The 68,177-nt window shown below is 40.3% G+C and overlaps 9 protein-coding genes across 12 annotated transcripts in view; 6 read left to right on the forward strand and 3 right to left on the reverse strand.

Moving 5' to 3' along the window:
* The first annotated feature begins 3,839 nt into the window (after positions 1–3,839).
* LOC116264410 (alanine aminotransferase 2-like) lies at positions 3,840–13,406 on the forward strand. Its single transcript, XM_031644607.2, has 15 exons — positions 3,840–4,241; positions 5,431–5,481; positions 6,073–6,123; positions 6,673–6,738; positions 6,839–6,900; positions 7,753–7,831; positions 7,940–8,044; positions 8,159–8,269; positions 9,258–9,395; positions 11,217–11,291; positions 11,382–11,502; positions 11,884–12,038; positions 12,110–12,184; positions 12,781–12,984; positions 13,119–13,406. The coding sequence occupies exons 1-15, from the start codon at positions 4,092–4,094 to the stop codon at positions 13,233–13,235; spliced, it is 1,560 nt and encodes a 519-aa protein (XP_031500467.1). The 5' UTR covers positions 3,840–4,091; the 3' UTR covers positions 13,236–13,406.
* A 920-nt stretch (positions 13,407–14,326) lies between these two features.
* LOC116264032 (proteasome subunit alpha type-5) lies at positions 14,327–19,298 on the reverse strand. The gene is made up of 10 exons (XM_031643935.2): positions 19,149–19,298; positions 18,975–19,046; positions 18,763–18,844; positions 18,277–18,357; positions 16,231–16,344; positions 16,039–16,140; positions 15,843–15,901; positions 15,361–15,463; positions 14,893–14,958; positions 14,327–14,753 (listed from the first exon to the last, which is right to left on the reverse strand). The coding sequence occupies exons 1-10, from the start codon at positions 19,262–19,264 to the stop codon at positions 14,661–14,663; spliced, it is 888 nt and encodes a 295-aa protein (XP_031499795.1). The 5' UTR covers positions 19,265–19,298; the 3' UTR covers positions 14,327–14,660.
* A 54-nt stretch (positions 19,299–19,352) lies between these two features.
* On the forward strand, positions 19,353–26,689 carry LOC116263562 (DNA repair protein RAD51 homolog). The gene is made up of 8 exons (XM_050080359.1): positions 19,353–19,617; positions 22,454–22,598; positions 22,750–22,976; positions 23,251–23,331; positions 23,796–23,890; positions 23,962–24,075; positions 24,696–24,825; positions 26,202–26,689. The coding sequence occupies exons 1-8, from the start codon at positions 19,522–19,524 to the stop codon at positions 26,241–26,243; spliced, it is 930 nt and encodes a 309-aa protein (XP_049936316.1). The 5' UTR covers positions 19,353–19,521; the 3' UTR covers positions 26,244–26,689.
* A 3,761-nt stretch (positions 26,690–30,450) lies between these two features.
* On the reverse strand, positions 30,451–34,834 carry LOC116263862 (uncharacterized). 2 transcript variants are annotated; one of them, XM_031643664.2, is made up of 6 exons: positions 34,604–34,834; positions 34,409–34,532; positions 33,755–34,295; positions 33,117–33,624; positions 32,629–32,710; positions 30,451–30,922 (listed from the first exon to the last, which is right to left on the reverse strand). In XM_031643664.2, exons 2-6 carry the CDS (start codon positions 34,463–34,465, stop codon positions 30,719–30,721), a joined length of 1,392 nt encoding a protein of 463 aa, XP_031499524.1. In that variant the 5' UTR covers positions 34,466–34,532; positions 34,604–34,834; the 3' UTR covers positions 30,451–30,718. The 2 variants fall into 2 exon arrangements, with proteins under 2 accessions (XP_031499524.1, XP_031499523.1); XM_031643663.2 differs by having other exon boundaries at positions 34,409–34,834.
* Positions 34,835–40,799: 5,965 nt separating this feature from the next.
* LOC116263563 (protein LURP-one-related 3-like) lies at positions 40,800–42,299 on the forward strand. The gene is made up of 3 exons (XM_031643300.1): positions 40,800–41,114; positions 41,340–41,552; positions 42,165–42,299. Exons 1-3 carry the CDS (start codon positions 40,800–40,802, stop codon positions 42,297–42,299), a joined length of 663 nt encoding a protein of 220 aa, XP_031499160.1.
* Positions 42,300–42,647: 348 nt separating this feature from the next.
* LOC116265047 (uncharacterized) lies at positions 42,648–46,511 on the forward strand. The gene is made up of 5 exons (XM_031645574.2): positions 42,648–43,220; positions 44,448–44,600; positions 44,977–45,118; positions 45,219–45,460; positions 46,129–46,511. Exons 1-5 carry the CDS (start codon positions 42,804–42,806, stop codon positions 46,333–46,335), a joined length of 1,161 nt encoding a protein of 386 aa, XP_031501434.1. The 5' UTR covers positions 42,648–42,803; the 3' UTR covers positions 46,336–46,511.
* Positions 46,512–47,484: 973 nt separating this feature from the next.
* On the reverse strand, positions 47,485–49,279 carry LOC116264911 (protein SENESCENCE-ASSOCIATED GENE 21, mitochondrial-like). Its single transcript, XM_031645367.1, has 2 exons — positions 49,192–49,279; positions 47,485–47,725 (listed from the first exon to the last, which is right to left on the reverse strand). Exons 1-2 carry the CDS (start codon positions 49,227–49,229, stop codon positions 47,488–47,490), a joined length of 276 nt encoding a protein of 91 aa, XP_031501227.1. The 5' UTR covers positions 49,230–49,279; the 3' UTR covers positions 47,485–47,487.
* A 7,280-nt stretch (positions 49,280–56,559) lies between these two features.
* LOC116264508 (FCS-Like Zinc finger 17-like) lies at positions 56,560–57,874 on the forward strand. Of its 2 annotated transcripts, none has more exons than XM_031644779.2 (2): positions 56,560–56,956; positions 57,122–57,319. In XM_031644779.2, the coding sequence occupies exons 1-2, from the start codon at positions 56,649–56,651 to the stop codon at positions 57,306–57,308; spliced, it is 495 nt and encodes a 164-aa protein (XP_031500639.1). In that variant the 5' UTR covers positions 56,560–56,648; the 3' UTR covers positions 57,309–57,319. The 2 variants fall into 2 exon arrangements, with proteins under 2 accessions (XP_031500639.1, XP_031500640.1); XM_031644780.2 differs by lacking the exon at positions 57,122–57,319 and adding an exon at positions 57,326–57,874 and having other exon boundaries at positions 56,567–56,956.
* A 4,723-nt stretch (positions 57,875–62,597) lies between these two features.
* Positions 62,598–68,177, forward strand: part of LOC116264061 (AT-rich interactive domain-containing protein 4) — a 10,963-nt gene continuing 5,383 nt past the window's right edge. Inside the window, exons 1-8 of one of the 2 annotated variants that reach the window (XM_031643995.2) lie at positions 62,598–63,231; positions 63,331–64,326; positions 64,887–65,078; positions 65,770–65,823; positions 66,026–66,114; positions 66,230–66,488; positions 66,908–66,964; positions 67,687–67,718. In XM_031643995.2, the coding sequence (XP_031499855.1) occupies positions 64,171–64,326; positions 64,887–65,078; positions 65,770–65,823; positions 66,026–66,114; positions 66,230–66,488; positions 66,908–66,964; positions 67,687–67,718 (839 nt within the window). In that variant the 5' untranslated portion in view covers positions 62,598–63,231; positions 63,331–64,170. Of the gene's footprint in view, positions 64,327–64,886; positions 65,079–65,769; positions 65,824–66,025; positions 66,115–66,229; positions 66,489–66,907; positions 66,965–67,686; positions 67,719–68,177 lie in introns of both variants that reach the window. The other variant, XM_031643994.2, reaches the window with a different exon arrangement.

Genomic DNA, 68,177 nt, shown 5'->3' on the forward strand with positions numbered 1-68,177 from the left:
CGCTGCACTGAACGAGGAGATCGCGTACGCTGATATTTAGTCGATACCAACTACAGGGGAACCTATTCCAAGTTGATTAAACATAAGGTTTTTTTAGCAGCACGCTTCTGAACCTGGTAGGTTTAAAGTTGGGCCGCCAGCTTCTTGCCCAACAACTTACTTAGCTTCCTGTAGTGTCGGCAATCGATTTGATTGATAGTCTGGCATCATAAACAGCAAATACTCCCTACCACTAATGCCCTAATTAATTGCTCGACCCGGCCAGCGGTGAGTGTACTCCTCCTCTTTTCTCCTGCCAGCTAGATCACTGGAGCCTGTAAAATCATCATCAACGGAGGCCTTGGCATTGAGCTTTCCAGACCCGCCACTTTTTTTTCCATGTAAAAGTCGCCATATGCACTCGTCAGTACATTCATCCAAGTGGCTTCCAAACTCAATTCAACCAGCTGATAAGTCCGCGTCCAGTCCATTTACATCTTCGAGATGATGTATAAATAAGCAGTGCAGGCAATTAAATGACCAGTCGAACATGGGTGGCTCCGTATACAGATCGTTTAGTTCAGATGTTGACTGGAAACTACATCCGTCTGCTCACACATCCAGGTGCCACTAAGCATCATTCTCCCCACTTTCCTTGCTTTTTCTACATGAATGTCCTCAGGATATATATGAAACCTTTTCCTGTGTCCCTAAAATGGATGTGTGAAACGGACAGATAACTCCTCCATTTTTTGGGGATTTTGGTTACACCCACTACTAGTTATCCAGGAAGGTGGGACAATGGGGGATGTGCTGTCACGAGAGGCAAGTAGGTGCACTAAATGCCAACTTGGTTACCAAAGCTCTGAATTTCATGTAGCTCAATGTGGAGCAATTTGTCATTAAATATTGTATCGAGCATAACCTACCTTTAAAGCATGATTCTGTTCTATTTCTACGGTAATTGTGGCATCCCCCGCCCATCCGGGAAGATGCAAGATCCATTAATACGCAAATGTCTGAACATGGCTGATAATGTCATCAAATATCAAAGTACAACGATGTCCACCTCACTAAGGACAAATGTGGCCACATCAACCTGCACTGGGATGAATCGAATTGATCGAGATGAAGTGTTGGAGTTTGGAGGAACTTATTTCTTCCTTTGTCCTATTCCACAATTATTCAAGTGGTTGGGGAGTGGTTTCATCAGCCGCAGCCTTATTTAACCCGACTTGTAGGTGCTGTTCTATCTATCCAAGATTCCGGTAACAAGTGCCTGTCGAGTCCCTGCAGCCTTACAAAAGTCGCGTCACCGACTGCAGCTTGTGCATATTTAATATGGCCATTGTGTCGCTCAGCATAAGAAATTGCAGTCACAAAAAAAATCTGCCGATGATGATTGCTTCCTGCAGTTTGGAATCATGGAATCGATCTGATGTAATGTAAGGGTGCTTAACTTGCCGAAAGGCTGACGAGCATGTCCAAAATTCTTGATTAATGAATAAACGCGTGATGGAGATGCGTTACGTCATGCGCACGTTATGCCCAGTCACCATTCAGGGATGTCCGTTGGCTTTGGCTTGAATCAAAATCTCAAGTTCGGCTTTTTAGAATAGGAGTTGAAACTGCCGCCCGCAACTTTACCATTTTTAATTTCTTTTATTCCTTGTGGAAGGGGTTCTCTCTCTCTCACACACACGCACCGAAACGATGTGATGTGCATCTTCCACCATCCAAACAAGTTGTTTTTATCAGTGGAGCCTGTGATTGCAGCCACCGCGATAGCGCTTTAGCGTTTCTGGACATTGAATCTCATTGTTCTAATAGCTTCGATAGATATACCAGCTTGGCGCATTGACCCTCCCTGTCATGGAAGCGCGACTGGAGACTTCAATTTGGGCATTCAACTTTTGTCAACATTGCATTCCTAACCTTGGCTTTGCCACAAATGAGATTTGGAATCCTTGATATCGATCGAGTTGTGGTGCACGTCACCACAATGACTGTATGCTGAACGCCCTGAGAATGCGAGAGCTGCTTGAGATGTCGAACTTGATCATGCACAATGACTGTATGCTGAACGCCCTGAGAATGCGAGAGCTGCTTGAGATGTCGAACTTGATCATGCACAATGACTGTATGCTGAACGCCCTGAGAATGCGAGAGCTGCTTGAGAAGTCGAACTTGATCATGCAGGTCATGCTACATGAGGAGTTGATCATATCCGTCTTCTTCTCCAGCTTGGTCATCACATATCAATGTGAATACAATCAACTTCACCAAACAGCGGCCAGCGTAGAAACAGTATGTAACGGTCAAGTAACGCCACCATGGATTCTCATTCGATAAATATCGACGACTATACTATCGGTGGTCGTGCCATCATCATCTCATGCATCACCCCCAAGCCTAGTAAAAAAGCCTGCCGGTTGTTGAAAAATTTCCAACCGGGAGCATGAATTGTTGACCTTGTATTCAAAACTTGGCTTTCTTCTGCATGCCGAGGGATCTCTGGCTTGAGCTGCCATTCTCTACTTTTGCTCAGTCAAGTTCTTCACGATTAAAGCGCTTTGAATTTGAGATATTTCTGATAATATTACAGTTTGAACGCGCGCGTACCCCGCTTGCAATATTCTGTTCCCAACTCCAAGTAATCAATATCGAGTTAGTGAAATAATTGAACCTTCATCCGTCTACGTCGACCCCTCCCCACTACCAGATGTAGGTAGAAACTGACTCTCTTACGTCTTCATTCCACGGTTCAACGCAAAAAGCTGAGAAGATGTGAGATTGATAAGACGCATTCGCCAAGGAAGGAACTACAAGCCTGACTCTGTCAATATATTCCTCATCCTTCCAAACTCTGCCTATGTTTGGTTGGGGGCGATGATCAAATAGTAATCTTTTCGCGCTTCAACCACGACCGATGCATTATCTGTTCATCCTTACCAACAGAAAGACAGAGCGCACATTGGATGAGATAGGCAGTCTCAGATGCAAGCTAGAACCTGACCTGAGGACAAAAATACAAGAGAAGTTGCTAACCGCATTACTTAGCATTTAGCAATCTTATTTTCCGGGCTTAATTTTTATTGTGAATAAAACAAATTGAAATCGCAGGGGAGCTGATTCAATTGGAAAAATGACGGAATTGATCTTATTAACTAAGTTCTTTGCATGTAAAAAGTAGAAATCGAAGCAAGAACTTGTTTTGCAAACATCTGCTTATACTAAAAAGGTTGCTAACATGGATACATAGTTGTTTGCCCATCGATGTCGTGGACTCTATGTTGTATGAAAATTTTAGAAAGCCACCCTGCTTCGGCTCAGCCGGGCTTGACGTGTGGGTTAGCCCATTTGTGATTGTGAGAAAAAAAAGCTCGGTGAGCAAAGCTCGCTCACTTGTGTATGTAAATGACGCGAGCATTGACGATCGGTGCGAAGCTAATTGGTTCCACTCTAGCCTCCTTAATACGTAACCTGCACGCATATATTATATCGTATGATTTACCTAACATATGTGTGTGTGTGTGTGTTCAAGGTGGTTAATTCATTGTGAAAACATTTTAATTTCATGATACAGTTTGCGGTATCACATTTTAACCAACCCGATGGTACCGATACGCGATCCATGCATTCCCGACTCAATAAGCCGAGACTGGGGGAGGACCCCTTTTTTTCCTCTCTCTCTCTCTCTCTCTCTCTCTCTCTCTCTCTCTATATATATATATATATATATATATATATATATATATATATATATATATATATATATATATATATATATATATATATATATATATATATATATTTTTTTTTTTTTTTTTTTCTTTTTCAGAAGACATGGTGGGTGGGAATCGATGCCGGTGAGCGTTTTGACGGACTACGGATGGTGTGGATCGATGGAGGTGATGGCATCCGACGACGTGCACGCCCCGTCCTCATGTTAGTTTACGAACTACGACGCCTTGCCTCCGAGCCGCCCGTTGAAACAATCTAAAGGCAATCCAGTGGGCTGCCTGCCTCCCGCTCTAAGCCTCTTTCTTCTTCGTCGGTTGCATCAGCAGGGTGAGAAGACTGTATATATAGAGTTAAGGGGGTAGCCAAAGATGCGGAGATTCGCAAGCGGCGGAGCCAAGAGGGTGGTGGGTCTGCTGCAGAAGTCTCTGTCGTCTTCGTCTTTTCTCGCGTCTTCCTCTTCATTTTCTTCTTCGGTCATGGAGAGGACACCCATAACAGTCGATACGATCAATCCCAAGGTAGAGCTGCCTTCCGCTTTCGTGGTGGCTTTCTTTTGATTCTCCTCGGAAGCGGTGATGAATCTGGTAGTCGGGTGCTTTGACGAGAAAGGGTGGTGGTCTCTTTGGTTTTGGTTTTGGATCGACTCATGGACTGAGTGGATCTCTTTGGTGTTTCCCGGCGACTCCTTTCACGATTGGGGACATTTTGCTGATTTAGTCCCAACTGGCTGTTGGACCTTCTCGTTTTCTTCCTTTTCATTAGTGGGGTTTCTTCGCCCATTCAAATTAAACCGTTTGTTTTAACTTCTCGTTTTTGTTTTGTTCATCTCTCTGTCTCTTTCTCACTCTCTCGTTCTCCATGCCGGAAAGCTAATATACCTTCGAGAAAATTTGACATATATTTTTTTCAGAATTTTTTCCTTTCTTCCTTTTCCGTCATCTGGTGCATTTGAGTTATTAGGATTGAACCGTTGGCGTATGATTTAGCCCGCTTGGTTTTCATTTACTTCATTTCCTCTTTTCTGGGTGGTTTGCTGGTTCCTGCTTTCCTCTCTTTCCTCCTCCTGTAATTCAAGTTGGCACCTTCATGTCGTTTTTCTTTTCAATGACGTGACTGTGATCCGTGGATTTTTTGGCAACGAAAATCTGGTCACGTACTTCCGTATTTGTCTCCAATTAGACTTCTTCATAAAAAAAATACCTCTTTTCGTGATGCTCCCATTTATTCTTCTAAACATAAGTATCTTCTGCTTTATCGTGTCCAAGATTTCTTTCATGTCTGTTGTCAAACTTTAAGATGAGGACCCAATACTCGAAAGCTCAATTGATTTTGTCTTTCTTGGCCTCATTTCCGTTCATCTCGTCCTGATTTATATGAAAACCAAGAGTTGAGGTCATATCACTTCTTTCTTGAACTATGCGGGAATGACTAGGTTCAAATAAACCCAAGTTCCATGTTACTGACCAAAAAAAAAAGGGAATGCCTAACAGTCTAAATGAAGCAGGAAATTTGATGAGTCATTAGATTAGGATGGACTTTATGTGTTCCGCAGCGGAACATTTACATTGCTATTGCTTGCATATGTAACTTTTTCTGTACATTAGAATTATCGATTCATAATATGTATTTATAGTTAAATTTGTTTCAGGCGTGCCTTAACATCAATAAGGAGCTTTTTGATAAAAATAACGGTTTCTGTTTCATCAGGTTATCAAATGTGAGTATGCTGTGCGTGGAGAGATTGTAACCCATGCCCAGGTAAAAACAACATATTAGCTGCATTTCTCTGCTTTTTAGAATCTTTGTTGCTGATATATAATTTTTTTAAAGTATGCTTTCTTGACCCAGTTGTGGAGTTGTGAAAAGTGAGTTTTAACTAGATGTCAGTGGCTTGGATTTAGACAATACTTGAGAATCTAAATCCAATCAATCAGATTCTATAAAAGGAAAGGAATACATTGCTAATTGATTCAGATGTTCATTAGCTTTTCCAACTAAACCTGATTGGTATTCAGGTAGAGTGCATATCTCTATTTGGTCATACATAAATATTTTGGTTCAACCTTTCACTTTCGGTGTTCAAATATGATCAAACAGTTGCCTCATTAGTTGGATGTGGTAGTGTCTACAGATTACTAAAATATAAAGAATCTGAGCCCCCAATTAACAGCTTGCTGCTCGAGACATCTTTATCTGCTTTTTTGTTTCCGAAAGATCTTATTTTTGTGCAGCCAGCAAAATGAAATGTTGTTACCTAGTTGTTATCTGGATCAACATACACAGTTTTCATAATTTTCCACAGCATAACTTTGCTTCACGTGATACTGATTTTTATCTTCTTGTTGGCAGCGATTGCAACAAGAGCTAAAAACTAACCCTAAATCTCTTCCATTTGATGAGGTATGTGCTCCTTCTGACCATCGAACTTGTGGCATTATGGTTAAAACGTGAGCATCTGAGCTGCTTGTTGGCATTCTTATTAGTTTGTATAATGTATCTCTTTGTAAGACATTAGCACAAGTTCTATCACTATGTTTCCACTTTGCAGTTTATTGATTGGTTATTGCTTCTAACCATGAACTTATGAGTTAGGATATCAGTGCCTGGTAGGACTTCACCACTAGGTTTGCATCTCGTGCTTGTGCATTTTTTGCATTCAGACACTGATCATGCCTCATTCTTTTGTAGGCTTTTATGGAGTTCATTATTGTTTCTGGACTTAATTGTATAGTTCTTTATATGTTTCATCCTTTATGTTGTTCATGTTACTCAACTCTTATACGATGCGGATGAGTGCAATATTTGAAATGTCGAATAGTCTTTCACTCCTCATTTTAAAATTCGTCAACAAATTTTAGATTCAAGCCTTTTGCTGTATTCTACATGTATTTTATCAGTGCTACTTGTCTCAGTAGATGAAGAGAAATTTGAAATGCTTTTTCTTTGCAGATACTTTACTGCAACATAGGAAATCCTCAATCTCTTGGACAGCAGCCGATCACCTTTTTCAGAGAGGTCAACATGCTGTATTCTTGACTTTAGAAAAATATATATATCATCGAGCTGTATTTTCAAATATACATGCTGTTTAACATGCTTCCTTCTTTTTTTTTAGGTGCTTGCTTTATGTGATCATCCATGCCTTCTTGAAAAAGATGAAACTCATGGCTTATTCAGGTACTTGGATAAAATCCGGCTGAGCCTTCAGTTTTTTGATAGGATGTCAATAAATTGCTTCGACCACCAGGATAATATGCTATAATAAGAAAATGCCGTAATTAATGAAATTGAATTGCGGCCAACTAACCTTGCTCCTGGAAGCCCACAAGTTGAAATGTGCAATGTCATGCCTTTTATTTCTCAGATGTTTTTTCCCAAATGTTTCATTATCATGACATGCCCATCAACAGAGTTCCTGAAAATGATTGGTCTTCATAATGCATGTAGCAACTTCAAATTGTTTGCAGCAAGTGCTTCTTTTTGCTGTTGTATTGCTAATATCAGTTAGTGCAGTTTGTTATTTGAATCTTATGGTACTTACGTTGAATCTAAATTGTATTCTCATTGGAAGAATAGACCATGCTAACTAATATATCTTTCTCCTGGGTCAGCCCAAAAATTGGTTCTGATTTTGCTGGCATCAGCACAACCTTGTCTTTTCACTATGAGCAACCAATTCATACACTAGAGGTTGTGTGAGTTCACAACCAAGTTAATGTACTCAGTCTAGTCGCTAATGTGACTAAGGAGGTAGCTAAAAGGAAAGCCACCATTTACTAGCAATGGTCCTTAACCACTCTATTTCACAACTAAGTTAATGTACTCAGTTTAGTCGCTAATGTGACTAAGGAGGTAGCTATATGGAAAGCCACCATTTACTAGCAATGGTCCTTAACCACTCTATTTCAAAGAAATGTTGATAGATGTGACTGTTCTATTTTGTTTGTCACTAGTTTATTTCTATGTTGTGGTTCATTTATATGAATTCAGTAAATTTCGCTGCTTCAACATTAGTTGGATATTTTCCAGTTCTGATGCCATCGCTAGAGCTTGGCAAATTCTTGATCAGATTCCTGGGAGAGCAACAGGTGCATACAGTCATAGCCAGGTACTTAGCATACTTGAGAATGAGAGCCTGAATTCAAAAAATTTCTCCTTTGATGAGTGAATGGGTCCTTGTTGGACAAGCTTACTATCTTCCTGGAATTGGTTACAGGGAATCAAGGGATTGAGAGATGCCATAGCAGAAGGAATTGCTGCACGTGATGGTTTTCCTTGCAATTCAGATGACATCTTCCTGACAGATGGAGCTAGCCCTGCTGTAAGCACGTTATGCATGCATTCATCTCTATCAGAGTGAATTTTGCTTGTGTTCTACTCCAAAATTTTGAAAAACAATAGCAACTTATAAGTGCTTTCTGCATGTATGTTGCAGGTTCATATGATGATGCAGTTGCTTATAAGATCTCAAAAGGATGGGATTTTGTGTCCCATACCTCAGTACCCTTTGTATTCTGCATCTATTGCTCTCCATGGTGGCACTCTTGTATGTTGCTCTCTCTCTCTCTTTCTCTCTCTCGCTCACACACACACATACATATAGGCGAACAGTGTTTAAAAAGAAATTGAGACGTCCTTTTGACCTGAACAAGGTTAATATTGGCCATGTATCACTGTAGAATGAACCTTAGAATTGTTCATGCTGTTATGAATATTCTGCTCAAAGCAGCAATAGATCTTGAAAGTGGACAATGATACTTTTCAAATAAAGAGAACTGACTTTTCCAGTCTCCATGTGGAATGTCTCTTGATGTGCTTTGAGTCATTTTCTTGATGGCATCATGTCTTTTCACATTCCACGGTGTGGTTATGGAAGTTTTTTCTATTCTGATGTTTTAACTTATTTCTGCAGTATGACCTGTGGTTTCTAGCCTTTGCATATATATATATATATATATATATATATATATATATATATATATATTACATGTTTTACACTTGTCTAGAGACTGGCTTAGCAACTGCCTTATGGCTGACTGAATTTTTCTGCTGGCATCCATACGTACTTTTACTTAAAAGTGTATATATATATATATATATTACATGTTTTACACTTGTCTAGAGACTGGCTTAGCAACTGCCTTATGGCTGACTGAATTTTTCTGCTGGCATCCATACGTACTTTTACTTAAAAGTGTATCTATATATATATATATATATATATATATATATATTACATGTTTTACACTTGTCTAGAGACTGGCTTAGCAACTGCCTTATGGCTGACTGAATTTTTCTGCTGGCATCCATACGTACTTTTACTTAAAAGTTTTTGTACAGATCTGTATCTCCAATTTTATAAATTGTATCTTTCATTTCTACGCAGTTGAGTTTTTTATGATTGGCAATATGTAATGGTCTTCCCTGAAAAGGCATTCTTACACTTCAAATATACTTTTCGCTAATTCTGGTCTTATGGTTGAAGAGAAGCAGCAATTATGTACACCTGATTTGCAAATGTGCTGCTTTTCCAGGTTCCTTACTACTTAGATGAAGCATCAGGTTGGGGGCTAGAGGTTTCTGAGCTTAAGCAACAAATAGAAAATGCTCGCTCCAAGGGTATAACTGTTAGGGCCTTGGTTGTCATAAATCCAGGAAATCCTACTGGTCAGGTGAGTAATATCCATTTTATTTAAGTAAAATACCTTTTTTTGTTTTTGTAAGCATCTAAGATGCTGTTTCTCAACTACTTGTGCTTCCTTCCCCCAATGTCAGTGTGCTTGTATATGTTTATATCTTTGAATTCTGATGTATAATTGAAACATGAAAGCTTATACGGTTGAATGCCACAGCTTGTTCTTCTGTAGAATTATGAATTTACCTTGATTGTGGATTTTGCAACTTTCTTTTTTCAAAGGTAATAATTGTTGATGAATGTTCTGGTTATAATATGCAGCATATAACTAGTTTGCCACAAACAGAGAATGTATTTTAGGGGCCCGAAGTTTTGAGAATTTTGTAGGCAAATACACTTTCTTTTAGATGTATTCTGATGCAGTGTTTGGAGTTTCTGTTTCTCACTCTAATCCCCGTGGTGTTTGGAGTTCCTCGCTCTAATCCCCACAGTAATACAAACGAAAGAGAACTAGAGAAACAGTTGAACAAGAAAGAAAGAAAAACAAAAAATTACCTAAGAAAATCAGAGCTGAACTTCTTTTATCACTTCAATAATCTGTCCAAGGAGTGTGCACACCTTTAAACATTGCTGCGTAAAGAAATTGGATCTTGGATCCAAAAAGAGGTCCAACAAGGTCCAGTAATAATAAAAAAGATATAAAGGGTTCCAAAATTAATGAAGTGGGCCGAAAATTAACAAAGTGGGTACTATCGTATAGTACGGGCCTACGGTGCGATGCACCCCTTAACTTGGTAAACACACAAAAATGGGGTCTGAACCTCCTTTTTTTGAATTGAACTTGAAAACTCTTCTCTCCTTATTAACATTTTTAAGAGTTGAAAGATAGGCAGTTTTTGCCCATTTCAAGGACAAACCATTGATTCGAGGGAGACATTGCTGACTTGAGAAATTGACCATTTGAAAAAGTTTGAATATGTTGGCAATGATATTCAATTTGAAGAAGATAATGCAAGTAACAATGAGAACATGAAGATGTTAAATGATCATGATGACATTTTTCATTTGTTTTTTGCATTAAACAATTTCATCTTGCATCTTTGCATGGCATTTCACGACTCCTAAACCTCCTTTAGAACCCCTAGCAATCTCGAAAACCACATAAGTCGATTAAAAGATCTATAAAACCCTGTGATGGTTAAAATTTCTACCAAACTTTCAAGGCAACGTATAGGTTGTGCGTCATGCTCAAATATAACATATGAGTTTTTCAATATATCTCCTAAAAAATGGTAGTAAGCAAATCAATCATATCTTATTCGGACTATCTTCATTTTTTTTTATACTTCCTACTCTGGGGATCTCTTTCAACTCCATGGCCTTCTGATGTTCCGGAGTCCATTTTCTTATTCTGTTAGTCTGTTGTACTTATTTGTAGTTTTCTTGACAGTGTGTTAAAATTATCTTAAGCCTATACTATTAGCTGGACCAGAGACTTATGATCATTTGCTCCTGCCATTTTACCAGGCAAAACTGGTAGTAATAGGGAGAAAGCCCCTAATCAGTCTCCACTTTCCTCTTATTGACCTCTCTGGTTTTGAAATGAATAATGGAGTATATTTTCCAACTAAAAGACATACTGATTGAAATAATGCAGAAGTATCTTCCATTAGTACCAGCTATCATCTTTTTCTGCAACGGGCATCATGCATTTGTTCACAGTGTTTCTTGTTTTGCTTGAGCAAGAAACTGATTTCACTGTTTGCATCTCTAATATGAATTTTTATTTTCACAGTGGTGAAATTTTGTAGTACAATCTGCTGATTTATCTATTCGGTTAATCTTGATGTGCATCTAGGTCCTTGCGGAGCAGAATCAACGTGAGGTTGTTGATTTCTGTAAGAACGAAGGGCTGGTTCTTCTAGCAGATGAGGTGCGTGATTGTTTCGGGATTAGTGCAGTGTAATTTTTACCAGTCCAATTACCATTTAGATGGTCTGATATGCAAAATTGGCAAGTGCAGGTGTATCAGGAAAACATTTATGTCGATGACAAGAAGTTCAATTCTTTCAAGAAAGTTTCCAGGTCTATGGGTTATGGGGAAGAGGATATTGCTCTAGTATCATTCCAGTCAGTTTCCAAAGGTGTGTAGACCTGATCATGTTTGTGCTAGACCTCCAAATGATGTTTGATATGTCCATGACCACCGACACACAAGTTGCTAGACTTTCTCTGCAACTTTCTTTGATAAATATTAGTCTTATTAGCAACCTATCAATCTAGTTATCAGCATTTTTTTAGCGTGGGCTTTTGCTAATCACCCAAATTTGACGGTTCTGAAACTTGGAAAATTTGGAAAATATAAAAAACCTAACAAGTAATACGTGTTCTATTGCAAACAAACCAATTAGACATAAAAGAAACAAAATATAACTTATGCATGTAAATATAAATGGAAGATCCGAGAGCTTGCAAGCAAAGTATTCTTACGAGCTTTACTAGAGAACTTGCTTTGGATTTGACAGGGTATTATGGAGAATGTGGAAAAAGAGGAGGCTACATGGAAGTTACTGGTTTTAGTGCTAGTGTCAGAGAGCAAATTTACAAGGTTGCTTCTGTGAACCTGTGTTCAAATATCTCTGGTCAAATTTTGGCGAGCCTTGTAATGAATCCTCCAAAGGTATTTCTTTTGCGTCTGCCTTTTTTGTTCCTACTTTTGCTACCCAGCAATTTAACAAAGTTGGGTCACAGGTAGGAGATGAATCTTTTGATTCTTATTCTGCTGAGAAAGATGGAATCCTCTCATCTCTTGCAAGGCGTGCTAAGGTATATCTTTCTCTCTCTTTCTCTCTCTCTCTCTCTCACTCACACACGCATGCACACCTCCTGTGAGACCGTGACAATTTTGTCTAACATCAAGTCTTAGATTTGCAATGACTAAGATTGTAGATATTAGTGAACATTCTTATAGTTGGACTTGGAAAATAAATGTCTCTAGTAGCTACAGACTTTAATCATCTAAGTTGTGTACTCTCCTCTTCCGTAACATTTTTCACTTGTTGATTTCCACGCTACCCTTCTTTTGAAGTTTTTGGCGTTTTAGCTTGTCTATTTAAGGATTACTCACCATCAGTTCTCCTTAAATTACTGGTTGGTCCCGCGCAAGTGGGATATGAATGACTACTCATATGAATGACTACTTGATCAAAGCAAAGTTGGAACCTCTTATAAGTTCTGGTCGTTCCAACTCCAGAAAAACCATCGGATTCCAGTTTCTTTAAGCGTCACTTGCTGATACTATTGATGATCCAATAGCATAACTTTAGTCACGGTAGTGAAACAGTAACTGGGACTTCAACCACAAAAAGGTCTTTGGATCAGTTATGTGAGTTTTTCTGACCCATTGTAATAATGAACGGCAGATGCTTGAAGATGCATTCAATTGTTTAGAAGGTGTAACCTGCAACAAAGCTGAAGGTGCAATGTATCTCTTCCCTCGGATCCGCCTGCCACAGAAGGCCATGGAAGCTGCGGATGCAGCGAAAACTGCACCTGATGCATTCTATGCTCGCCGTCTTCTTGAAGCCACAGGGATTGTTGTTGTTCCTGGATCTGGCTTTGGACAGGTATGGCTTCATCATCTCTGTCGATTTCACAAATCCGAAATTTTCACCTACTACCTCTCTCTCTCTCTTGTCTCTCTCGTGGAAGAAAACTAATCCTCTTTTTTGGGAAACTTCGGTTTCGATATTCTGTCCAGGTCCCGGGGACGTGGCACTTCAGATGCACCATACTTCCTCAGGAGGACAAAATTCCTACAGTGGTCTCAAAGTTGACAGAGTTCCACAAGGCCTTCATGGCAGAGTTCCGCGATTAGAGTTACCTGCTTGCCAGACTCGCCTTATAATAAAATTCTCGTCATCCATGTTTTCCATCGGTATGGATGATTCAAAAATCTCTTCTGTATCATTGACCCATGAAGCGCATCGAGTGTTTTTCCTTTTTCCAGTCATTAATAAATGGTAAATGTCTTTACCGATTGTGCTAATTTAGATATAGTTGGAATTCGTGATTATAGACTCAAAGGAAATTAGCAATATGTTGAAATCCGAAGGCTCAAAAATTTAGTGAATCGGAGTATCCAATCGAATGGATGGAAAAAAAAAGTAGTTTAAAATTTTGAATACATAATTAAAATATCATAAAAGGAGAAAAAAATTAAAAAAGGATAATTCACATTTTTTTTTATTTTTCTCCTCTCTGACATTTTTGTAATTTATTTTAATTGTTGAGTTCAAAATCTTTTTACTTCAAATGCACCAAAAAATCGTCCTATCTGGAACGGCCCTCGAATTTGCCCCTATTGGATCGAAAGAGGGCCAATTCCATCCCAAACTGGAAATCAGTAGATGCACTCGGCTTGCGATGGTTATTAATAGCATTAAAAGACATTGTTCTATCAGGCACAGCTAACTTGGAAGTTAAACTATGCTATACAGCCGATCTCTTCTTAATTGGCCATGATGTGGGACCATTCCAGACAACATATTCATCCATCTCGGACGGAGGCAGAAAGTTGCAAAAATTAATTTCCTAAAGGAACCGGTCTTTTACATCACACAAATAGTGCATATATCTGCATTTTCGTCGGTACATCTTTGTTGATTTTTCAGTTGGGGAAAGGTTATCTTAGTCACATTTTCGAACATTAATATCTGGGCACGTGTTGTCTTTGGTAAACAACCCACCCTTTCAATTGCATTAACGTAAAGCCTCTTTCCATGAATCAATACATGGTTCCACTCTCACAAGGACCCCGCCCACCCTTTGTTCTATTACTCCCAAAAAGTATCACCGATCGTGGGATTTTCCCTGGCGAAAGCACATCAAACCACTACGATTTTCAGATGTTGCTCGTAGATCGAGTAAAAGCAGACAATTATTTGAGCGCTCAATTTCTCTTGATCATCCACAAACATAATGGGTCAACTGAGATTTCTCCAAAAAAGTATGTTTTAGCATATAGGGAAATTGGAAAGCGTGAAAGCCCTGCAGCGAGCTTGCAATCAAACACATGCATTTCAAGATACTTTTTAATAAAAAGGATGCAAAAAAACAAAAAAAGCCACAAGGGTGACCACATGTTTCCCAAAAGGTGAAACACTCGAGCAATTAAAATAAAAATCCTACCAAAGGTGAATGTGGAGTGAAGACTCAAAATGATACCGCTGGCCAAGAGGATACAGCAATTAATCAATATATTCTAGTACAGCACTAACAGGTTTACCATTCATCAGATCTCCTATAGACGGCTGATGACAGCCTGAACCTCAGAAGGAGAATAAAGGTGGTAGGTCGGAGCCACTTTTGCAATGTCAACATTATTAGGTGTTACCTACAAGAGGAAAGAAGGTCAACTGTTGAAGATTAGGTCAAAATCATGAAGCTTGTACCGTGAAACAAGCAAACACATGAAGGTGGCCTCATGGAACGAAGTTTTTTAACATGGACTCTGACATGTAAGCAGAATTTACCTTTTCTTCCATTACTTGCTTCAAGATGGACAGAGCAATCTTTTCTGCTTCTAAAAGTGAGAGATCCTGCCAATACCAATAACATGAAAACAGCTGTAATAGGTGCAAGTTGCTACTTATCAGGCATCTCATAATATAACTGGACGTATTAAAATGATGAAACTTATCAGTGACAAATATAGGTGGGTATGTGCATCATGTCCTTTAGATACCACCAGAAACTTGGGGATTTTGATTTAAGACGGAGAAAAAGTTTTCTCCACATAACGTCTAGAAGATGAAGATCTAAATGTGAAAGAAAAAAGTAGGCTTCAAACCTAAAAGCGGGGTTCATTTTTTTGAACCATCAGTTAACCAATCAAACCATTACCAATAGCAAATGCGACCGCAATACACTACAGCAAAATCAGTCAGAAACAGATCTTAATTACTTGAATTGGAACAAAACAACATGAAAAGAAATACAACCTTATTGTACTGTTCTTGCAAGGAACTATCTGCTCCCTCTGAACCAGATCCGATTGCTTTAGCATTGCACTGCCAAAATGTGCCAGATGGGTCTGTGTAGTAACTGCACATAACAGCAAATACTTTCAGTATTAAGAAAAGAGAGAGAGAGAGGGGTAACATTGTAAGAGAAAAGAGCATTTATTTCCTATAGATTTTAACGGTTGTGAACATGGAGAATATAAACTTGTGTAGCACAGTATATAAATATTGAAGACGGATCAAGACTCGTACAGGTAGTTGCAACAAACTTTAGAATCTCAGATGCTTTCATTGGAACTTACGTTTATTCAGTATGTTTCATGAGCAAAATTCAGAGAGCCATTTTCCCCATCAAAAAGAAAAATTGACAGATGGGAGGATGAGAACTGACATATGGAAAGCAAAATCGACAATGCTGAACCAAGAAAGAGAACTGGCAGATGGAAGGATGAGTTCCTTACAGGCTTGGTCCATTCTCGTCATGCCCAGCAATCAAGAGAGACACACCAAATGGACGAGACTGCAGACAAGATAGGCAGTTGTTCATGTTGTGTCAAGTTGCAACCTAAGAAACTCTTGAGACAACAGTAAGCAACAAAGAAGGCTGTTTTTTTCTTTTTTTTTTTAATGGATGTGGAGAAAATCAGTAACTATTACCATGGACTCTTCATCACCTTCACCAAATCGAAGAGCTAGATCACAGAGTGCTTGGGTGGTAGACTCCACAGTCATAGGTTCACCATATGAAAACCTGTGGTTCTGCAATTACGATAAAAGAAAATGTCCTTAGACAAAAAACATAAGTTTGGATGCTTTCTATAATCATATTGTCACCAAATAGATAGTCACCTGGGTTTCAACCCTTGCATGCTCAACTAATGTGCGAGCATCAGCAATCAGTCCACTCATTGCACATCCAATATGTTCATCAATTTCCATGATTTTCTCCACGCTACTAGGTTCCTAGAACACAAGAAGAATTACCATAAACAACAATACACTTGTAGCTTCAAAGCATTTTGTTGCTTATGCAATAATCTTAATACATACCTCCTCTAAAGATAAAATGCATCTTCCACATTTTTGGAAAGGCATACAAAAAATACGGTGGTTGTAAATTTTTAATAATACTATGAATAATAAACCGTACGAGACATGTTAAGAAGTTTTAGCTGAATGAGGAAAGACACATCATATTTCTGTGTCACAACTTCGAGCTTGACCACATAATGAAGAGAAAATCCACACATCTGACAAAGGTAAACAAATTTACCAAGCAGAAACTAAGAGGAGTTTCATGAGCCTTGTAAAGTACAGAATTTTGAAGCCACAACAAAATCAAACTGAACATACAACTGCAAATAGAGAAGATTCTCCAATCCCAATCCAATAACTGGAAACCATTGCAAATGACAAGCCGATATACATAGACTTAGAAAATCAAATAAAACGATTTGCATCTTCTTTTCTCTCCACCACCACAGATGCTAACCACATTGCTAGAAAGACCTGACTATGCCTGGTTATGCCTAGTCACTAATGACAATATAAGAATTTGCAGATTTTCTGCAGTTTGCAAGTATAAATTCCTTGTACCTAAGTGCAGTATCAGTTTCAGAATTCTCAATTCCAGCGACACACAGTGCCCTCAAGTTTGTAGTTCTCCTGCCAAACCATATAAGACACTAAAAATGAAGGAGTGTAAACATGAAGAAGTGTTTATACTTTATACACCTAAAACAAGGGATCATGTTTTGCTAAAGAAGGGTTACATCAGCGAGATAGTGATATCTTGGAATCTCAGAGCATCAAAATCAAAAACCCAATTCTACAACCACAACTACAGGTATTTTTTATTTGCTCCAGTGTAACCTGTAACGTTCTTCAAATCCTGAAGTGCAAGAGAGACTCCAGTAGATTCCACAAATACCATTTTCAGTTCAAAGTTCAAACAATCAAAAGCACTCTGTCCAATCCTCAAGCCTTCCCCAACCCTCAAACTTATACAATCAGAGTCTCCGAACTAGAAGCCAGCAAGTGCTGAAACACCAACGGATTCAAATGATGCCAAACAAAATTTATTAGGTCCATACAAATCAAGAGAGAAATTCTGTGCCAGAGTTTGCACTCCATTGGACCCAGATTCAGACAAGGCTCAACAAAGGCCATAAGCACCCAAAGATTGACTGCTATGTGAGGCGAATAGTAGTCCATTTTGACTCCTGGTTCATGCCACATCACATACAAGTCATTATGAAACTTCATAAATTTGGTTGTATCCATGTCAAAAGGTTGATTGAGAAGCAATGACTGAAAAGAAGCAGATAAAGATTGAGGCTTCGGACAGCTCTTCATTCCCCGGTAGGTGATATCTAAAGGGATTAGGACATAGACTGGGAAAAAGAGAAACAGATAAAGTTTTATGTGCCAAAGAATTGAATTAATAAATTTGGTGCAAAATACACACACACTCAGTAAAGATAACATAGAAAGACTAGAGTGTTTTTCATAGACATCAAGCTGGTATATAAAATCTGCACCTCCCGTTCAGCGTGAAACCCAGAAAAAAAAATATGACCTCTTTCAAAGAAAAAATCAACTTGTAGTCAGTGGAACTCTGACTTGGCTCTTTTTCAGAGCATAATGCAACTTTACTAGCACAAGCACTAGCTCCGAAATAAGACCCAATATACATATAAAATTAAGATCTCGTGCTTAATGATTCGGATGATGTAATTATTTCTCAGAAAAACTATTTTTGAACTCTCATTATATTTTCTTAGTCCGAGTAAAGTGGAACGAAATGGAGGAAACAAAGTCATGTACTTTGTCCACAAAATCATAAACAATTCAAAGCTATGCATATAGTCATAAATTTGAGAAAGCAGAGCAAACCAGTAATGGGGAGGTGATCCGCTTCTCTACAGCCAAAACTACACCTTCCTTAGTCTTTATTCCGATTGCAGTTGAACCCAACTACAAAACAGAAAAGGGAGAGAGAGAAATAAGTGCACATAATAAGTTTGCAATAGACCAAAACACATGGAGGGGCTGGGATGATAAAAACAACTAGCACGAGAATGAAACCAATTTCATAATATCATGCTATCATAAACTCGCAACTAAAGTAAAACAAACTGAATAAAACCGCTGTTACATCCAAGCTAGAGCCAAACGAGGTAACCAATGGAAACAAAAACATAAGCAACAGTCAATTACAAGCAAATTATTTGCCCACCCCTAGCAATTTGAAACATAATAAGCTCGAAAAACAAAAAGCGGCAAGGAAGATCCACTAATCTCAATCAGATCGAGAGAATAAAAGCAAATCAACAAAGAGAGATGAAAGTCTAGAAGAAAACGATCCACTGGAAAACACACCTTGATCGCCTCGATCGCATATTCGACTTGAAACAATCTGCCTTCCGGGGAGAATGTGTTCACACCTCTGTCGTACTCGGTTCTTCAAACAAACAGGAAGAAGACAATACAGAAAAAAGCTTCAAATGAGATGGGCATTCTAAAAGACGGACAAAACATCCTTTCTCTTGGCGACGCCAAACAAACGTTTTACATGGTGACGATGATTTTACCTAGTGAGGAACATTTTCCCGTTAGCCCAAAAAGCAGAAGGCGAAGACCTAGCCACGAAATCAGGATAGACCCTGGAATGGAACGACGGACTCAGGCAACGAATGAAATAACGAAGAATCCCTAATGAAGGGAAGGAATTGGAACTGGAAATAGAGGAGAATCGGAACACTTACTGGCGGAGAGGTAGAGGGAAAAAGGCGGACGCAAGCAAGCAAGATGCCGGCACAGTCTTGCGACGCAAGACTTCTAGGGGTGTAATTGGATCGGGTCCAGCGGATACAAGCTGCATTGCCTGAAGTGAGTTGTCCGACCCATATTCGGTTTTAAGACCGAAGCCTGAGTCCGGTTATCATCGTCGACGCGGACCTCAGCACGAGCAGCCTTCAGGCTTCCACGCTGCCTCGTGGGCGAAGTTCTCTACAAAAATTTGGGCGCGCAACGGCGCTTGCGTTTGAATAAAAAAGAATAATAAATTCCCCCAATTTCTATCCCCTTCTCAATCAGATCTCCCTCTCCCTCTCTCCCTCTCCCGCGGGAGGTAGTCCCATGAAGCAGCAGCATCGCAGGCATGAGAAAGCGGTGGAGGAGGAGCACGAGGCTGAGGATATGCAGCATGGTCCCTTCCCCGTCGAGCAACTTCAGGTGACCTCTCTCTGCTTCATACATTCTTCACTAAGCAGATAAAATTCTGCAGATTCCTCGTTTTCGTTCCGCTCCAGATTGTGTTGCTTGGTTAGTAATCGCTTTCTGCAATTGTTTGGTTTTCTTTGGTATCTGAGTTGGACGTCGGAGGAAGCTATATCTTATCTGGGTCTTGGTTGTGCTTATTAGTAATTCTGACCTACAGCTTGGGGCTGGGCTGTAGATCGATGTTCTTCATGTGCTTGTCCTCGGTAGTGACTTCACGTGGTTGCCCTCGTTTTGTGTGACTTTGGGCGCTGAATTGCTTCTTCGTCGTTTTGAGCTAAGATACCAGGGTGCGCCTGAAATCAAGTCGCACCCGCGTCCATGTCGACGCGGACGCGGGTGCGACCTTGGTTCGCACCCAAAACTTTCAACTCTGAGTCGGGTGCGGTCAGCCGCAGCTGACGACTCGTCGGGTGCGGTAAAAAACGAGTCGGCTGTTTTTTAAGATTTTTTTTTTTTATTATTTTCATTGAGAACGTTAGGACTTAGGGCACGATTCTCGCCTTTGCCGCAGCCCGCTGCTCTCCTCTCTCTCCTGCGACTGCAACTTTGCGAGACTGCGATCCTTTCCTCCCTTCCACCGGCGTCGGCTGCGATCGTCCTTTCCACCGGCGGCAGCTTCCTCTACAGTCAAAGGGCTCACGTCTCTAGGTCTCTTCGTTCGTTCCATGCTCACGTCTCGGGGTCTCTTCGTTCGTTCTCTTCAGTGGAGCCGATGAACGGTGGCATCCTGTGTGATATCACATGAGTGAGGCCTCCATCCCTTCTCTGTCTCTCCCTAACCATTCCTTCTGCGCTTGCCCACATCACTGACATCATTGATCTTACCGATATTCCCGATTTCCTCCTCATCGAGCTTTTTCTTGTAACTTGTAAGTGTTCGTGTTGTTCTCTGGCTTTCCTCTTTCAGAGATGATTTTTTGGGACTTGGTTGGTGTTATTTTCTCCCATTGAGTATGGGGCGGTTGGTTTCATTTGCTGTTTGAGTGGAAGTATAGAAGAATGAATTTGGAGCTCTATTGTCTGTCTCTTTTGCGAAATCTTGATGATCTGATTGAATTCCCAAATGCTCTAGTGAATTCAGGAATTGTGTTTTCCCTTTGTCCTAATTAATAGTTTCGAACTTTCGGTGGTTTTCTTCTCTTTTTTTTTTTCCAATTTTAGATGTTTTATGTTATTTACTGCTTTAGTCTAGTCTGTTCACTCTGTTGTTGTTCCTTTTGCTTTCTCTTTTCTCTTTAGCATGTGTAAATTGTAATATGCGGCTTACCGTGTGATGGCATCATTTCCCCCTTCGTAACCATTAAAAGCTAGATCTTCATTACTGTGTACAATGTAAATTAGTGTACCCTATCAATATCATCTCTTGTTTTACCTTTGTTTGCCTCCACTGGGTGTGTGTCTTTTCTCTTTTCCTTTATTCTTAAAGTTTCTGGCCTTCATACAGTTGGCTCATATACTTTTGTTTCCTATTGTTAACTGTTAAGTGTATTCATGACCATAAACTATATAAATCTTTTTTTTGTCATCAGTTCATTAATTTGATTGTTATTCTCATCAGTTCATGAGTTTGATTGTCATATTGCACTTCTTATTTGCTTAATATGCTAGTGCGCAATTATGCATAATAGTTCTTGTACTTCTATTATGAGGTTTAGTATGGAATTATGTTGTGCAGATATGGATATCTATCAATGAATGTGATTCTGTGAATTCAAATTAGAGTATATTTCTTGTCAAATGTTGAACTGATGATGAATAATGATATCATGATTAGTAAATTGTAATTTTGATCTTGTTATTTAATAATTTTGTGGTTTATAGACAATTTTTTGTCATATATTATTATTATTATTATTATTATTATTATAAAATACTCTTGCTGCACCGCTGCACCTAAATTTTTAGAGATGTGCTGCGCCGGCACCCGCACCCGACACTCAGGTGACATAGGTTTTGAGCATCGCTTTCTTGATACACTTCACCTTTCGGATCAAAATGAGTTATTCTTACCAGTTGATTTTCACAATTTGTGATTCTTGGGTGGTAGGTTCACGGATATTGAAGCAGTTGACGTTCCCGATTTGATTTCTTGAATTGTGAGCTGGGTTTGCCCCACTGAATTGATGGCCTTTTTCTGTTTTTTTTTTCTTTTGTATTTCAATTTCATTCCACCTAGGTAATTTGGACCTTAATTAGTTTCGATCTGTTTGGTTTCAAGCAAATGAACTACAACGTTTTGATCCGTTTCCTTTCTTAGATGCCTACATCCTTTTTGTTGGTATTTTGCTTCCGGGTGTTGGTTCTTTGTTTCTTGATCTGGGTATGATTTCTTTAAGATTTTAAATTTATCCTATGAACTTTTCACTTTTTGTTATACCAATTTTTTGTTGTTATTTGGCATAAATTTTGGTGCTACTGTATCTGCTTAGTTGGATTTTTCATCAATCATTAATGAACCATTAGTTTCAGGAACCGTTATTTCTTTTCTCCTGGTAAATTTTTTGCTATGGTTTTGGGAGTGCAGTACTGTCAAATGGAGAAATGTGTTGCGGAAATTCTTTCTTCTTCTCTTTTCCTCCTAGCTGTTCATATATCCCCTTGTTTATCTACACAGACTCACAGAGAGAAACTGCGACTAAGTAGGCCATAAATCGTTCTTCTTTAATCCAGTTTGTATTAGAGAAGTCTAATTTTGCCCGTTCTTGATTTCTGTCCCTTTATATGATGACATAATACATCTGATTTACCACCTGTTGGGCACTAATCATTTTAACTTTCCATATTTAAGGCATCTGGAATTGCTGCAGTTGATGTCAAAAAGCTCAAAGATCCGGGCCTTTGTACACTGGAAGCTGTGGTCTATTTACCAAGGAAGGAACTCTTGCAAATCAAAGGGATCACCGAGGCAAAAGTTGATAAGACTATTGAAGCAGGCATGTCATCGTGATTGATAATTACATTTTTCTGTGTTTAATGTCCTTTGTCTAGTTCTTTCTGGAGCAAATTCCATCTTGCAAATGTTTTTATTATAACATTCTAAAAGTTTATGCCTCTTCTGATTTTCTGTGTTTTTGTCTTGTGCAGCATCTAAGCTGGTCCTGCTGGGATTCACCAATGCTAGCCAGACGCATGCTCAACGGCTTGAAATCATTCAGATAACTTCTCGTTCTAGAGGACTTGACAAGATTTTAAAACTTGACATGTTCAAGCCCTCTAAAATCATGTCAAGTTCTCTGGAACCAGAAGTTATCTTAATGAACATCCCTCCAGCACTCTATGTTTATGGCCACATGAATAATTACTTGCTGCAAATTTGAGTTTCTGTTATCCTGACAGTAAATCACTTGCTCTTTTGTTTGTAACTGAGTGTTCACTTGTTTATGCTTCTCCACTGCTGGAATTCTCTTTTGCACCATCTCATGGTGCATATCTTGCAGAAAACTGTTTCGTGCGTTTTTCCATTTTTCATAATTTTTGTGCAGAAAAAATCCTAGTGGAAGAACGGCTTCCACACAGCATGCTGGCATCAACTAATTAGAAGTTCTCCTACGATACAGGCTCACATGATGATGGAGTTGCTCTTAAGTTCAGAGAAAGATGGCATCTTGTGCCCTATTCGGCAGTATCCCCTATACGACATCTATAACTCTTCATGGTGGCACTCTTGTACGTTCTCTCTCTCTCTCTTTTATATATATATATATATCTGTGTGTGCGTGTCAAATGTTCACCTGAACTTTGAGGGAATTGTCTATACAGCAGACAATTGTGTCCAGCTCCTTAACATGCTGTTCTCAGGTGTTCAGCAATGCTGGATTCATTAGGCCTAGAAACAATTTCTCAATCAGTCTCAAGATCTGATTTTGTAAGCCATATGTAGACGTCAAACTCTGAGCCTGTGCAAACACCTTAACCTATCCTTAGAAATTTCGTACGATGTGAGAAATACTGGTATGGGTTCTAAGTTATATAGTTGTCTTTCATGGTCGTTGGCAGCACTCTTACCAGTGAACTTGAAAAGCTTGGCAAAATCCAGTGGCAACTAGTTGCATGTATTTCTTGGAACAATGTATCTCATAGGAATATATTAGCTTTCAAAATGCATGTTGATGAATTATTTTCTTTTTTAGCTACCTTTGGATCAAGGAGGTGGTGAAGGAAAAGCAATGTACATTGATGCAGAAGGAACATTCAGGCCACAACAGCTTCTACAGATTGCGGAAAGGTACATCATTTTCTATTTCAACCCTTGCCTGTTACAAGCTATTCACTAACAAATTCTCTTTGAAAGTGCAGATTTGGATTAAATGGTGCTGATGTATTGGAGAATGTTGCTTATGCTAGAGCCTATAATACTGATCATCAATCAAGGCTTCTTTTGGAAGCAGCCTCAATGATGGTGGAAACCAGGTGTGCTTAGCTTTGTTAGGATAGTATTGCCATCATGGAACTGCATATAATTAGGAGCTTTTAAGGTTACAAGATAGTAGTGCAATCATGGAACTACATATAATGAGGAACTTTTAAGATTACGCATATTAGCAGAAAGGTTCCAAGTTGGCAGTTGCATGGCCTCAACTTGGTTATCCGCTTGCTGAGCTTGATTGGCTCATGTAGTTTGTGGAAACCGTAATGTCAATCCAATCTATATAGAAATAATGTAGGTATTGACTAGCCGTGGTGGAGTGAAACCAATTTTGCTCAAAATAAGTAATTAGGTTCATGGTCCTTCAGGTGATTACCATGATTCATTGGCATGAAAGGTGGCCTTGTCATTGTTTGTATGGTTCCAAGTCGGTAATTGTTGTTGTTCCTTTCTGTCTAATATTCTTTGAACTTGTTGATTCCAAGGTTTTAGAAGCAACAACTTGCTAGTCTTGTTGGATCTTGCAGGCCTTCATATCATACTCGATTAATCACATTTCATTGCTATATGTTAAAGTTAAACCACTCATTGTGTTGGTCTTTTGTGTTCCTTTTATTATTTGCACTCTATCTCCAATTAATCTTTGGAGTAACTTGTTGATCAGGTTTGTTATCTTGATTGTGGATAGTGCCACAGCTCTATACAGGACAGATTTTTCAGGAAGAGGGGAACTCTCCGCAAGGCAAATGCATCTTGCTAAGTTTCTCAGAAGCCTGCAGAAGCTTGCAGATGAGGTAGGCATTAGCTTCTTTCTTTAGCTAAGTTTCTTCTTTCATTCTTTATGACCATCTTTTTGTCCTGTGTTGGTAGGTCATTTGTCCTACTTGTCTTGAGGTTAGGGTTTAGGGATTGATAGTTGATGGTGGTAGTGACTCATGAAAAAAGAATTCAGTGGTTTCCTCTAATTGATGGTTTATGTTGCATGTTGTCTTTGTTCATTGTGTTCGACATTTGAATCAAGTCCATTTCACTTGCTCAGGCATCTTATATTCTTGGCTGATGGCTCTATAATGAACTTCTGTAAAATGACCTTCTTTTGGTCACCCAAATTAAGCCACAGAACTTGATACTCTGAACCCGAAGCAGAGTTAGCTTCTTCTACCAAGATCTAGCTAGGTTTTACGAAGTTACAGTTAGATCGTGCTGCAGATTTCTTACGAATTTTCCTTGCTGCGGTTTGGTGTAGCAGTCGTGATAACTAATCAGGTCGTTGCTCAAGTGGATGGATCTGCTATATTTGCGGGGCCCCAATTCAAGCCCATTGGTGGCAACATTATTGCACATGCTTCTACCACGAGGTTTAATCTCAACTCTAGTATTTGTTCTGTAACACCCCAGAAGTTTAGTCCCGTATCGAAAATTGTGAGGGATCTTCAAGGGCTTATAAGGGGGGGCTATTAATGAGATGATTGTCCTGGTTCCTAGCCTTTTTAGGATTGGAACCGAAACTGCTAGGGGGCGGGTTGGGATCCGTCGAACCAAGGGCCGGAGCCCGGGAGTGGGTCGGGTTGTTATAGTGGTATCAGAGCAGTTTCAACACTCGGACCTGGGGTCCCACACGCGTGTGCCTTAAGGGGGGTGGATTGTAACACCCCAGAAGTTTAGTCCCGTATCGAAGATTGTGAGGGATCTTCAAGGGCTTATAAAGGGGGGCTATTAATGAGATGATTGTCCTGGTTCCTAGCCTTTTTAGGATTGGAACCGAAACTGCTAGGGGCGGGTTGGGATCCGTCGAACCAGGGGCCCGAGCCAGGGAGTGGGTCGGGTTGTTATATGTTCTCTTACTAGCTTTACTATTATGAATTTTTTTGTAGTGAGGTTCAAATGAGTTGTCCTAGGCCGCTCCTTTTCTACAAGAGTGCAACTACTTGATTGCCCAAAATTTCGTTTGCTTGGCAGAAGATAGCTGGGTTCACTTGATTCACGGGGTTGTCTGTCAGAGCGTTCAATTTGGCAAATTTTTTTGCATATTTTGTTTATTCAGTAGGGTGCTATTTCTTATGGTAGGAGAATGCCCTTCAGTATGAAATTTTTATTTGTTTTTCGTGTATGTATATTTTTACTTTTCCTTTGGATTTTTATATATTTTTATATACTTATTATGTGTTAGGCTTGCTCTACGGAAGGGGAGGGGAGAAGAGCGCATCTGTAAAGTAATAAGCTCACCATGCTTAGCTGAGGCTGAAGCACACTTTCAGATCTCTACGGAAGGTGTGACTGATGTTAAGGACTGAAGGATGCTAGCTATCAAACTCATGTTTTTTGGCCGACATATATGCATGCATATCTTAGTACAAATTGAGATGGAAAGTATTGCATCTAAGTGTTACATAGAAGTCGTTGGAAGTTGCTTTCTAAATGAACTGGAGTCAATGGCTAATTTCCAAAGCAGTTGCTAAGGCAATACCCCAGCAGTTTAAAGGCAATGTAAATTTCTATATGCATGTGTGGAAACGTTCTTTTGTATATCTGAAATGTATATGTTATTTCCCTAATCATCAAACGCGCATGAGGCAGTCCCTGCTTCTTCCTGCCTTCAATTTTCTTTTCTGTCCAATGTAAGGACTGGAAACAGCTAAAGATTGGGAATTTCCTGCATTGCTTCACTTATAAACGGAGGTGTTAGGACTCTAGCAGGCCCACGGGCTTCTTTCTGCTTATGGATTGCACGATGCTCCCGTTGCTTGCATCAAAGCCTCTGCGTCCATCAGGCATTAGAAGAGTACTCTCAAGGGTCCTCCCTCGAAGAGGTTTGTGTTTCTATTGCAAGGTCAAATAGTTGCTATTCTTGTATTTTGCAGCTTACCGTCAGTGGTTAAAAATCACCTGTCATGTACGTATTCATGGTTCCCAAGTTATTTTTCTTCTTTTAAAGGGCCATGTGTCATCAAGTCCACTATTTCCGAACTTGGAAAAGGGTCGAGTTAACTGATTGACTGATAATGCTGAATGTTCGTTTCGTTCAATCTCATTCCATTTGTAGTTCAAATGTAACTCTTCTATGACCTCTCAAATTCTTCCATTTCACCGTGAGCTTCCCTGGTACTCATCCTAAACTTTTCTAGACTGCATGTATTTTTCTCGCACGTTCCGTGGACAGTAGGTTTGTGGCCTCGCAATGATTCTCCACATTAGATTCCGTCCAGCGAACTGCTGATATGGATGGTACCAAAGAACGAAACCATCAGTCGGAGGTCGTTCAGTATAAAGTTGGATTGGTTCCTACACCAATTTGGGTGCATCCTGCACCCGCCAGGCATGGTCTAAAATCCTTGGGTGAAATAACGTGCAATTCTCGATTTGATCTAATTGAACCGATTTCTGGGTCGTGTGCGGGTACTGGCATTGGTCATACTCCTGTCATCCGAAAACTGCGAAATGAATTATAGGTTCATGCCAAAAGGGCAAGACAGTCCTCTCTAGGATAACCTGCCTTGTTTTTTTAATTCATCAAACCTTGATGCAATATAAGTGATTGATATTAGATTGCTCACATATAAGCAGGCCACACCACAGTGAACCATCTGTAGTTTCAGAGTATAATTCTTAAAAACCAAGCCCAACAGTCTTTTGAAGAATCGTCTAACATCAAAATGCATCATTTGGAAAAATCAAAGTACATACTTTCCAGTATACAATTGTTAGTTGAGAACCGTTTTCCATTTTATTGTATAGAAGAAATGTAAACTGCTATCATTTTGCTCAGCCAAGCCAAAGTTAGAAGAGGAGAAAAACGATGGCAAGGTAGGTTTTGACACTTATCAGCAAAAGGTTCTCGTCTCTTAAAAAAACGCACAGAAACGCGAGGCTTAAATACAGGTGTATAAAGTAGAAGGTGGGCTATTAAATGAGGGTTTTCTGTAGTTAGAAAAAAAAAAGAATAAGAATTAGAAGAAGGAGAAAAGGATGATGGGGGGAGAAGACGGTGAACTTCCGGTGCTTAGAATAGTTTGCTGGGATGTAAGAAGCTATGGTGATGCAGCTGATGCTGTGACTTTCAAGTCAGTAATCTCTTTTCCTTTCTTGCAAGTCACCGGCGCCGACCTATTCTTTTCTAGACCATGACCCTGGAAATCAAGGAGGCGCTCTTCAGATATTGTACTAGGGCCTGCGCCAACACAAGTGGAGATTTTTAGAGGAAAGGCGGCTCGCCCCCCAAAGATTCAACCAGTGCTTCTCAGCCAGTCGGCGCCTTCACTTCAATGTATGTGCATGTCTGGGCATCTATTTTGTGTTCGCCGAAAGACGGTAAGTAAATTGAAGAATTGAAAAGTTTAACATGCAAGAGAAGGAGACGAGACGAGGGGGATGAATGGGCCGAGAAGGAGACGAGACGAGGGGATGAATGGGCCTGACCCGCTTTTCTAGTGTATCAAAATACCCCGTAAACGACCTTCCCTACCCAAAAGGAAAAAGGTAGGTACAGTTGGGCCTCTCATGGCGTGCACTAAATTCTGCATTAATTTACTTCAGGTCAGAGGACAGTGCCCTGGTCTTCCTCATCGTTGTTTCTTTTATAATTATTTTTCCTGTTTATGACCGAACGCGTGAACTTCCTCCGCCGATTAGTGTGGTGAATAGGAACCAATTAATGTAGTTCTCAAGAATTTTTAAAAAAAAATATTTTGCTCTGCCATGTGCCCATAGCGATGATGATCACCGAAAGAAGGAAGGAAGTGATATTCTGGACGTAAGCGAGATAAATATTATATAGTTGGTGAGGCGGGGGTCCATTCATTGAGGCTTGGGCCCGCTATTTCACATAAACTAAAAAAAAAAATAGCAAGATGAAGGCAGTGAAAGGAACAGTGTTATCAACCGACGCGTACATCCCAAGCAGTCACATGCATGTGCATGCAATGGCTAGTTATCCACGACGCAGACGGGACAGATGGGTAATGATGAACTCGATGATGACGATATTTCAAAAACATAAATAAAAAGTAAGTTCTTTCCACACAAAATAAATTAAAAAAAACACGTTTACGTAGCGTAGAGAGATACCAAAAGCGTTCCGGGTCGGAGCAGCCGTCCTCCTAGGGCCAGGTAGCTACTGGCTACGTCCAGGCCTAAGCTTTAGTTTTAATATGTCGGAGTCTTGGGAAATCGACCGAGGAAGAGAGAAAGGGTGAGGGAGCTCGTTAGTGCCTGAGTAATACCCGGTCGTTAAGCTGCGGCTGGACGCAAAGGTAACGAGTAAAGGAAGCCTTTTGCCGTGTAAGGGAGCTGCACCTCTTTCTAAAGGATGGCGTCTTTCTTATAGGAATGCGTCTCAAGCAGCAACCAAACTGCTGGATGCTTATGAAAACGGAGTTTCATCTCTACAGAAGGTGGATTCTGATAACAGCCTTAGCGGGGACTGCTCGTGGGGCTGCAGAATTTTCGCATGGATTGATTGATGACCCTCTTTCATACGTCGATCAAATGGGGCCGCTTTGTTTACTACGCACCAAGGTCTCGTCAGCTACGCTAGGGACGATCCGTGGCATATGAAATTGATTCCAAGAATCAAAAGAAATCGTCTGCAACTAGGAGAAAGCGACGACTAATTAAGTTGGGATAGCACTTTCCACTTTCCAGGCAAAGATGATTCGCCATAGATCCGGCACTCATCTTTACTGGGGACCCGTGCCTTTCTTTCCATGAAACCTTATCGTAGGGTCCAACAATCTGATTCTCATGGTTTTTGATTTATCAATCATTTGCCGTATGGATGGCCATCGCTCGAAACAGCAGGCCCCGCGTTTGCAACCGCCTCGTGGTTGACGGTCGCAGACGACGACCGCTTCATTCCTGGCGGGCCATCCATATCTCCCTGAATTTTGTAGGGGGGGGGGCCGGACAGGACGGGCCCCGGCCCCTAAGAAAGAGAATTTGATAACAGTGTCATAGAATGACCACAGCTGTTTGGGGGCCTCCCAACTCCCTCCCTGATTGACTGCCCGGAGCTTCAGCCTTGAGTGGACTGAAGGTCCGACCATGCAGAATTGAATGCTTTTTTCAAGCATCAGAGGCCAAGCATCCAACACTACGATTTCAACAACATCCATCCGAGCCAAGCCAAAGTTGTAGGGGATCAACTGTGAGACGAACCCGACTTCGGGCTTATGTCCTTGCAGTTCCTTCGCATGCAATCAGAGATATGTAGGAACAAAGTAGCGGGAGCCCAAAGTTGCAGTTAGGGAGAAAACAAATTCTCTACAAGCACTTCTAGCGAGAGTTGAGGCCGCCAAACCAAGACAAAGGAGAGTGCCCCAAAAAAATGGCGAATGAGCTATCTGATTCTCAAAAGGGGTGCTTTAAGCTCAGATGAGGGATATCACCCTTTTCAGTCCCTAGAAATATGTATCGAATAGCCAGTGCACATGGTCTCCTCAGAATAACACAGTAAGGAAGGCAGAATGTCGCAGTCTGTTTTGCCCATTGTGAACAAAGCCAACCATGTCATTGATGATATTTCATGTCAAATCTGAACATATCTCTCTCTGTCATGACTCCACAACCAAGGCGGCAGGAAAGCATGCGCTCTTTCTTATAATTTAAATTTCTTTTTCTTGGGATTTGGACACAAAGAAATTGGGGCCCTAATGAAAACTAAAATTTGGCAATTTCATTTTTTTTTTTTTTTTATCGGAAACAGCCACAAGGCGAGTTTTCTTGGAAGAGTGCGTCCTGGCTCTTCATCTTTTGCGATTGTTGGGACGCCCTAAACATGTGCTGGGAATGCTGAAGTTGGGCAGCTGCCCTCCACTCCTCTGCCTTCCTGTGCACCCCGGCCATTCTTTTCATGAGCTTCTCTTCAAGGTTTGACCGCATCTTCTGTATCTTCACCTGCAACAGGTTCAGTAAACCCCGTTACACATTACACAGACGGTCACCTGTAGCAATTTCCCTTCTCTTCCTTTCCCAATGCTTTCCCTCTCTTTTATTTCCTTTTCTTTTTTTTTTTCTTTCGAAACATAAAAAAGAGAAAAGCTTTCACTTTGAAGATATATAAACAAGGAACTAGCTAGTTTCCGAAAATCTTGCAAAAAACCATTTTTACAAGAGATAAGGACATTATGACGAAATAAAATTTTAAGGCCATACTTTACAATATGTGAACACTTGACAAGCTAGCACTAAGATGCCTCGTATATAATGTAATTGCACTATTATCAAAGCACCTTTAGCATCGCAGACATATTTGTATCACCTGCAGTACCGATTCAGAGCTAATAGAAAGAAACATAGCAGAATCATGTTATTGATTTCCACTCTAGTGAAAATAAGAGTACCTCAGAAGACTACGCTGTTAATCACAACTGTTGACCCACGGGTAGGGATAAGCAAAACCCAGACCACGGAAAAAAACAAACAGCAGCATAAGCTATTGCATGTAAGCCGTTGCATAATCAAGCGGATTTTTTTCGTACTAACAACTCTAATAAACTGCAAGGACCCGAACAAGCCAGGACAAACCAAACCCTGCATTAGAAGCAATACTGCGTTGTCAAGAATCAAGATCATATCAATGACATCACCATCCAAACTAAATTGTTCTTCCGAAAAGAGAACGAACACAGGCTATCACGGGTAATAACTTTGGTTCTCGAATTGAATTCTAGCACGCTCTCTAGGCATTAAAATCGAAAAATAACTCCCATCAGACGTCTACGAACAGACTTACCATCATCCCGGAGAAAAATGAGAGATGAAGAGGGGAAAAAAGAAAAAGTTGAGAGAGAGATGAAGAGGGGAAAAAAGAAAAGTAAAAAGAGATAAAAAGGGATTAACGATCTCTCCACGTCGAATAGGAAATTGACCGAAATCAACCACACAATTATGGGATGGGCGTAGCATTTTCAACGGACCCATTAAAAATTGAATAAAAAAATTACCATACCTTCATAAAGAAATACGTCGACTTTTCCGTGCACAGTTTTGAATCTTGAGGGAACGAAGCACGGTCTCAAACGTCGACAGAAGGGTACAACAGCCAAGAGGGTATCCATGTGAGTTTGCGGGCGGAGAAACAAAACAATAGAAAAAGAAAACTGCGGGGCTCGAGGTAGCAGGTTGAAGCCAGAAATTCCCAGCTAAGCACAGGAATAGTCATTTCCTCAACGCAAAAAATGAGCATCAGGACACTCAGCGAGCTATTTCTTGGGAGATAATAAAACAATGTCTAGGAGCTATATGCACTAGAAAATGAGGGAGTTCCTGTCATATTAACGTGACAGCTTGGTTTAAACTTAAAGAGAACACCCTCACAACACTCTGTTCTATATGAGAATATTTCATGCTTCTAAAAGTTCTATCCAAAGCTTTCCCAGTAGAAGAACGTTACAAAAACGACGAAACTTTGACGCCGCACGTCCACATTAGTAGAATCTTCTACTGCGCTTCGATGACTTGGAAGGAGTAATCGTTTTTGCAGTTGTGAAGTATAACTTTTTTTTTCTTAGTGCAAACAACGATGTAGAGAAGGAAAAAAGGTATATACAGATTTTATATTAGAGGGAAAATACTTTCAAGTTTCCAACTGAAGAACCAACCTCTAGCTTTCTTGACTGCGCCTCTGCTTTTGCACTTTGTAGGTTCACCCAAGCCTGAATCCTTGCTTCTTCCCTCTGATACCTACAAGGACATGCGGTAATCAAGAATGAAAATTTCACCATCAGAAAGGAAAAATGCACATTCTGCAGGAAACTAGCATGAACCGCTGGCGACGACAACAGGTTGGCTCAAAATTCAGAAGTTTGGGATTGTGTGACTTCGTATGAAAGTAAAGCTCATATCCAGCAATATACCGACTTTTTCAAATCCATAATAAGGGGAGAACGTCTGGAAACAATTAAGACTAAGAGGAGCCTAAAAGGAACCGTTCGAAGTACTTCGCTAAAATTTCTGAACCTACAGAAGGAATCAACATTTGGAAGTTTATCAAACACTAGTTCTTTGGAAAACAAACTAAGCCAGGAACACAAGCAACAAGAAACCAGTCAGAATAGAATATAGTCACAAATGTATTGCTCTTTGTCACCTTATGCAGCACTTAGTTTTCTCTTCATCATCCCAGAGAGAAGCCTTGCAATCTCCGATGCTCCTCCTTCCAGTCCCCATCTCAAAATGTCTTAAACTCTTTGAGATTTCTTCTTCCTCCTCTTCTCTCGAACTCCAATTGGATGTGCCAAGATCGATACAATTGAACTGGTTCCCGAGATTAAATTTGGCAAAATGGCAATCCTGAATCTCCGAGATGTCTATAGCTGAGTTTGGGAGAGGATCACCGAGTGGCCCAGACCTTGTTGCTGGTGTATTATGCCTGGGTGGTGAAGGGATCTTGATGGGTGTTGGGCACCTAGAGTTTCTTGAGCTCGCAAGAGGTGTCATCTCTGTTCCAATGTCCCTGTGACGTATCTCCGTCACAGCATCAGTACCAGCATCCTTCATGGTTTCAGCTTCCGAACTTCTAAACAAGAACCCTTCTTTGAGTGGCTCGCAATATCTAAAATTTACTACCACGGGCTCCACATTGTCCGCATATTTATCTGCAAACAAGCAACAGAGTATTCAGCGGAAGTGGTAGTAGCAGCAATAGTTGGAGGAGGAGCGGAAGTGTTAATGGCAGAACGTTGTCAACAGCAGTAGAGGGGGGGGGAGGAGGAGGTAATATTATACCAAGAAAAGTAGATTTTTGATCAGAAGGAAAAGGCCCATTATTGCTGTGGACCAGAGTTGGCACTTTCTCATCTGAAACCCTGACCTTTCCTGCAAAAGTCTCAGTTTGGTAGGGAGCTCGGTTCTGTTGTATGTCATGGGCTACTTTTGGGGGCTCAGGTTTTATGGCATGCGCAGGGGACTCGTTGCATGACGAGCTGATAAGCCATTTCTCTGCATCATCCCATTTGGAAGGGAAAGGTTTTCTTGAGAAGTTGGCAAGGGGTGATCCAGTGGCGTTGAAACTGGAAACAGGTCTGCCAGGGGTTGATGGAGTTTCCAGTGACCTTCTTTGACCTATAAGAAGACCGGCTTCTCTTACTCTGTTACCAGGACTACCGACAAAGCGTTTGGGGTCTGCACTCGGCTTAGCCATGGGAAAAGACTTCACAAACTCTGAGGTTTCCATGAGATTGAGCTTGCACAGTGGAGCAGTGTGGTCTGCAAATGGGTTTTCTGTGTCTTTATTGTCAACGCTTGTATTAACCTCCAATGGTGATTCCTGGTACAGCAAAGACGGCCATAAGTAAGAATGAACTGAAACAACCAACTGAAAAGAAACACTGTTTGGCCAAAGAGGAAAAGAAAAAGGCACAAAAAGCTTAGGTGCTTTACCTTCTTGGGTTGAAACAGGTATGTGTGTTGAAGGTGCTTTGGGTTCTTGAGATCCATGGTGGAAATTGGTAATCTGCGTTGTTGGTTTGGGGGATATAGGAATCGCTTTACCTATGCTCGCTTCCTACGTTGAATCATGTGGTTCCTGAAAACCTTTTCCTAAAGAAAAAGACAGGTCTGACGGGTGAACAGTACCTTTACTGGTTGATGGTTAGGTGTTCACAGGGGCAGGCTGGATGCTTTCTCTTTTCGGCTCCTCCTCTAGAAACGCAGGGGAAGGGGTTGTCTGCCCTTGATGAAGAGTGGCTTAAGTAAGAGGATCAAAAGCAAGCGGAGAAGGGAGAGAAAGAGCGACCGATGAGGGAAGAAAAACAGCAACCAAGGAGCTACAGTGACCTGTTTTTATTTTTCTCTTTCTTTATTTTCAGAAAGAAGGAAGCTTCTTGTTTGATATCGTAAGAACGGGACACTCTCGGGGACAGCAGGAGCTCCTTTGTCGCTACAGACCAAATTCTTGTTTACTTATTTGTATCGTGGTTTTCCCTTTCGATTAAACAAACGAACTGAAATTTGAATAAACAGGGTCAATCAAATATGCTAATTATGAACGTACCATCTTGCGCAAGTACCAAACCTCGGTTTTATAATGAATTTTGGAAGCTTGCATTAAGGTGCTCCCCTGTCCTACTGCTTTATTGCTTTCTGTTACCTTCCCAACGTTTGAAAGACGTACGTAAAAGAATACTTCCTATGAGAAGAAGAGAAAGAGTGTGTGTAAAAAAATGTAAAACTAAGGTAATGACTAGAAGTCAAAAGAAATTACGGGGAAAACGAAGAGAACGATTAGAATCAATCCAAGGGAGATCATTTTTTGGCCAAAATATTGTTAAAAATCAGAGACGCCCGGTTGAATATGAGAGAAACGGAGGCGTCTTCCTTCACATTATTTGCAAGGACCATGTGGTCTTCCGTGAACAGCGAAACAATTACTACTATTGTCGGGGATGAGACGAGTAGCTCGGGTCCTGTGGAAGTTAAAGGTGTAACTAGTTCTTCTTTTCCCCTCTGGTGAAAACTGGATCAGAGCGATGGGCATTATTAAAAATTTTGTCTGATAACGGGAAGAATCTACCTCCTCCTACTTTTCTTTTTTTTTTTTTTCTGGGTGAGAAGGGTTCATGGGTGATCCGCCATCTCATTTACAAGATCCTGTTCGTCTAAAATCAGACTAATATGGCCCCTCCCACCGAATCCCACATCGATTTATCCTTTTTAGAATGGGAGGGAGTCAGGAGATAGTAATTAGCGAGTAATGGTCTTCCAAATGGATGTACACATGCTCATCATGGAGTCTCCCTAGAAGCGGAGACTCCGATCACTCCGGTCTTCGATCGGCCCGTCACCATGCGTATGGAAAAATCCATTAAATCTTAATCACCCTTAACAAGGCAAGACGGTACCGCCTAGATAGCACTTCATTAATGACAATTGTGCGTAGCTGCTTCGGTCGAGTTATGTTTGATCAAACAGACACCAGTTTTCTGCAGCAGTCAACTCCACTTTGACCACATGTTCTTGCTGGCAACAAGGATAACTGACACAATTGGCCTTATATTTCATCCTTTATTCATTTTCTTCAGAGTTCATTAATAAAGAAAAATTTCCTGATACGGACCCAATGGGTTGTCTAAGTACCTTCAAGTCACAAGTGCCATTGTTTTCTGAATTCCTTAGGATGAAACCAACTCTTCAAATATGGCGGCACCCTACTGATCACTTTGTTCCTGGGCAAGTATTTCATAAGATCAAAAATACCTCACGCTTTTTCATTTATATGTTTGTAGACTTTAGGGGTCGTCTGGCAATTGAAATACTATGTTACTCAAACTAAGTCTCGGATGAAAGCATCTGCGGCTCACTCAGGTTCAAAGGTGTCGAACAAGAAAGCAATCCATTCTTGCTCTTCTTGTTTTTCCAGTACATCAATGTTTGATGGAGAAAAGCAATTTATGGAAAGGTCAGAACTAATTACCATACTGCTACGCATGCCTAGCAGGGAGATGCACATAATTCAATTCAATTCAAGCAGCAGCCTCAAAAGATAAAAAGCACGAGTAGGCGAGCATATAATCAATCGACTGTTCACCCATTCCTTAACTTTGTCTTTCTATCCTAAAGCACTCGCTTCTTATTAGCTTCCAGTATTCCCAGTTGCCAATTCCCACTGCGGGGACGAGACGAGCCGAGCATTTGTGGGGGATAGATGGAGCGCCCTATGTCTTGCATGAAAGGGTTTTGTTTCCCAACTATTTGCAGCTGATATGCCTTTTTTAATGTTATTTTTAAGCCGAATAATATTATTTTTTACTATAAATTAAAACTATATCATGACAACCGGTCCTTGTAATAACCATGACTTTTGTGTTTATCTCTCTCTTTCGTTAACGGTGGATTGAAAGGACACTGTGAGAAAAGAAATGAAATTATAATTCACTAGCAGCCAAAAGTCATTAAATTAAGTCAAATTTTAGATTCTGTTGTTGTTACCTTTATATCTTTAATGTTCCGTGTAATTTTACAGGTTTTTGTATTTTCCGGTAAAATTGGTTGACTTTAAAGAAACAAATATACGAAATTAATTTTGACTATTTTATTATTCATAAAATCCACAATATTGACATTTCTTTCTTTGGAGGATATGATAAACTTGGGTGACCTTGTGAAATCTGATTCTAATAGTAAATCTCAATGAGACTAAACCCATATAGGTATGGTATATAATTTTTCTATTAATGACTTAAAGTAATTTATTTAGGAAAAAAAGTTCGCGAAGACGAATTATATATTGCAAATGGTATCAAAATCATGTACTCTGTCCATCTGCCTATTCATGTGGCAAATTGATCGTGTCCCTTCGTCTATTCAAGATTGAAGAGGGGGCATAAAGAAAGTCAAATTGCAGGACCTGGTGTAGAAGCTGAAGATGCAATTGAAAGGACATGTACACAAACAAAGGGGCAGGGTGGCGAGAAAGGCAATGGTTGCATTAAGTGTCAGCTCTCTGATACAACTCAGTTAACTACAAACTACAAATCTTTGCAGCCTTTCACTGGTTGTCTTTTTCTTTTCCTGACTTGCCCGCCTCCTCAAAACTCCCATTCTTTTGTGAAATTTTACAACAGCCCCTTAAATGGGAAAATTTTTCTTTTTTCTTCTTTTTTTCCCAAAAAAAATGCCAAGCCATGTAGCATTTCCAAATTCCACTCAATGGCCACAAAGGCAGGTTATATATATATATATATTCATGAGATCAATGTGGTCCTTCACTTGAACCACTGGTTAGGATGAGTGACACAGTTCTGGATGAACTTCTAAAGCAACCAATTCTAATTAAAACGGGGTGCCGTTTGTTTACCCAGGATCTGACGCCAACCCTAAATTCATGTCTCTATCAAGCCATAGAATCTATAAGAATGGCGTGTAGATTTGAGGTTCTCGTTTGTCCAGCAAATCTCGTGGATGGGAGGCTTGCTTTAACTTCGGATCAGTAGGAAAAAAGAAGGGATTACAAGTTTTCATTACAATTCATGCATATTTCAAGCTAGAGAACAAAGATCCCTGTTGAAATCCGTAGACTTGAGATCCTGAATTCTAAGATTAGATTTCATGATCTCAAATCATCACCAGCTGGTAGGAGAAAAATTTAGATCTTTGGTTTATTGGATGTTAATTAATGTAATGAACCATTGGTTGTAACGTTCTGGAGGGAAGGAAGAAACGACTGTGAAGCTGAAACAAGCACGGCCGGCAGCTGATCTTTGCAGATGGTGCTATAATCTGGTCCTCTGGTCTTAGTAAATTTGGATTCATCTTCTTCCTTGCCCGCCAACGAAGCTACACGGAGTTTGGCCATCTTGAACTTGCATCGTACCGTGAGGTCTGTTCTTTGCCTGAAATGTCGCTTTTCAAACAGAGAGTATAGAAGAAGACAGGATCGAGTATATGCGGGACCCCAAGTGGTGGAACAAAGCGCCATGTGTCCGTCCAATGGACCAGTGGCTTGCTTAGTTAAGGGGAGGAGCATATAAATCTATGCAGAACTAGCTAACTAGCATATCAGAATGTGGTCGATCGTTGGAAAGATTGTTACTAGTTGTTAATTTCTTCTGTTTGATATCATCGATGCGTGTGTGCGCGCGTGTTTTTTCATTTTTCAACTATTCGAAGAGAAGACCTGCTATCACCATCTGCGCCTTGGCGTAAAAACCTCGAGGTTCTTCCTGAGCTCCAGTGGAAGTGATGTCCCCTGTGCGTCGCATCTCCTTCATGGAACTCTGTCAGCTCGGGGTGATATTCATAAGCGAATCTTAACATAGTACTTGATTCTGATTTACCTGGGATCTCAAATCCTAAGTGATCTAAAATGTTGGAGTCTTGGATCCGAGATTTCAAATCCTTGACTGTTAACTAGGGTACTCTTAGATGTGTTCTCTGAAAGATGCATGAGGACTTTGCAGTCCTTGCATTTTTAATTCACAAACATCAAGTCAGACCCCTTTCCCTTCAGGACAGTGATCCATAGGTGTAAGAGACAAGGATCTCAAGTCAGGGTTCTTAAATTTGAATTTTCATGTTTTAGAAATCATGCACATTGAGTCAAACCTTTGGATTCAATATTCGGGGTAATCAAATGCCCATCTAGTTCTTCTAATTAAGTATCTAATTCTGGTGCAATTTGAGACAAACGTGAACAGGAAGTAAAAACGACAAACGCTGAGAAAAATCTTTAAACAATTTCTGTACTTAGTTATTTCCTGCGGTCCCTAAATCTAAACTAAACACTTAAGACTGGTTCATACGTTTGCAACCCATGTCTTCTCGCTTTTTTTGTCTTCAAAATGAAGCTTGAGCGGCAACATGATAAACACCAAAGGGCAAAAGCTTGTTGCAAAATCATGTCCCCTTTTTTTATGAAAATGAGATGCAAGTTGATTGACTCGGATATTTGAATATGTAAAAGAGTTTCTTGCAGGCAAGTTTCAGTATTGCAGTCAAAAGTTGGAAAGCCTTAAAATCCAAAAACGGAACCACTGGAACGGCCTAGTTCCTTTGCAAGTGTCCTGCCTCAGGACTATGTTTTATGTGCCCATGACGGGCTCATCAATCTCCCAAGTTTGACTTAATCAGATTGTAATGGCGTATCATCCCAATGCTCCGGACCCGTCGAACAAGACAGACCTGTTTGACTTATGAACTGGCACCGGTTATAGGATAAGGACGAGGCTGGAACATTAGATGATCCATACTGTTATTATGTTAGACAAGACAACCTTCTAATATATGTACAAGTATTAGTTGGAAACGTTGCATCAGCCACATGGTCTCCCTCACGAGACAAAAGGGTAGTGGTGGGAAGGATAACAATGTTTACTTTATCTGATGCAACCTATCGATGCGTAGACCGAATTCTTTGTAGTAACAGCCTTAAAGAATTAGCCAAGTCAATCATATGTAAATGACTTCATCAACCGTCTTCAATCCTCGGGCCGTCTTTTTCATTGTTAAGATTAAAATGATATGCATATGGCCCTAAGTCACATGGACATGGTAAATTTGTCCTCCTTCTGTCGACACTCTTTAAGACATTATTGGAACCAGACTTTGGATTGGGTTCGATCAGAAAGCACATTAAACCCTTTTTCTTTTTAAAAGATGCATGAATTTATGTGTATACATCATACAAAATGTGCACATTTATGCATACATTGCTGTGTTCCTATACTCATGTTTTGTAAAATTACCGTACCAGCTGTATCTACATGACTTAGCTATACTTGGTCTACATTCGTACTTGTTCCGGTCCATCCATCGCTCAATGCCGAAAAATTAATTAAACCATCTTTGATAGGCTTTTCTGATCAGCGACACTTGTCCAATAAGAGAAGGCGTAACGCGAGGCAGAGAGAGTTTTTGACTTTGAAGGCAAACCATGTTAAAGTCAGCTAGGGAAGGCCTTATAAAAAGCTACAAGTTGTGACATAAGATTCAAGCCGTCCACCAGCAGCGCATGGTTGAAAACGTTTAAAAATTGCACATGGTTATCCAAACATCACAAAGTCGTAACGGACCTCGAGAGTTCGTTCCTTTTTTGGGTCATATTGGAAGAGGTTGTTGTGCTTCAACTTCTATTTCATGTGATTTTTGATTCACAAGTTCGCCTTTTAGAAGGTCACCAACTAATATATACCTCAACCGAAACAACTCAGGTTTATCCCCAACCCGTCAAGTCCAATCCGACCTCCATCATCCATTTTTCTGCACTATAAATGCTGTGTCAAGCTCCCTTTGGCATCCATTGCTCCTCTCCTGCGTTTCCTTTTTCTGTCGAAGCATGTCCAAGGTTTACCCCAAGCATCTCTTCTTCCCATCATCATCAGCTTCTTCTTCTAGTTCTTCCCCTGTTTCATGGACGCCTCCCCCAATACCTTCGCCTCCCTACTTGGAGAAATCACCCAAATGCTCTAAAGTTAAACATGCAACGTTCACTGTCTGGATGAAGTCTTTGCTTTTCAACAGCAGCGGCTGCACGGTGTTCGACTGTAATGGCAAAATAATCTATCGAATCGACACCTACGGTCACAAATTCAACGACGAAATCTATGTGATGGATATTGAAGGGGAAGTCTTGGTTACCTTAATTAAGAAGGTATCTTATTCAACTCCTGAGCTTGTACTTGGTTAATGAACCCGCATGCATGCACTTATTATGTAGTAGTAGTACTCATGCACGACTGCCATGACTATTTCTTTTGTGACTCTGATTGATAAACATGTGTATCTTATACTTTGTTGTAAGGCAAAAATACAGACGATTTTGATGTGCTACCCGCGTGCTTTGCAGACTGAAACTTAGATACGCTTTCTCTTGCAGCAAATGTGCTTGGCTGGGCATTGGGAAGGATACAGGTACGAGGAAAAAGATCCATGGTTCAAGTTCAAAAACTCATGGTTTTCTAAGTGGCGCTCTGTCAACTATATCACCGTCTTAGAGGGAAACCGATCTACTTGCTACAAGGTGGAGGGCTCACCAAGCAAACCGGAGATGAAGATAGTGGAGCCGGCAAAACAACATGTAGTAGCACAGGTATGAAATGGAGTCCCTGAAAATAATGATATTTAAACAGATTTCCGGCAAAAGGAGGCGAGCGCGCGGGTGTAAGGTAATGAAGATAAGTAATTAGACGGTCATGTTTCTACTGCTGTTCCTCACGACTGATGAGATTCTGTTAACTTTCCCATGAAATAACTGCAGGTTTTAAAACAGATTCGATATATATTGAAACGGATTTGGTTCATGGAAACACATGCCAAGCACTCAAATGCTGAATATGCGGTCCTAAATCGTCACTTCTCCACGCATGCATGTCATGTTGGGGAACGATTTCTCCCTTCTCTTTAGTTCCCCCATCGAAGTGAAATAAATTAGCAGCAGCTAGGGCCTTTGAGCTGCCTCCATTACAAAGTCCCCCGATATAATTAATTCGAAGTAAGTTGAAGAACAACATACATATATGAGCGTCGAATTAATCCTCCCCAGAAATAAACTGTCATCTTCTGCCTGCCGATGTTGCCTCTTTCTTAATGCTTCCGGTTCTTTTCTTTTTCTAGTTGCTGTCTTTCTTTTTGTTTTCATGTTTTCTTCATGATTTGACCATTGAAAGGGGAGAGTTGCTAACCCAAATGGATGTTGGGGCAGGTGAAGAAGAAGAAGTCGAGCTCAGGAGTGCTGCTGGGTGATGATGTGTTGAGCTTAGCGGTGGAGCCCAAAACCGATCCTTCTCTCATTGTTGGCATCATTTTTGTACAAACTATTATGAAGCACCAAATCTGAAAATGCAGATGCTCCGACCCCCCTTGTTTTCTTCTCTTCAAAAATTGGTCTTAATTTTCATTTTTCATGGGCTTAGTTAATCAAATGGGTCGCATACAAAATGAAGATGTGGAGGAACTAAGTTTTAAGAGCGAACTAACTAATATGAAAAGAGGACCAAGCTGGTGTAAGGGCTGGCCTCACTGCGTACTCGTAATGCCTTTCCCTCCCCGTCAGAATACACGTTACAACTGCAGGGCTTCACTTTCAAAACTTTCACACGTAAATGATTCATTAGATTGTGTTCTTGTGTTCCACGGAACATCGTGTTCTTGCAAATGTGGACCAACAGCCTTTCCGCCTCCTACCGAGCAAATAAGCAAATGACCATCGCCTATCGGGAATGGACTACTATGAACCCACTCGCTTCCAACTCAAATCTGGACTGCGCCATCTCTCTCTTCTGCCTTCCTGCGTCGCCTGCGCGCGTTAGGGTTTCTGAGTTGGGCCTTCTGGCGGTCGTAGATGTGGAGGAGATCTGCCTCCTTCGTCCTCGACAGGCAACCAAACCCTCCCGATCGGGCGGGTGCGCCCTCCGACATGACTGAGCTCCGCCAGCCGCCGGCCAGCTCGGCCTACTACCAGACCCGCGCCGAGCACCACACGGTCACCAGCGATTGGCTGGCTCAGGCCCAGGCAGCCACCTCATCAGACCGCACGCAGCCGATCCGGCAGTTCAAGCTGCCCGAAGCCGACGGCGTGTGCTCGGACGGGGCCACGACCTTCAGCGTTATCGAAGAGTTCAATTACTGGAGGAAGAAACCGGATCTCGCGGAGGCCGTCGCGGCAATTATGGCACTGGCTTCCGTCATTCGGTCGAGCAAGGCGACGACGATGATGGAGCTCGAGATTGAGTTGAAGAAGGCCGTCGATTCTCTCAAGGCAGGTATCCTAGGGCTTAGCATGTATTCGCGCTTTCCTGTTATTGAACCTGACTAACGTTGCCGCTGAACTTGGAAGGAATCCTTTCGTTGCAAATTCACGACAAGTCCAATGTTCTCATGGTCGTCATGTTTGCTTGTTTATGTTATACTGGTGATTTTGTCTCCGTTGGAATACTTTTTCATTCCCTGTTTCTTATAAATGAAAGCGAAAACATATTTCCAGTGACATGGCTGTTCCTTTCTCACTGGTTCGACGAATTGTGGTGTTTCATGCCAAATTTCGAACACTTGGCAGCCTATGTAGAGTAACCTGTTATTAGAGTAAGTTGGTCCATTGTAGAATCCAATATGGTATTCTTTGTGTTATACTGGTGATTTAGCTCTTCTGAAACGCTGGGCCTTTTCCTGTTGCTTATAAATGAAAACGAAAAAGAAATTCGAGTTCCCTGCCATGGCTTACATTATTTTCCTTTTCTGATGGGTCATCAATTTTTTTAAGTTTTTCAATATCGTGGTTAAACTACTAAAGATGGCACTTTTGTTCCTCTGCAATAAATCTTTTACTCCAGTCAGGGACCCAAGGTCAGTACCTGAATTTCCATATATCAAAATCATCAGCATATCAAATCGAAGTGCCATGTCTGTGTCAATCGTATCATGGAGAGCCATTGTCATTCAGCTTGCTTCATGTCCACGCTTTGAACTGAAATTTATGCAACAATCCTACTGAGTCAGATCCCTATTGTCTGTTAATGAGGGCTGTTGTGCGCATTCAGAATCTGAGGTAGAGTGCATAAAGCCAGAGTTTAGGTTGCCTTGATATGGACAAAATTCAACTATAGATTATGTGAGTGGAATTACATGAAAAAGTCCAGGTACTTGTAGCATGTCCAGAATAACTTAGATAGGTCAAGTACTATATTAAGCTAGAATCATATTTTTAATATTTTACGATAGCAATCAATTTTATGTGCTTCGGTTTGTGTAACTATCCTGTAGCTGTTGTGTGTAGGTTCCATTTGTGAGTTATACATAATATAATTTGGCACATTTATGCACCATGGATGATAGTTTTTTGTCATCATTTTGCATGGCTACTTATTTTTTATTGCTTTTTCCTACTCGTTTTGTCTGATACATAGCATGTTGCTTCATTCAGTTTTCAGTTTTGGTTGAGATTTAAGGGCCTTTTAGTTTTACTAATTCATACGTATCGATCTCTCAGTCATGGGACACAACATCTATTTCCTTGACAGCCGCCTGTGATCTGTTCATGCGCTATGTGACAAGAACTACTGCTTTGGAGTATGAAAATTTTGATGCAGCCAAATGTCGTCTCATTGAAAGAGGGGAGAAATTTGGCGAGATCTCTCTCAAGGTATCACAATTTTTTAGTATAAGATCATGATTTGATCTGCTTATGTTTATCAGATGTAGAATCTAAAGTATTGAGGTATACATGCCATTTACATCTATTCTGTCAAAAAAGGGGAAATGTACATCTGTTTAAAATTTTTCTCATGCCACTCTTCTATGGCTTTGAGCCTGCAGTTGCTACAGATATATGATTATTGTCTCATATAAGCACCTACTCGTTGGATCTTACTGGTTTGAAGATTGGGTCTTATAGAGACTGCAATCATAATCTGTAGTGTAATTAATGGTAAAATTTTTGTGGTTTTGTTGGACGTTGCAGCTAAGTTTTGTGATTGCATTCTTCAGAAATGATCATGATGACCTGACTTTTGTTTCAGGCACGCAGAACAATTGCAATGCTTAGTCAAGATTTTATATTTGATGGTTGTACAATTTTGGTCCATGGTTTCTCAAGAGTTGTCCTTGAAGTACTTAAGATGGCTGCAGGAAATGGGAAGATCTTCCGAGTCTTTTGTACAGGTGTGCTGGTTCACTCTTTTGTTCATATGGTTACAGAATATGCTGCTTGACTATTTCTGTGTTCTTGCTTTTTCACCTTCTTTTGGGTTACATTGTACAGAAGGAAGGCCAGATAAGACAGGTTTACGCTTTGCAAAGGAAATGGTTACACTTGGGGTGCCTGTAAAGCTGCTTATTGACTCAGCAGTGGCGTACACAATGGATGAGGTTGACATGGTATTGTTTGGAGCTGATGGCGTTGTTGAAAGTGGTGGCATCATCAATATGATGGGCACTTATCAAACTGCATTGGTAGCTCGTAGCATGAACAAGCCTGTTTATGTAGCTGCAGAAAGCTACAAGGTATGCCTTGGTAACTCATTTGCAGTGTCTCATGGGGCGTATTTCTTTTGTTAATCTTATTGATATAGAATGGATTGAGCTTCTTATTAATCATTTTAGGTGAATGTAGGACTTCTGCTTGAAGGCTGTAAAGTCTACTGAAGTTTTCCCTTTTGAGTTGTCAATGTTAATACTTGCTGACGACGTTGGGTCCTTACAAACTCAACTTTTGCACTGAATTCACGATCCATTCTCATGGTCATGGTTAGAGCACAAAAATGAGTTTTAACCATAATAGTAAAATGTGAACTATCCCAAGGCTAGATATCCAGCTGGGTTTCACCTGAACTATCCCTGGGATATGAATCACTTGATGCAGTCACCGGCATCATGAGCAAAGATTATGTCTCACAAGTGCGAGATGTCAGAGGTACTCTAGGATAGGACAGGATCCTCGAATCAAAATTGTTGCATGCTTGTAAGCTGCATTCTGCACAGTGGCTCATGGTCAATAAACTTGATTATCGTATGACTATCATCTTAGTTGATCTAAGTCTGAATTGTTTTGGATGCGTGTCACTTGTTTCTCTTTGTTTTGGCACAGTAATTTGGATTCCTGAAAAAATGTGCCAAGTACGAGACATCTCCAATACATTTGACTCTTGTCTGTGGTTCAAATCAATTTGCAGTTTGCTCGACTCTATCCACTGGATCAGAAGGACTTATCTCCAGCTCTTCGTCCAATTGATTTTGGACTACCAGTGCCTGCACCAATTGAGGCTGAGTCATCTGCAAGAGACTATACACCTCCTCAATACCTCACTCTTTTGTTCACAGATTTGGGCGTGCTCACACCCTCTGTTGTGAGCGATGAGCTGATTCAATTATACTTGTAATTCTAATCAAGATCCCGCATGGACAAGGATGCCAATGTAACCCTTCACAGCGACCATTGCGATTGCTAATTTGATATGGAACATGGCCATCTGGCCAGTCCTTACTGACAAATTGCGGGACAAAGATTTTGTTTCTTATAAAGGCTGTTCATAAGAAATATGAATCGTTAGCTGGATATATTCGTGCAATTTATTCTAGATGCGTCTCTCTCTCTCTCTCTCTCTCTCTCTCTTTTCCCTGGAAGTGCAATGCATCTGCTACTTCATTCCTCTCTCTGCAATGCATCCAGTACTTCATTCCTCTCCTTCTCTCTCTGATTCAGGTTGCCTGATTGGATCTTATGCTCTATTTGGGAGCTTTTTTTCTAGTTCCAGTAAAGACAATTATTTGGAAATTGTGTTTTTCACAAAAAAGTGAATGGGAAGGTTGTTCGCAAGGTTCTTGGGTTGCTGGAATTGAATGTGACGCTGGTTTTGTCCAGTATCAAATGTAATCAAAATTCTTAGTTTTATGCTCTGAAAACTGAATTCATAGCTGATATAGTCAATGATTCAATGGGTCAGGGCCACTTACTTTTTTTCTCCATTTCTCATTTTTTCACTGGATTTGATCCTGATGGGAACACAAGAGAGAACTATGAATACTTTGGTAATTGCTACTTGGGTATCTAGAATATCTATGTCCAAAGACAAAAAAACAAATGAATAACGAGGGTGTATCTCTGGGTAACATGGCAGTTTGCCTAATGCAGGACATCCTATCATCATAGTGTTTTATAATTTTAAGTTTAGAGATCGGGTTGCCACTCATTTCACCTTATTGAGTCACGCATCAGTCTCTTCATCTGGTCGCTAGCGTGCTCTGACCAGTATAGATAACTCTAGATTTGATGTTTTAGTTCAAGTTATTCGTGGCACAGACAAGCGATGACTTCGATGCTAATCTTAAATTGCACTTTGTGCCAAGTACAGTTGGGCCACGATGGACCCAGTTGGACCTTACATTCAATGATAGTAAGAATTAGAAGCGATGTAACTACCTACAATCAGAGGTTGAAACTGTCCAAGAAATTGCAAAATTAACCGATAGGAGGCACTACTTCCCGTGTCCCTAATCAGTTAATATTAAAAGTTGAGGAGGAACGAGACTGTTCAGTCTTTCTTGGGAATAAGCTTTGCTCTTAGCGGGGGAATAAGCTTTGCTCTTAGCTCCGCTGGATCAGTCTCATTGAAATGGTCTTCCGGCTTCCAGTAGCCAGTGATGGGGTCTCTCATCCAGTACACTTGCTTCGTCTGCTCTTGCGGTTCAACCAGTTTGCATGGGGACAACCTCTCTGGAAGCTTCGTAGTCTTCCCCCCAGTGGACGCTAGAACAGCATATGTTCTTTGGCTGCAAAAGAGAGCACATGATTAGACAAAAGAAATGAGATTAAACTAGGCTTCAGAAAAGTCTGCTGAGGGACCAAGTAGAGGATGATCAGGGCCCCAAACAAAGGGCCTACAATTGTACATGGTTGCGGAGTCCGGTTTTCGTGTTGTCTTTTCTCCATCTAAAGGCCATTTTGCGCTTCATAGGACACACCATATTCATCCAAGCTTAACCAGGGATAAAACGTGAGGTTCTGTTTGGGCAAACCATTCTGATTAACGTATCCGGTTCAAAGCGTTTCTGCGGTTAGTGGATGCCTAACTCTCAACTCAGTTCTCATTGTTTTTCCTTAACTGAATAAAAATTTGTCGTTTTATCATCAAGAAAATACATGAAAAATAGGCCTAACTTTTGATTTTTTTTAATTAGTAGAACAATATAGTATAATAATTATTTAATTATTAAGAAAAAATTATGTTATTTGGATATAATTAATCATGATTCAGTATTACTGTAGGTCAAAAAACAAATACAAACTAATGAACTTACATTTTCTCTTCATTAAGCTTACTTGGTCTTTTTATCAAATTAACTGAATAACCAATCAAAAAGTCAACAAACAAATACCCTTGCGCTTGGAGCAATAGTGAGGTAAAACAGAGACACGTTTCATTATCGGCTGATGGGCAAAAGAGGTAGAAGGTCTTATGTATGTTTGGGCCAGGGCTGCATGTTCGGGGCCAAAGATTGTGGAACTGCCCTGGGCGAGGGGAGGAATGGAATCAAATGGGCAAATTAAGCTTTCCTTTCTCAAAGATGTAGAAAATATCCCGTGACACTGAACTGCGCGGGGGACATTAGATTAGATGTTCCATGAAAACGCAGCTCCCTCTTCTCTCCAGACAAAAACGCACGACAGTCTTTTTATCAATAATGCAACGTACAAATTTCTTTTTAACTAAAAATTTGAACAATATATAAAGTATTAAGCGCATATCTTTTTATCGCAATGAATTCTGTAGAAGGATTCTAGAAAATTTCTCCAAAAACAAAAATCCTTCGCAATCGCACGGATAGAGCTCTGTGAGGAAACTCATCCTACGAAAGGATGTCGTGGGTATTACGTCCCACGAAGTACGCTGGGAGATAAGACTCCCGACCTTCATTGCAAAAGAAGGAAAACCTATGCACATGCAAAAGATTTCAGGAAAAAACAGTGAAAGCCGCGCGCGAACTCAACCCATGTCAGCAACCGGAACAGAAAGTGTCACACTATGATCTCCCTATTCCTACTCTTACGCAGAAGCAAGTCTAGTCTCTTAGGGGCTTCATTCGTGGTATTCAATGAGGAAACTTAATTTCTCCCTTTACAGTTGCAATCTTTTCCTCACAGGCGGTGGTAAAATATTGCCTTGGAAAAATAAAACTCATTGTCTTGTTGAAAAAGAGGGAGAGAGAGTACTATGGTGATAGAAGCTACGTCTTACCTGAGTTGCAGCATCTTCTTCGCACAAGTCCTGGCCATCGTTATATGTTGAAAGCGTAGACAAAGGGGGGGGAGAGAGAGAGAGGCAGATTATTGAGCCTGGAGGCGGTGCATGTATAACACTCCTTTGGCGATTATTTATATACAACGGGAGGAAAGAGAGAGAACGAGAGAGATGTAGCCCTCGCTGTCATATTCTCTGAGCTGGACTCTAATCGATTATTAACGAAGATAAAGCAAACTACCCGTTTCCATATCATCCGTTTCACGAAGCGCGTTTTCTTTCTTTCCTAAAACTTTATCCGTATCTAATTTCTTTCTTTTTTTTTTGTTTTTGGTACAATTATCGCAAGAAAGTTCGGGAGGCCTGTTAATTTGCAGCCTTCATTTTGAAATAGCGACGATACTTTTCAAATTTTGTACACAACTGTTTAATTTGCGGATTACTGCTAAACAAAACAAGGGCTTAAGCTACTCTGCTGCTGGGGGAGAGCCCCTCCTTTTATTGACAAAAAATGACATATACAGATTCCACAAGCTTTTGCATTGTCCTTTGAAGTTAAAAAGCGGTTATTTTTTCTGCTGAAAATTACTAGTCTTATCGTGCTCTCAACTCAATCCGATGCGCTGTTTAATTACTTGTAGAGATAAGTTTATTGACGATAAGTTTCATTCAAAACTTCTATTGCTTACTCCCCTTTGTAGGGGATCATGCTTCCCTTCACCTTGAGGTAAATAGAGATAACGAGTGCATTTTCACTCGTTTGACTGAAACGATGAGGTGAAAATTATCTTTTTATCTATGTCAAAGTTTTCTGCGCTTCCAGAAAATGACTATAACCCGCTGTGTACTGTAGACGGAGGGAAAGAGAGGGAAAAGAATTGATAGAAAGGAAAGGAAAGCAAAGCAAAGCAAACATAATGAAGAGAGAAGGGGAGGAAAGGAAAAATAATGAAAGGATACCACACAATATCCCATTGGATTTATATTGATAATTGCATTCATTTTCCTTCCTCTCTTTTCCTTTTTCTTGTGTCCAAATCGGGTTTTTTTTTTTTTTTGTCTTTTCTTCCCACACCTTATTAATTAGCCAACCAAACATGTATACCAATTTTTGGCATATGTTTTAATAAAAGAAATGGAGGCCCAATCCTACTGCAGATTTGATTCTGAATTAGCCAACCAAACATAGTAATGACCATTATTTCCCTTTGTTTCCTCCAAAGAAACAGGGCGTAAGGGTGGGCAGCAATGGACTAATTGTAGGGAAAAGTGCACTGAAAAGTTGGGGCAGTTTCTTCAACTAATTTTACTTTTAAAACAGGTACTTTTCATTCGTCATTCCCATCAAGCATTCATCTTGCGTGAGTAAATTGCTTTTACTTATATTCTTCAACTTCGCCAAAGGATAAAACATATTTTTTCTGTAATGTAGCCCTGAAATCACCAGTCTACATTGGCAAGCTGCTGCCAAGAAAATATCTAAGACCTTCTTCGCCTGCCACTTGAGGTGAATTTGGATTTGAATTTGTAGCAAGGGATGTACTTGTGGACTTTCAATGATGTTTATCAAGTTCCACCTGCACCAAGATTTATCCTGATCGACTACATTGAGTAATCACATCTGATCTGGTTCGGGATAAGTATGTGAATTTGGAAGGCCTATATCCAAACTCAACTTATTCTTCCATGTTCAATGACAATTTCCACAGAAAGAAGTAAAAAATATCCTCCTCGAGAATCGGAATGAATAGCTGGCTGGCCATTCATCGCGCTGCTCCTTCATCGGTTTGTCGAACATGAGTGTTTAGCTTCCAATGGTCAAACGGCGAGAAGCAAAGTTTAGCTGGCCAATTATCATATTATATAATTATCCCAAAACAACTTGATATCCCAAAACATTAGGAAAGTACAACTTGGGTTTCGGTTTGAGAGACATGCTCAACCTCCGAATGCATAAAACAACGTGTCTCCCCCTGCCCCAACGGTAACCTGCTTTGAAGTTTGGAGGGAGTAGCTGTAGCTCTAAAGATCCCAATTACTTTGTTCCAATTATCTTCATCCATAATTTTCTTACGACAGTTGCATCATAGTGGCTTAAATAATGAATCCATGATTTTTAATAACATGCAGTATAGATTTCAAATCCATGCTACAGAGATTTTCAGTTTGTCTAAGGTCCGAGGGTATCAAACGCAGCGGACATGAAAACCCATCTTTTTCCCTTCCTTTGCTGTAAGCACTTAAGAGAATGGGTGTGTGAGCAGCTAATGAGCTAACAAAAACCACCCATACCAAAATTAAAGCAAAACCATTGCTGAATCATGCTAAGCGCATGTGGCATGTCCGCAAGTATGTTTGTGTCTATGTGTATGATATAGAGAAAGAAAAAGGTACCATGTGTAGCATGCAAAATTATTGGTAACTGCATCATAAAACTCACCAAGATTGATCAAAAGGAGAGAACCGGTGGACTTGCAGGCAGACTAGATCTACTTCTAACAATGAACTAGCTAGAAAAATCAAGTCGGCGTTTCTCTACCCTTATTCCTTTTTTTTACTTTTTAATACAGTTACTTTCGCTAGTTGGAATTGTTTTTACGATTTGCAGAACTGTGTAATAAGTTTACGGGGCCGTAGATCGGCTTGTATGGTTAAGTACAGGAATACCTGGTTTATAGGGATGCAGTCTCCTGGCCGCAAAAATGAGGATGCCAATTGCGAATTAACCAGCAGAGAGGGTTAAACAATGTTTATTACAATGTTTATAGGTAATTGCAATTTTGTGATTTTATAGGACCTGTTTCGGGACAGTAATAATATGTTTCTCTTATATATATATATATAAATATGTCTCAATTTTTGGGGCAAAAATGACAATGCTGCCAAACAAACAGCTCTTCAAAGACGAGGACATTCAATTACCAACGTGCATTCTAATGTTAAAAGAAGTTACTGTAGAAACATTAAATTATGACGATGCCCTCGTATTAACGCACTATATAGAAATGCATGCAATTCGTATACTAGCTAGCTGTATAGTTCAAAAACTATAGATCTCTTGGGTCCAAGGCATCGGGAAAACAGACGCAGAAACCTGAATAATACCTGGGCGCCTCGTAAAATGCTTCCATTCTTCTTCCGGTGAACCATATCCAAAACTGGCTTCCAGAAAATTTCATACCCAGAAAGCTGATTCTATTTCTAAAGACATTGGAAGGAGTAGTATTACTTAATAATGAAATAAGAGCAAATGTGTCTCGACAAGAGCTTAGCATGAGCTCAAAACAGTGTACAAGTAAACATGGTCAAAGTCAGAAGTTTTGTATGAGGGGAGCTGAATTAAAGTTTTTAAATTTTAACTAATGGTTGAAATATTATTTTTTAAAATTTTTATATAAAACAAATTAAAATTTCTAAAATTTGCATGTAAATTTTTTAAAAAAAAACTGAGGTAGGACGAGGGCCTTACTTTGCCTTGGCCCCTGCAAATAAAATAAAGAAGAAGGTCAATGATTCTATACTTGTGAAGAGGGTATAATCTGATAGGGATCTTCGTAGCCCCAGCTTGCCTTGAAAAAGTAAAATGAAAAGCATGTGAAAAACCTTACTGAGCATGCAGAAAATCTGTTCAGATCTTTCGTTTAATTTTTTTTTTTTCTTTTCCAAAGTTCATGGGGATCGAAGCTTACAGATTTCATATGCAACATTCGTTTCTTGCATGCAACGGAGACTTTGAGTACTTGAATTAGACATTCATCGTTCAAAAATGCGGCTGGTGACATGATAAATAGTCAGTGCACCGTGCAATATTATAAGTTGGATTAAGGAAGCACACCGCAATTCATGAAAAGAATTTTCCAGGGCTGCCATCTTAGTACCGTGTTCCGGCACCTTCCTCCTTGGAAGGTAGTGTTCATTTGGCTGAGTTATTTTCACTTACTTTTTATATAGGAAAAATAGGAACTTAACACGCGCGCGCACACACACATATATATATATAGGCTAATGTATAACAAGGTTAAATGTCTCCTACTTCATTCCTGCCTTTGGGATGCGTAAATGATATTTTCTCTAAGGATATCACGAAATTATTTCTTGTAAATTTGATCTATAGATGAGAGAAATAGGACGCATGAACATCGGCTTAAGAATAAAGGTGAGGCAATCGTCCATTTGAGTCGCGCAACAATTTAAGGGTTGGGAGAAAAGTTGCAACGATAATTGGTAGCTCACAATAAAGTGAAGTTCAAATAGTTTCGGGCAATGAATTGATCTCTAGTAATTAGTCTTCCGTATTAATATTTAACCATTAATGAGAGGAAACGGAGAAGGACGTGCGGCTAACTGGATGAGTTGCATCTGTTGGGATGAGGTAGCAGTGAAGAGCAAATGAAATGAAACCAAAGGAGGAATGTACGTGAGACCATCAGCTCTGCTTGTAAATGGTGATGAGGTAGGTAACAGTAATTCTTCCTCCTCATCCAGCTTACATGCTTTGTACTGAAGAAACAAATGGTGTGGCTGCTTTTCCCTCTCCTTCTCAACGCCACACAACACTACTCCGGCACCTCATCCAGCTGCAAATTAATTATGTCTCGCACACAAAGAACAGCACAGCCATACCAAATAATGCACGTAAAAAAGAATTGCATTCAAGCGTTGCTATATATTCCAAAGGGAATATGACTCCGCGGTTGCTTCCCAAGTCAAAAAGGCTGGGTAAGGTTGTTTGGATTACATGGAGAGGCGTGAAGCTCATGGGTAATGAGCGGGGACCATGAAAGGGGGCGGTGGCGTCCACGTAGCGACTGGCGGCCATTATTTGGATTGGAGTGATGCGATATGGACATACGCCTCCCGACATGGACGGTGGGGTCTCCCGCTCCTCAATCTCTTCCCCTTTTCAAGTGGCCGGCCGTATTCGCTCGCATGTATGAGAAGAAGAGTTGAAGGCGTTCGTTTGTTCATTGTGCGGCGCAGCCCGGAACTCCGGCACCACCCCCGATCACCTGAGCCGGCGGGTTCACCATGACGGGCAAGCCCTCGTCTTCAAAAGTGAAAGTCCCAAGATTCCTTCCTCCCATCATCATCGCAAAGCTACAAAACTATCTAACCGTCCTGCTCTCTCCACGTGTAACCTCCACGTTTTCCACGGCTGAGGTTGGGACCCACCTGCCCTGCCCTTCTCCGTGGACAACCAAGAAGTGGGACCCTTGTCTCGAGCTCCCCCTGGAATGTTCCATACACTTTTTCCTGTCAAAACCCTTTTACAGAAAATAAATAAAGACCATGGAGGATGCTTCAAATTAATTTTTTCCACAAAGTCAGTTTCGAGAAAATTTAATTTCTTTGACAAATTTAAAAGGGTTGTTTTCTTTTTTGTTTATATACATATGACCAAAACTTGAGAACCAAGTTTAAGGTTGTATTTGGATGACAGTTCAAAACTATCAAAAATTTTAAGGGCCCATTTGGATGACACTAAAACTGCATTTTTGTCAAAAGAAAACATGGTTTATTTGATCGGCGATCACTTCCCCACAAACAAAAAAGACTCAGGTTGGCTAGTTGAACATTGTCTCTAACTTCAGGTTAATGCCATTTTCTTGCTTGTTTCTGTTGCTTGATCTTTACTTGCTTACAGGGAACCATGTGTGAGTGAGTATTTCATAAATCTTTCATGTAATTGGAGGTGGAGAAGATTGAGGAAACAAACTTCAAAATTGGGCCTAATGAATCCACCCCAATTTTAAAGCAGATTCCAAAAACATTCACACATTATTTCTAATAGCAAACAGCCCGCAAAGCCCGAGCACTACTTAACATAAATTTAATATCATTCTTTGCCAATAAGTAATAGGTTTGTGATGCACCAACATTTTTAGTACTTGAAGAAGAGAATTAAACTCCGTATTGGAGGAAAGGGAGAAGCATGACATGGGCGTTTTACCTGCCAACTTAACTAGCTCATGCATGAGGTGTCTGTTTCAGATGAAAGCATTGCGTGCACATGCATTATGTACCATAGTTAAAGAGCGCCTATGGACGTGATTTCAATTTCAGACCTACACAGTCTCTTCTCGTGATTGATGAGAAAAGAGGCACGAAAAGCTTCTGCTTTATACCAACTTGGAACGACCAATTACATTTTGACGCCCTCTTCTCTTCCTTAGAAGCCTTTCGATTTGTATCGTAAATTTAATCTTTGGGATTCCCAATCTAAAGAAATTAAGATGACATGACCAACAACTGATCAGCTTTGTAATTTTACCGGTTAACAACTTCGTGATTGCTTAAAATTGTGAACAGGGCAGGTAAATGCGTTGCTACGACTTATTTTGCTGATTTTGATTATAACAAAATCTTTACCAACTTCAGCCCGAACGTTTTGAGTTGAGTGATGCGAGAAACAGCCGGAGCTCTCAATCTTCCATGTATCATCATCTTATCCCAAGATGCTGACTTTTCAAACCACCATGGCGATTGGCAAGAGAATGATAGAAAAGGTGAATTAGCTTTTTTAAACAAAGCTTCGACCAATAATCGAACAAGAAGTGACATCGATCGTACCGGGTGAAAAGAGGCCATGTCCCTTGATTCAACAAGAAACGATTAAAAAAAAAACTTGAAATAGCATTAATAATATATACTGGCCATCCTTTCAGATTGACGCATTCTTTTTTTAAGTTTCTAAAATTCATCTTTCACTTTTCAGTGGCCAAGACGAATCCATCTGTTCAAGTGATCGAGTTAAGCAACAAATATGAGCCTGCCTTGTTATATAACATCATATTGGACGTTAACCATAGTTACTCAGGGATGGTTTTCAATATGAACTTCTAAATCGTATAGGTAACTTATTGAGAAACCTAGCTAGTTTTAGGTACGTCATGCCTTGGTGATGTTGAAAAAACGAAAAAAAAGAAAAGTTCTGGACACATACTTTTAGAAATCCATCGTCTAAACCTCTTAGCTTGCAAAATCTGAGTAGCTGATATTTATAGTGAAGTTCTAAGCACGACAATTGCATCAATGAACATAGTTTTGTAGGGGAAAGGAAACATCATAGGCGCAAAGAAATCACTTTCTGTCTATTGGTGGTTAAATAAAAACCTTTTTTTTTGTTAACCAACCAGTCAACTTCTAGCTTAGACAATTAATTAAAAGAGGGTGGTGAATGCTAAGGCCGATAAGTCTAAATGTTAATGAAAAAGAAAACAATAATCTCAAAAGAAGTTAACAAGCTTGTTATTAGAAAAGCTAAATTATTGAAGAGAACAAAGAAGATATTTTCTTTTTGAACACACGTCGTCTATATATGCGCAACCTTCACTCCCACTCTTCCAATAACTCTCTCTCGCTGTCTTTCGCATCGTGTGGAGGAGAGAAGGGGAAGCTTTTTGGTTGGTGGGCTGGGGGGGGGAAGGGGAGGGCGAAGAAGGAGGAGGCGGAATATGCTTCGGAGGAGCAGAAGCACCATGAGGCTCGATTCAGCGGAGCCCATGAGCCCGATTCCGGCGAGGATCAACCACCCGAGGGCGAGGCGGTCCGGCGAAGGGAACCCTGTGGGACTAAAGATCGTCATAGACGGCTCCAGCCTCGACACCAACGTGGTGATCAAGTCCAGCCTGCGTTCTCCGCCTCCGAAGCCCGTCGGCGTCGAAGGATTTCTCCCTTGCAGCTTGCCCGAGCTAAGCTTTCTCAAGGCCTGTTTTCTGTGCAAAAAACAACTGAGCCCCGAGAAAGACGTCTACATCTACAGGTGAGAATGGCTACCGTTCGCCCATCTCTTCCTTTTTTTGCTTTTTTTCGTTTGTTGGAAGGAAGAGTTTTTATTTTTCTTCTTCTCTCTTTCTCTTCCCTGTGCGTGTGTGTGAGAGAGAGGGATGCTTTTCCTTTTTAATATTTCAAAAAATGGTGCTAGCAGTGACATCCGCCATGCCAAGGGCGGTTGTTGTGTTGGGGGTGTGGACTCTGAGAAGCTGACCCACCCACACACCCTATCAGTAAAGATCACAGGCGGCGGTGGTCGCCTGTGTTTTCGGATCCCAAAACGGAACTGTCCCGGGCACGGTGTCTATGCAGAATTCCCTTTCGTCCCTCTCACCAGCTAGCTGTTCTTCCGTTCCAGGGGCGACCGGGGTTTCTGCAGCATGGAATGTCGCTGCCGTCAGATCTTCCTTGACGAACGGCGGGAGAGGTGCGCCTCTGCGCTGGACCGGGCTGCCCCACCGTGTGGATCCGGACGAAAGAAGAGCCGGACCTCTGGTCGTGGTGGGATTCCGGCAGCTGCCTGAAGCGCGTCCCCCGAGGAGAAACTCTCGCCCGGTGACCAGAGGCTAGTTCAGCCCTCACTGGCTTATGATACCAAGCCATTGGTTTAAATGTTGTAATGGTAAATACATAAAAAAAAAAAAAATCAGCAATTAACGTCTGCGTTTATTTTTTGTGCTGCACTACTCATGTTTCGGATGACGCGTAGCTCTTTCCAATTCAAATGTATTCTCTGGCTGGTTTAAATACTTTCCGGGCTCCCGCCGCCGGCGGCACAACCGTGGAGGGTTCCTCCTCCTTTGGCCTTGCCGCTTAGCCCGCAGGAGGATTGTAGTTGACTCTAATAAAACGACTGGCGCACCCAGTTTGGCTGACGGGTGTGATCAGAATGAGCGGCGTTTACGCATGTTGGTTTTGGTGTGTTTTTCTTGTGCTCAACGGGGCATCTCAACTGCATCGAGCCCAAGATTCGAGAACACGTGGCCGCCACTGGAATTGATACGAAGTTCATGACGTACGGAATCGCCATTCCAACGAATCCGGTGCGCATCGAATCAAGTCCACAAGGTTCGGGGAATTTAGATTAATACCCAATTCGTATGAATAATAATAAAAAGAAAAAGATGCATATCTTTTTCAAGGAAAAAAAAAACATTATGAATTTTTCATGCCTAATTTCGAGCATTCGGTTTTTGTAACCTTATAAAATCTGATCTGTATATGAGATCTTTTAAATTCTAAAATTTCGGGTGCGTGGTAAACTCATTTTCACGATTAGCTTCACAAATTTAAAAAATACATACAGGTTGCCGGAAAACCTAGGCAACTCCCTGAACGTTATAATCAAATTATGCGGTGATTCCAGTTGTGCAGGAATTATATTTCAAAACTTGTGTTCTGATGCATGCCTAGAAAAATCTTAAAATTCCATGGCCTGTGGAACATATTATGATTCTGTTGTGAAACGAATGTCCTGTTACTGGCCGGTGGTTACGCAAGTGGTGAAAATGCCTTCATTCCCTACGCGAGAAGATTGTGCCGGACGCGATGGTGCACGGTTCCCAGATAGCTTGGACATGAGTACGCCGATGGCATGTTGAGGGAGGGAGTTCCTCGTTCATTGCGAAGATCGTTCTGGCTCAAGGCTAACTTCAAATTTGGCAGGCAGAAACCCAAGTGAAGGAAAAAGAAAACAACTTGATCATGCGTCCGAGATGGGAAATAGGTGCAAGTGTTAATATCAGTTATCAAATTGTAGCACTGGACCATAATCAGGCAAACATGGTTGGACAAAAGATCTTTTAATGAATGCCATTAGGATGGGAGATGAGCCTTAGTTTATATACAGTGCTCAGTCAGAGGATTTTAGCCAAAACAAGGCGCAATTGAACCAAGTTTACCCAAATTTCAATACTACGGAATCAAGGTTTTCCACTAAGAGTAAGACCCCACCTGGCCTGCCTATGAAAAGAATGGGGCAGAAGAGTAGCTCTTTTCTGTGTGACATTAATCAGCAGATGCTGTATCAAAAAGTAGCATCCATTGCAAAAGGTGGGCAGTTGCTCTTTCCTGGCAAACTGCAGATACCATCAATTACGCCTTTCGTGAATTGGCTTGTTCATAAGCCGAATTTGAGGAAGCAACGTGAGACCAGGCATAAAGCCCAAGTACTCCTCTTCATCCGATGCTCACGAATTATGAACTCTGAGTACAAATCGCTTGAAAGATCAACCCAGAATCCGCCTGACATTGATCATTCGGTTACCTGCCAAAGCCGGTCTCCATCATCTGACCTTTCCTCTCTTTGCTGCCTCTTTACGATGCCATGTCATAACTTTTCCATTGTCGAGTGCAGCGAACCTTGGGATCCAGTTTCTTAAAACCATTTAATTTACAGGTAAAACTGCATATTTGGATACCGACTTTTTCTTGCATCGAAAGGTGTTGCAGCACCAAAGCTCGAAAGGCAGTAGCTAAGAATTCTGTCAGATACAAAGCCATAATTAAGACGCTTTTCCAAGGAAACGCACCTCTTGGACACGATGTTCGGAACAAGATATGATACAATTATTATCTGTTCAAGCAACAATATTGGAGTACGAAACCAATCAAGAGCTTCTGAAATTGCCTGATGTAAGTAAGAAGAACGTACCAAAATATAGCCGAGATGCGACTGTCTATTTGAAGAAATGCCACCTGCTTTCTCGAACTGAGAAGGGGGTGATTTCTTTATGGCTGATTTCAGTTTTGCATCACTGTAATAGGATACATTATCAGCATTAAGCAACTGGACATGTATCTTTCTCGTTAAGCTATGGATTCCGCCTCTCAGCAGTTGATAGCAAAACTTATAATGCACGGGCTTCCATAAGGGCCTAGTTGATGGCCACAGAAAACAGTCCATGGATTAAAAAATCCACGTAATTCCTATGCGAACTGTTCAATCAAGCAATGCAGGCAACTGATATCGACAATCCTTGACCATTTGCATCCAATGTGCATCGTTCATGAATATATGTTGCCGTCGTAGGCATGTCAATCATGCTTTATACCATTAACAAAACATTTATTAAAAAATTAATGATATAATTTGATTTTTCAAGGGCTCGTGGGGAAAACCAATCTTAATGGATGGAAGAAAGGCGTGATTCACAATCCAAAGACACCATTACAGTGGCAACCTCATGTTGTCCATAAGTCAAGTGATATGCATGATCTAAGAGTTCCCTAACCAGTCGTTGTGCACTATGTCCTAAGACATTTAAAGGAAAACCTAGAATGAGATTTTTTTTTTTTTTTGAGAAGGAATTAGATATGTAGATGCAGGCCGAGTCGTGCTCCTAATGACAAAAATTCACACCATTAGTTACTATGCTATGTTCGGCAAAAACTTTGTTAAAGTTTGAATTTCGGCCGGCCAGTAGAGATTTTGAAAATAATGTAACGGCAGGCCTACCTTCTTTACGTGTTGCTGTTGTGAGAGACTATCTACTAAGAATGACTAACTCCCATTAAGTTTTTTACATCAACTTTATACCCAGCTTCCCTTTTGTTCTTGGGAGTAGATCTATCCACATAACCAAGGCCTTATCCAGATCTATATACGATGTCTTCTACACGGAACGATGGAGAACACATCTAACCATAGGCTCATAAATGTCAAACAATGTAAATTTCTGAACATTAATGTTTATCCCCTTTTCAAAATTTGAAACGATGGTATATTTAAGGGACATTTGGTTATAATACGGAGTACTACTGCATTAGTATTTCGATGAATGTGTTCTAGAAATTGGAATGGTAAGGTAGAATTCATGTTACCAAACTCCCCGTACGTACGCTTTGGTATAATTATTAACTCCTTTGGCAAATTCAATGTTTTGTCTCATGCTGAGGCCAGCTGTTTTCAAACTGCGCGAGAGAGTTCTATACATGATTAGGCGCAACCTTATTTTTTGGAGCGCTTAGCAAACATAGACTTGTTTGTTCAAGCACAGGGGCCGAGTATCACACAGTGGCAGTCACCATACAACAATTATCTTGGCTCATTGTCATGAGACTAACCGAAGTTGGCAATCCACCCATGCCAATGAGGGTTATGTACAAGGACCATCAATGCTATATATTTATATGTACACACAGACCAGATTTTCATAAGCTAGAATTGATGGGAATTGTATACGCTCTTGATTTTAAGGAGAACGGTGGAGATTAAGATGGAAAAAAATGAAAGCTTAGTTATATTTTCAAAAGACTAAATTAAAAGCAAATTACCTCAATTAAGGAAACTTAATTGTTTCCTCATTTGAAGGGTATTTCATTCTGTTTAAGATACTATTGCGTTTCCTCTTTTTTTTTTTTTTTTTTCACTTAATATCTATTGTATGATTTTCTTAAGATCAAGGACCCAGCCAATTCTCATCAAGTATGACATATGAAGTTTGATGACTACCTACATATATATTATATTAGAAGACAACGAAAGTTCAGGTATCCAAATACATGGTCATTAGAGCTTCGGAATTGCAATATTTGGCTACCAACAAGGGAAAAGAGCGTGTCCTGTTCAAGTAAGGTCTTGAGAGAAGAGCATGTATCTAATGCTCTCTTCAACTGCAGTCTGTCAGGATAACACTGTATAATTGCACAAAAGCAACCCGAAAAGAAAGATTTTCATGCAGGCCCTATCTCTTTGGCTGAAATTTGGAGAAACGATTAGAGGAAATTATTTATGTCCAGCAACTGCACGAAGAAGGGGCTGGCAGCGTAGAGCCTGAGTGTGCCCATAGTTTTTACGGTGCTCAAAAGAAAGTTGGGCGACAACTGCAAGCCTTTTCTTTTTTCCCCTTTCACGAATTTTCAATCAATGGTCATCATGGATCGGTGGGTGGGAAAAAACACACGCATTTAATTTGTTGGTAAACTGTGAGGTGTTTTTCCTTTCTTACCATGAAAAATGTTGTAGTTATTCAATCATGTAGGTCCTATTTTAAATGCGTCAATCTCTGAAGAACAGCCAAAAGAAAATTATTTCTCGTCAGCCACATTATCGCGCAAGCCGGATCGCTATCGCTTTTCAGCGCGTTCCTCCAACAAATGTCCAAGTCATGTCATGCATTGGCCCACCACTACCAGGGGGTTGGCACTGTAGATTCATTGGCATTAACCACATGGAACAATTAATCCATGTCACTGTGACCTGCAGATCCCTTTTTTCATTTCCTCCGGTAGTTTTATGCTTGAACAGTGAAGGCGCCGAAGCAAAAGGTCATTGGTCTAATCAGCAGGACAGAGAAGCTGATGAGTTCATGGCCACGCTGAACGCAGAGATGCTCTTCTTCATTTTGGCATTAAAAAAAGAAACAGGAGGAAGCCCCACTTCCCTTAAATCCATTGGTCCTCTTTGCTGTCAGTGTCGCGGGGGAATTGATCGCTCGTTCAGACGGGCGCATAATAAGATTATTATGTGCAATCATCTGGTCACCAGGGCTGCTGCAAGTTATTTCCATGTTTGTAGCGTGCGGAGGAGAGATTTTATCTCACTAACAAAGCCAAAAGAAGAAGGCCAAATAGTCGATTGTGTATATATACATATGTATTATCAGAGAGAAAGAAAAGATCGTTGGAAGCTGTTGTTATGTCCACGTAAGAAACTAAGTTGGTGGCCCAAGAAAAAGATCTGGTTCTTTGTCGCTCGAGTTGAAGCGCGCTGAGATAGCTACAACGCCTTTAAATTAGATCCATCTTTCTCTTCTTTTCGCTTTACGTAGACAACGGTCGACTAAGGAGCAGCGCTCGTGATTCGGGCAGGTTTTGCGTAGTTCTAACAACAATCAAATCCGGTCAGCAGCCCAACACACACCAAACCAGCAACCCAAAGAACCGAAAGAAAAGAAGACTCCAAAAATTAAGACCTTCCCAACGACAAGAGAGGAAAAAAAAAAAAAGATGGATAAAATCTGGTGCAGAAAGACCCATTTCAATCTTAACACTGTTTTCTTCTTTTTCTTAATCCCCAAATCTCGTGCGAAAGCAAGGCCCTCAGAAATTTCTATGCCTCACGCTTTTCCTTTTTCTTCTTTTTGTTTTAAGTAGCAATTCTTACAACTCCAATTTGTTTTTCTTTTTTTGATTCTCATATGTTGACCTTTTTCTGCGACATATGGTTTAGCGAAAGACTGAGAAGAATGAATGCGTGCATCGACGCGCACACACAAGGAGAACCGACACCCTACCCATTTAATCTTTAGCCCTCCCTCACAGGTTTCTCTTTTGTTCTCAAATTTACTCTCTTTTTTCTTTTTTGGTATTGCCATCCCAGGAATAATGGTTTGATGATCGGGTGACTTTAATTGTTTCTAGTGGCTATCGGTTTTGGGGAGGCTAGGGTTTACGCTGTCGCTTTGCTTCTTCTTCCAGGGGTTTGCTGTTTTTTTTTTTTTTCTCTTCTCCCTCTATCACGGTTCTTCTCTTCCATTTGTTCCGTTTCTCTCGTTCCTGATTTATCTATTCTGTTTGCTGCATACTTTTGGCCGGGATTTTGTTTTTCTGTTTGTTGCCGTTGGATGTAGATTGTAGAATGAGTTGCTAGGGTTGCGTTTTAAGGGCTTGGACGGGAGGGAAGAAAGGGGATCCGGGGATCCTGGTGGGAGGAGGAAGATAGTTCGGGTGATTGATTTCGAGGGAAGAGGAGACTTTTGAGGGTTCTCTTGTGGATTTTGATTGTGAAGGGGGAAAGGCAGTGCATCTGGATTGACGGCCATTCTTTTTGTCTTAAGTTTTGGACAACTTTAAGTTTTTTCTTTGTTTTTCTGGAGGGGGGTCTAGTTGCATTTGGTTCCTTGACTGGGACACTTCTTTAGCTTTCCAAAGTAGGTGCACGAGTTGGGATTTTTGTGGTCCGTTCGGTTTCTGCTGGTGTTGTGAAGTTTGGATCTTCAGGTGCATGTTAATGGTTCTCGCGTTGGGCATAGAGCTTGTTCAGATGTATTACGTTTGCTTCCTCGATATTGCATTGTCTGCTGAACGGTGCATCTGTAAAGAGGTTGGGTGGTTTTAGGTTCTTTGGTTGGCTTTTGGTTTTAAGCTGCTTGAGATTTGGAGTCGTCTACACGAATGTCTGAAGCTGATATAAGAATTTAGTTCTTTCTCAAATTTGAGGGAGGAGGACAGCATATATTTTCTTGGTGGCATGTATAGAAGATGTGGCAAGTTTTAGGAAATTCTGCTCTTCAGAAACGCAAGTGCACCATTGTGGCTGTGTTCTGCGGGAGAGGTATCCATAAGAAAGCATATGAGGCTGAACGAGAGGGTTCAGTTTACAAATTTCCTGATCTTGTTTCTGCAGGGAACCTAGAGGTAAGTACTTTCGTTTTTATCTTCCTATTTCTGTAATTAAACTATGCGTGAGTCTTACAATTAGGTACCAGCTTCTTGTGCATGTGTTTTACTAGTAAGTATATGAGCTATAATATTTTTGATCTTTGAAGAAATAGTAGTTCTAGCCTATTAAAGGGTTTACGTATCAGAGTTCACTTGAATTTCCTAGTGTATCTTCAATACCGTTTCTTCCTTCTCTATTAAGAAACAAGTTGAAAATGCTGAGAGCTAGATTTTGTTCAAGTTGTTCTCCTTCTGTTCCCAATCTTCCTTTTCTACAATTGACTAATGTCAATGTGTTTTTCCAGTGTAAATTCTGCCTTGTGGTGAGATATAAACTATTGGAGAATTTGAACTAAAACGTTTTTCAGATCTTAAATGCTTATCTTTTTTGATATGCTAGTCCATTAAATCTGTTCTACGGGAAAAATTTGGCCTCCTTCAAGGTTTTGAAATTCTATTGTTGTTTATGCTGTCTCTATGGCTTAATGTATGCTTAAGCTTCAACTTTGATGGTGCTTATTGAGTAAATATTACAGGTTCATACCCTAAATAATCCCGGTATTGATGAATTTAGACACACTGTAAAATCGCTGGAGCCTGATTTTGTTTATCTGCAAGGAGCAAGGTCCAATGAAGAGGAGGAGATTGGTTCTCTAACATGGGGAGATGTTGATTTATCAAATGCTGATGCAATAACTGACCTCTTCGCTTCAACGCTGCCAACAACTGTAGGTTCTCCTTTTCAGCGGTGCTACATCACCCATATATGAAGTGTATCTCCAGTATCTTAAATCTTCATGGCGCATCAATATCTTCAAGTGCAATCTTGTTTGATATCCATCTCATGGCTCAACTAGACACCTAGAGGGTCTCATGACAAAAGAGTATGAATTAAGATTCTGTGCTCATAGCCCTTGCCCCAGGAAAGGACAAAGTTTCATTTTCACAGTCTCTGCCTTTTGGATCTTATGTGCAACATTTGGATATGATCTACAGAATAGTGGCTTAATTAATTGTCTCAGCTTAGCAAGACATGCTTGTGAGATTGAAATGGAAAAGATACTAGTGTAGTTTTTTCTCTATGTTCTGAAATCTGTCTAACGTATTCAAATAGAGAATACCCACATACTGACAGAATTATACAGGTTGGAATTTGTGCTATTAGGTCGCATGATATTCTTTTTCTTAGGCCACTAACAAGTCTTCTTAGTTCACTTGTGGCTGATATAATCAGCTATAGCTGTCACTCTGGGCTGAGTGCTAAATCACTGAGTTTAAGGCATTGCCATGAAGCTCAATTAAGGTCTAAGAAGGGAGGCAGTTCATTTTTTTTGTCTCCAATTTCTGTATATATGACAAGAATGTGGAGAGTAACTCTTCATCTATTACTTGTTCTAAGTGTTTGGGAATGTGATGCAGGTGTATTTAGAATTTCCAAATGGTGAGAAGTTGGCAGAGGCCCTTCAGTCGAAGGTACAAGTAAATTTTCATTTAGTGCTTTTACTTGTTCAATTTCTTTGATTCTTCAGATGTATTCCCTCGTTGTACATTTCTTTTGAAGGATTCCATTTTCTGTGAGAAAAGATTAAATATCTATCCTCTTTCCTGCAAGAGGATTGTTATGGTTCCTTTTAAAACATAAGGTCCTGATGCGGCTTATGGTTTTCTTTGATAGGGTATTCCATATGTCATCTATTGGAAAAATGGATTGTCATGTTATGCAGCATCTCACTTTTTCCATGCAATGGTTTCAGTTCTACAGAGGTACGTGTTCCCTTGCTTAGCAGTTGTTTTTTTTTTTTTTCAAAAATATTTTGGGACTGATGGTTTCTTTTTTCTCAAATGTGTGGTGGTGACACATTTGTTCTAAAAATGACAGTTCCACTTGCCATATCTGGGATGTCTTTCAGCTGGCTATTGCATCCTTCAGACTGTACTGTGTACAAAACAGTCGTGGGTCCACAAATAGCCAAAAGGTTAGGGCTAAGTTTGGTCCTCGGCTTCTTGGAGAGTCACCCAAGATTGCTACTAGAGATTTGAATGAGGGAGAGGGATCGCCTAGTGAACTTCCTGCTATCAAAATATATGAGGATGAAGTGACCGTGAGATTTCTTTTTTGTGGAGTTCCACGTGCACTGGTATGCAATGCAATATTATTCATTCACAGTTTCTGCTGTATTTTGAATGTCAGGCTAGTACAATCAGTTAAGCTCACGTCTAGCACATCCTGAATGGATGTGTTTAGCTTCTGGAAATTATCTTGTGGTTATATGGTGTTTATCTCTACCTTTATCCAGGACGGTGGCCATCCTGAATGGAGGTGTTTAGCATGTCTTTCTGTTGTTGATTGCTCATCAACTTATGCTTTTACCTGTAAAAGAGTTCATAAATTTTTTGTCTCCTTGATTTGGGAGGCCCTTAAATTGCACAAAAGCTTAGATGATCCGAAATCCACTTTTACTAGATAAAGCTTGTAAATCACATCTATAAGGCTGTCTAAACCATCCAAAATTTTCATTATAGGAATGCGTATACTTATAAGTTTATTCCCTTGCAGGATGCATCTTTGCTGGGTTCTTTAGAAGATGGTCTCAAGGCTCTTCTTAATATTGAGGTGAGCTGGTTATAGACATTCTTGCTCTAACTTTCACTTAGGTTCCAATATTGCTTGGTGATATGCTTGGATGTATGTACCACTAGTCTACACATTCTGGTGACTGTCCACCCCTGGAGTCTGGTCATGCTAGACATGATGTGGTGGTTTAATCCCATGCTCTCTTTGCAGCCTTTCCCTAAGCAGTTTCTGTTGGAACTGTATGCATAGGTGGATTAGCTATGGTTGCAAGTTCAACTGGCTCCCCTCAACAATCATTGAGTTGTATAAACCTTTTGGGGTTACCAACATCTACACCAGGAACTTTTAAATCCAGTTTTATCTGGCCAGGCTGGTCTCAGTGGATACTGATGGGAAGTCGTATGGGAAACACTATGTTTGGATGTTTAATTGTGTGTGTCACATGTAATTCCTACACAATTCATTTTATATACATTAATCATGGTTGAGATTCATGATTTTGTTGAGGATATGGTTTGCTTAATCAAGTTTATGGTATCACTATGACTAGTAAAAGGGTGTTGGATTTACTCCATTCGAGAAAAGGGACAGTGGAATATTATGCTGTATTTTGCATCTATTTAGGCTAACTAGTATAAATGATATCTGTTTTATTTAGTGTTTTAGCTTTTAATTTATATTATTATTATTATTTTTATCTTGTGCTTGTTTCTTGTATGTTTGGTTTTAACTTTCAACTTGTCTTATGCTTAATGCCTCAGATACGTGGGAGCAAACTGCAGAACAGAGTGAGGTGACTTTTTGCTTCTCTACTGCATACTTTTACATCTTGACATCATGCACTAATAATTAATGTCACTGAAAACTTTAGAATGGATAAACCTCCACACGGAGGTTGGCTTATTTCTCTCTATATTCTCATAAGAAAGATGCAGGCACCATTGGGCGATGTGCCAAATGGAGAGCTCTAGAGTGCTTAAGCATAGGAACTAATTTTGAACCTTTTTTTTTAATATACTGAAGGTATTGTTAGTTTTCCATTAAACAAGTTATCTCCATGAACCACTTATCTTATACCTGTTTTGGATCTTCAATATAGTTGTCTTACTAGTATTGAGCTTTCTGAAAATTTGTGATTGTAAGTATGGGCATAATTTTCTCTGATAGAATAGAATTTATGTTGGCGTGCTTGGTGAATATTCTAGCTTGAATTATATATATTGTTTATTCTGGTTCACTGTCTTAATGCAGG

The sequence above is a fragment of the Nymphaea colorata genome, chromosome 11 (assembly GCF_008831285.2).
Source record: "Nymphaea colorata isolate Beijing-Zhang1983 chromosome 11, ASM883128v2, whole genome shotgun sequence".
Classification (NCBI taxonomy): Eukaryota; Viridiplantae; Streptophyta; class Magnoliopsida; order Nymphaeales; family Nymphaeaceae; genus Nymphaea; species Nymphaea colorata.

Bases quoted from the DNA above. Each gene is read 5' to 3' on its own strand.
- LOC116263862 (XM_031643664.2), bottom strand. From the start codon at position 34,465: ATGGATCTCAAGAACCCAAAGCACCTTCAACACACATACCTGTTTCAA. The intron at 32,711-33,116 runs GTGACAAAGAGC...ATGTCCTTGTAG, and splicing joins AAAACTAAGTGCTGCATAAG to GTATCAGAGGGAAGAAGCAA. The intron at 30,923-32,628 runs GTTGGTTCTTCA...AACCTGTTGCAG, and splicing joins CGCAGTCAAGAAAGCTAGAG to GTGAAGATACAGAAGATGCG.
- LOC116263562 (XM_050080359.1), top strand. From the start codon at position 19,522: ATGAAGCAGCAGCATCGCAGGCATGAGAAAGCGGTGGAGGAGGAGCAC. The intron at 19,618-22,453 runs GTGACCTCTCTC...TCCATATTTAAG, and splicing joins TCCCCGTCGAGCAACTTCAG to GCATCTGGAATTGCTGCAGT. The intron at 23,332-23,795 runs GTACGTTCTCTC...TTTCTTTTTTAG, and splicing joins CTCTTCATGGTGGCACTCTT to CTACCTTTGGATCAAGGAGG.
- LOC116264032 (XM_031643935.2), bottom strand. From the start codon at position 19,264: ATGCAGCTTGTATCCGCTGGACCCGATCCAATTACACCCCTAGAAGTC. The intron at 16,141-16,230 runs GTGACTATCTAT...TCGTAATTGCAG, and splicing joins ATGCAAGGGTTGAAACCCAG to AACCACAGGTTTTCATATGG. The intron at 15,464-15,842 runs GTAAGGAACTCA...TGTTATGTGCAG, and splicing joins GACGAGAATGGACCAAGCCT to TTACTACACAGACCCATCTG.
- LOC116263563 (XM_031643300.1), top strand. From the start codon at position 40,800: ATGTCCAAGGTTTACCCCAAGCATCTCTTCTTCCCATCATCATCAGCT. The intron at 41,115-41,339 runs GTATCTTATTCA...TTTCTCTTGCAG, and splicing joins TGGTTACCTTAATTAAGAAG to CAAATGTGCTTGGCTGGGCA. The intron at 41,553-42,164 runs GTATGAAATGGA...ATGTTGGGGCAG, and splicing joins AACAACATGTAGTAGCACAG to GTGAAGAAGAAGAAGTCGAG.
- LOC116265047 (XM_031645574.2), top strand. From the start codon at position 42,804: ATGTGGAGGAGATCTGCCTCCTTCGTCCTCGACAGGCAACCAAACCCT. The intron at 44,601-44,976 runs GTATCACAATTT...CTTTTGTTTCAG, and splicing joins TTGGCGAGATCTCTCTCAAG to GCACGCAGAACAATTGCAAT. The intron at 45,119-45,218 runs GTGTGCTGGTTC...TACATTGTACAG, and splicing joins CTTCCGAGTCTTTTGTACAG to AAGGAAGGCCAGATAAGACA.
- LOC116264508 (XM_031644779.2), top strand. From the start codon at position 56,649: ATGCTTCGGAGGAGCAGAAGCACCATGAGGCTCGATTCAGCGGAGCCC. The intron at 56,957-57,121 runs GTGAGAATGGCT...TGGTGCTAGCAG, and splicing joins AAAGACGTCTACATCTACAG to TGACATCCGCCATGCCAAGG.
- LOC116264410 (XM_031644607.2), top strand. From the start codon at position 4,092: ATGCGGAGATTCGCAAGCGGCGGAGCCAAGAGGGTGGTGGGTCTGCTG. The intron at 8,045-8,158 runs GTAAGCACGTTA...TGTATGTTGCAG, and splicing joins CAGATGGAGCTAGCCCTGCT to GTTCATATGATGATGCAGTT. The intron at 9,396-11,216 runs GTGAGTAATATC...ATGTGCATCTAG, and splicing joins CAGGAAATCCTACTGGTCAG to GTCCTTGCGGAGCAGAATCA.
- LOC116264911 (XM_031645367.1), bottom strand. From the start codon at position 49,229: ATGGCCAGGACTTGTGCGAAGAAGATGCTGCAACTCAG. The intron at 47,726-49,191 runs GTAAGACGTAGC...TCTCTTTTGCAG, and splicing joins AAGAAGATGCTGCAACTCAG to CCAAAGAACATATGCTGTTC.